Below are 57,277 nucleotides of genomic sequence, written 5' to 3'. Positions count from 1 at the left end.
GGGGAGGAGGAGGAGGGGGAGGAGGAGGAGGGGAGGAGGAGGAGGGGGAGGAGGAGGAGGGGGAAGAGAAGAAGAAGAAGAAGAAGAAAGAAGGAAGACAGGGGAAAGGAAGCAGCTAACAGAGAAGGTTTCTCTTGTGGGCAGCTGAAGTTTAATCCTGCTGGGGAACCCTAGCAGTGCATACAGAACCCACACCTCAGGGTCATTGCACTGGAAAGGAGCTGGATTATTTATCCAGCAACGCTCATCAGTCGTTGATTGAGAGCTACTTTTGGCAAGAAGGAGGAGAGGGAGTTTGTTTCAATTTTCTAATACTCTGGCCACCTGTGCACGGGCAGAGAAGTTGGGAGGGATGCCCTGAGAAGTCAAGGCTGAGGGCATATGGGTGGGGCCAGCTGGCTGGAGGTCACTGCTCTGGGAAGAAGCATCCTTGGTGTCTGGGACTTACATGTATTGAGTGCCTACTATGTGCCAGGCACATCACGCTTGGCTTCACAGGTCATCATGTGTATGGCACACATGTGGCCAGAGGGTGGTTCCCACCTGCACTAACCCCCACCCTATGTGTCCCCCCAGGATGCTGCCCATCACAGAGCACCTGCTGCACCTCCTGGGATTGGAGAAGACAGCGTTCCGTTTGTATGCCCTGTCTGGGCTCCTTCTCTCCCTGCTCTTCTTCCTCTTCCGTCTGCTGCTGCAGTTCCTGAGGCTCTGCTGGCACTTCTATATCACCTGCTGCCGACTGCGCTGCTTCCCCCAGCCGCCCCGGCGCAGCTGGCTGTTGGGCCACCTGGGCATGGTGTGTGTGGCTGGGCAGGTGGGCTGGGCAGGGCAGGGAATGTACAGATGTTCAGTAAGGATGATGGACCTGCTGGCTTCCCTCATCCCCCCAAGAATCTAGTTGGAGCCATGAACAGACCCATTTTACAGGATCTGAGTGAGACTGAGGTTCAGAGAGGGCAAGCAGGAACCCAGGATCACACAGCCTGGATGAGGCAGAGCTGACTCTAAAGTTCTCTCTACAATTCCAGGCTATTGCTGTAGCAACAGGTACCAGTGCTTGTGAAATCCCAGAGTGGGAGGCAGGGCACCCCTGTAGATTTTGTTGCTTCACCTACCCCACAATGTGGTTTCACACACTCTCTCTTTCTCTTTAATGCTGTGGTCCCAGGTGAGGATTCCAACCCTTTTCTTTCATTTCATTTCTTATTTCACATATATATTCCAGGTATTATTTCAGGCACTTTATAAATATTAACTCATTTGGTCCTCTTGACAATCTTAGAAGGTAGGTCCTGTGACTATCTCCATTTTTTCTCCAGAGAATACTATGGCACAGAGAGGTTAAGTAGCTGGCCTTAGGTCACAGAGCTTGTAAGTGGCAGCGTCTGGGTTTAAACCCAGGCTGTCTGGTTCCAGCGTCCCTGATCTTAGCTGTCTACCCTTGCCCCTCTAGCTTCTGGATGAGAAAGGCTGGACTTTTCTAAAAGGGCTTCAGAGGTCAGAAGAGAGAAAGTCAGACTCCTGAGGGTGCTGAGGCTTTTGGGGCCAGAGTCCAGCCCCTATTTCCCTGCTGGACTCAGCTGATCCCCCTTCCAGGCCTAGATGAAACCGAGGGACAGTTGTGGAGACCTTCCTCATGCTGAACTTGGAGGAAGACTTTGGAGAGGCACTTTGGGGCAATGGTCACCAGTGTGGACTTGCCAGTTTCTGCCATGTGCTGCCTGTGTGATCCTGACAAGCTATTTCACCTCCCTGTGCCTCAGATAATTCATCTGCAACGTGGAACTATAATCATTCCTAATAATCTCGTGGGATTGTTTCAACGATTCCTGAAGTCGTGTCTGTGGCATGCTGGGCACTGAGCCTGCTACACCGCGGTGGATGTATGTGCTCAATTCTCGGGTCCTGCGGAGACTGGAAGTAACAAGTGATTCTAGACACATTTTAGATACTGCTTGGAGTGAGTGTCTCAGAAGAAGGAAGCAGGAGACATTTCCACTCAATAGTGCAAGAAACATTCATTTTATTATCCTCCTGCAGCCAGCACTCACCAAGTTTTGGCTGTACCTGAATCTCCCCCCTCTTTCCCATTCTCCAACCACTGCTCAGGCCTCCTCCTCTCCTGCTGTTCCATGGTCCAGGCTCCTCCCTGGGCTCCTGCCTTTAGTCTTACCCCTCCAGTCCATCCCTCATCCTGGTCCCAGAAGGATTCCTGAATCCAGCCATGTCCCTCCTCTGCTTATACACCCTCCATGGCTCCCCATTGCTGTCCTGAGAAAGTCCCAGCTTCTCAGCTGGAGTTCAAGTCCCTTTAGACTCCAACCCCCAACCTCCTCACCTGTTCTACCATCTCCCTCTAGTCCCATGGAATGACTTTCTGCTCCTGGAACAAGCCTCTGACTTTCCACCTCCATGGCCTTTGCCGAAACTGTGCCCTCTGCCCAGAATATCCTTCTCTGTTAGATGAACTTCTACTCATTTTTCATGCCCCATATCCAATGCCCTTGCTCCAGGAAGCCCTCTGGCATGGATGGTGGTCCTGGAAATAGTGGCCAGCCTCTGGTGCCATGGGCGGTTGGCCAGCACCAGTTCTGAAGTCCAGCCTTGACCCCGTGGGCCCATCCTGCCTCCCAGGCCATGAGACCTGGATGATGCCATGATCTCCCTTGGGTGTGGACAGGCTCAGGGCTGAACCCGATCAAGAAGGAGACACAGAAACCAGAGAGGAGTCATTTGTTCATTCATTCATTCATTCTACAATTGCTGGACCCTACCATTGGCCAGGCACTGGGTTAGGCTCCTTTATATCTGAGCTCTCCCAATTCTCATAGCCTATGAAATAGGGATGGACCTGCCCTATATTATGGATTCGATATTTGGGGCTCAGAGAGGTTAGGTGACTTGCCCAAGATCACACAGCCGCTGAGGGTGGATTTGAGCTCAGATCCATCTGACATTGAGCCTGAAGTGCTCTGCCTCATAGAACATGTTGGTTAAGAGCAGGCGTTTTGGAGCTTGGGGGCCTGTGTTCAAATCCTGGCTTTACCACTATGGCAGGTGATGCCAGTGTCTGCGCACATCCTCTCGGCCCATGTCTGGCTGCAGTGGGCTGACTTCTAGTTGCTAGCACCTGTGTTCTAGGGCTTTCTCTAGCAGCTGAAGCCCACTCTGCACGGGCGGACTGTGAACTTCAACCTCAGCCGGTGATTATGGGACTAGGGGAGTTGGTATAAAAACACCCCAGCCCCCTCACCTTCAGGTGGGTTGACTCTGAGATGGATGTCCCCCAGAGATCCCCAATGGGACTGAGCCCCAGTTGCCCATGGGAGTAATTCCCTTGACAACTCTTTGCTGGCTGCCTTTCCTCTCTATCTCACTTCTCCTCTCCCCACCCATGTTTCTGGGGATCACCCCCCAAATAAACTGCTTGCCCTAGAACCCTTGTCTCAGGTCCTGCTTCTAGGGAAGCCCAAACCAGGACAGTCGCTTTACTCACCTGTAACTTAAGACAAATCATTTGACCCTTCGGAGTAAAATAAAATGGGGAAAATAGTAGCAACTACGTCATAGGGTTCTTGTGTGGGTTGAAAAAATGCCCACAGCAGCACCCAACTGCAAGCACGTGTATGTGTTAAAGAGAACAATACTAGTAATATTTTGTTACGAACGTAGAGGTACTAGATTAAGTGCCAACTGTTATCATTATTGTGTTTACTCTTACTGCTTTTATTTCTTGAACACCAGCCGTGTGTCAGGCCCTGTGCTGGGGCTCTTCCACTTTGCTATTCCATGAATCCTCTCAGCTACCCTCAGAAGGGGAGTTGACTTTTCCCCCAGTTTTCAGATGAGGGAATGGAGGCTCAGTGAGGTGCAGCCAACTGCCCACAATCATACAGCTCTTCCCGGCTTGTTTTGAGGGCAGGGGAAGTGGTGGGAGGGAAGGGGTGGGGGAAGCCAGGGCTGGACACCTTCTCACTACCCTTCTCTACCACCCTCTGCAGTATCTCCCGAATGAGACAGGCCTCCAAGATGAGAAGAGGGTGCTGGACAGCATGCACCATGTGATCCTGGTGTGGATAGGACCTGTCCTGCCACTGTTGGTTCTGGTGCACCCTGACTACATCAAGCCCCTGGTGGGCGCCTCAGGTAGGTGGGCTGGGCCTCTGAGTGATGAGTAAACCCTCAACCCCCCAAGCCTACCTGGGTTTCTAGGCAGGTGGGCAATCCAGAAGAAGGGCCATTTGAAGGATGAATAGGAGTTTACCAAAGCCACGATGGCAATACAGATAATGGGAACAGCATGGGAAAAGGCGTGACAATAACATTCCCAGGAACTTTTAGAGAATGTTCACCTCTCAGAGTCAGAGCAGACATGTCCGGATAGGCAGTTGTTTGCCCAAGCTTTTGTTAAATGGTTGTTGCTCAATTTTAAGCCATGGCACTCCTATCATTTGGGTTCTGACACTCCCACTGTGGCTATCGCAGCCTTCAGGCTGGCCCTGACTGGCAGAGAGGGAGAGGTAGAAGGATTGCTTCTCCCTTCTGCCATCCACACCTATTTCAAGGTGCAGGATTCCCAAGTGTGCTTGGCAAGCTCTTGCTCAGGCTTCAACTTGCAGCTCTAATGACCTTCTCCTCCAGGAAGCCTTCCTTGATTCCCCCAGACAGACCATAGGTCTCTCCTCTAGACTCTCCCATTCTCACTCCTAACCATTTAGCACTGAATGTGTCTGTGCCTAGCACTATCTTCCTCATAAGAGGGGCTCTGGGCCCTCAGGGTGGCCTCGCATGTACCTGGGCATCTCCAGAGGCATAAGGGGACATTTGAGAGAGGAAGGATGGGAAATAAAGGGCTCCAGGAATTTTAGGACCTCTGGCCTCAGCTTTGGTGTCTTCAAACATACGTATGGAGACCACCTTCAAGGCTGCCCCCTGAGCCATGGAGGAGGAAGGGGCTGCCATCCTTCCCTTTCCCAGCTCTGCCCTCCTCATCCCTCAATGTCATTATTGCATTTGTAAGGGAATGACCATCCCCAATGAACAAAGAGGGAAACCTGGACGCTGGGAAGGGTGACTCTTCCAAGGGATGGGCACCAAGTTGTGGAAAGAGTCCTGGGCCAGGACTTGGGTGGGCTGGGTTTGAATCCAGCCTGGAGCATGTACTTGCTGTGTGACCCAGCAATTCATCTAGCTTCTCAGGGCTTCAGTTTCTGATCTGTAAAATAGGGTGGTTGTGAAGAGTCAGTAATATAGTGTGGGTTGGTGCTGATAAAGGTTTTCTCTCTTCTGCCTTTTTAATATCTTTTTTCTTTCTTTCTTTCCCCCTCCCTCCCCTCTCCACCAGCTCAGAGCATCTGTTTTCTGAGTGTCACCCTGCATGGTTATGAGACTCCAAGTAGACCAGGGAGTAAAGCCCCCATCATAAGCTTGGCAATTTAGTAGATGCTCAGGCCTCTTTTTCTCCTCTCCCCTGCCCTCTCTCAGGACAGGCAGGATATCCAGTGCCTCCCCCACTGGAGGAGCTGGATGGTAGCCTCCAGCTTGGAGAGGGTGGTGCTGTGTGAGTCAGGAGAGGCAACTTGGCATCAGGCCTCCTGGCCCCAAGGTGTCCGGGCCCCTCCATGCCTGTCTGCCTGAGATTGGACAGACCTGGTCCTAAGTCGTAAATTCCATCCCCTATTGGGGCCTCCTTGGGACCACATCTCGGGGGTTTGCTCCTCTAGGCTTAAACCCACATAGCTGATGGGCCCTGAGAAAGGCATGGATCTTCTTAGAACCTCTGTTTCTTCATCTTTTAAGGGGCATTTGGGATATACAGAGAAAGTAGGTGAGAATGCTTTATAGAAGACAAGGCAGGATATACAGGCATTGAATTGTAGCTTGTTTTCATATACTCATTTTAAAAATTGAGCGGAAATCACATACCATATAATTACTTATTTTAAAGTGTAAGGTGTTTAGTGTGTTCACAATGTTGTACAACCGTCACGTCTCCCGAGTTTCAAAACCTTTTCATCACCCCATAAAACACTCCATAGCCATTAAGTTATCACTTACCATTCCCCCTTCTCTTCATCCAGTGGTAAACACTTTCTGTCCCCATGGATTTTCCTTTTCTGGGTATATCATAGGAAAGGAATTATACAAAATGTGGTCCTTTGCAGCTGACTTTCACTCAGAATAGTTTTTGAGGTTCATCCTCATTGTAACAATGATCAGGACTTCATTCTTTTTTAAGGCTGAGCAATATTTCATTGTATGGATGTATGGATATACCATATTTGCTTATCCATTCATCTGCTGACATACATTTGTGTTGTTTCTACCTTTTGGCTGTTATGAATAATGGTGCTATGAACATGTGTGTACAAGTTTTAGACATATATTTTCATTTCTCTTGGGTAGGTACCTAGCTGTAGAATTGTGGGGTCACGTGGGAACTCTATGTCTAACTTTTCAAGGAACCACCAAACTGTTTTCCATGGTGTCTGCGCATTCATTTTTCCCTATTAGGGTCCTGCTGTGAGCTGGGGACCCAGCTATTCATCTCACAAGTTCTTGACACAACTGAGCAATAATTATAGTCACAGTAGTAAAAATAGCCAACAGTTGGTTAGGTATTCATTTATGTGCATGAATATTTAATGAGCACCTACTGTGTGCCAGGAGCACATTAGTTCATTGAGTTTTTTGTAGGGTTGCCATGAGGTAGGCAGGATTGTTCGATTTTCTTGCCCAAGTTTACAGAACCAGTTAGGGCTGGGATTTGAACCCAGACCTGGCCGGCCCAGAGGCCAAGCTCTCAATCACAGTAATATGCAGCTTCCTGCTGGGCACTTGTGGGGGCTTTTCTTATACGACCTTCTTCAGGGTAGATGTTACCACCTCCTTGTTACTGGAGGGGAAAGTGATGGGAGAGGCAGCCTGGACACAGGCTCTCCTGGCATTGAGTGCTGAGGGTTGGATTAGAGGAGGGACCTGAGGATGACAGAGCAAGGGTTTGGCTGGAGAGAAGGTTTGGAGAAGGTTTCCTGGAGGAGGCATCAGTGAAACTGGGCTTTGAAGGATGCATAGGAGTTTGCCTGATGAGAGGTCCCAGGTAGAGGGTCCTAAGTGCAAAAGTGCAGATGTGTGAAAATGCCAGGGGAATTCAGGTGACTTGGGGTGTCTGGAGTGAAGATGACATGTGGGGAGAAGTAGGAAATGAGACAGGAGCTGGACTCAGAGCACCTAGGTACAAAGTGAAGGAGCTTGTGTTTTATCTTGGGGGTGTTAGGGAGCCATAGGAGGTATTTGAGCAGGATAGCCATTGGACAAGTTTGTGTGTCAGAAAGACCTCTGAAGGTCCTAGCGTGGAGTCCAGAGCCCAGAGAGGAGAGGAGTGACTAGACTCCCACCTCCTCCTTCAAAGCTGCCTCTTCCAGGAAGTCTGCCTTGACTTCTAGTAACCCTTTCTCTGTGCCTCCCTCTGCTCCTGGCACACATTCTACCTTCTTGCTAATTACATGGCATGTCTCTGCTTCCCTTTCCCACTACACCCAGAGCTCCTCCAGGCAGGGTGTGGAGCTGAGCCATCTCTGGGGCCCCAGCATGGGTTGGGCACAGAAAGGTGGCAGCACAGGTGTGTAGAATGGGAGAACGAGTGGACAGATGATTGTGCATACAATCGGCCAATGCCTGGGGAGTGTAGGTGGCTGAATCATATCTCAGGTAAAAGTGACATTACTTGAGTTTCAGGTACTTCCTTCCTGGGCCCTACCCATTCTGTCCCAGATCTATTCAGCACATAGAAAGGGAATGCATTCACTCATCCATCCAACCACCCACCCACCCATCATCCATCCATCTATGCATTCATCCATCCATCCATCCATTCATCCATCCATCCATCCAACCATCCAACCGCCCATCCAACTACCCATTGATAGTTCTCATTCATTCATCCTTTGATTGGTTAATTCATTCATACAATAAAAATTTATTTAGCACCAATATGTTAGTGATCAACAAGTTCCCTCCCTTCAAAGCGCTTGTAACTGGATGGATACAATCCAGAGTGATTGGTGGGAGAGGGAATGGCATCCAAGCAGAGACTGGAAGAATGAGGAAAGAGTGTTGGAGGCAGAGAGGACACCTGATGGAAAGACTCAGAACAGAGAGGGAACACAGCTTTTCAAGGACCTGAGAAAAGTTCTATGATGTTAGCAAGTTGGGTGTGTGCGGGAAGGGGTGGCTGTGGTGGAGGAGAGAGGTGTTCTGAGAATGGTCTGGACTGGGATATGTCATTCAAGGCTTTGTAAATGGGCTGAGCAGCTGTGCTTGAGGCTGATGGGGGTGTGGGCAGAAAAGGACATGGTCAGATCTAGAGTCAAGTAAGATCCCCCTGGGTCTAGGGTACAGGACAGACTGGAAAGGGCGAGGCTGGAGGCTGGGAGCACAGGAGGTGTAATTCAGATGGCCTGAGTTGGCAGAAAAGAGGGGGTGGGTTAGGAGAAGAATCAGGTGAAGAAAGCCATACTGGAGAGAAAGCACAGCCTGGGCAAAGATTTGGAAGTGAGGGACAACGTGTGGGGTTATTTGGTGTATGCTGAAGGATGAGATGGGAGAGGCATATAGCAGCAAGCTAGGGCAGGGCCCTCAGTGCTAGCCTGAGCTTGAACATTTTTACAAAGATTTTAGGGAGCCATGGGAGGTGTTTGAGCAGGGAAGGCTCACGTTCAGATCAACATGTTATAAAGCTCTCTTTGGGGCAGGTGTGGAGGATTGGACTGGAGGGGTGACGTGGGAGGTGAGAGCCCAAAGTGGAGGCCCAAGGAGGTCATAAGCAGAGGTCAAGGGTCAGAACTCTGTTTTGAGACATCATCACCTCTTCTCTCTCCACAGCTGCCGTTGCCCCCAAGGATGACCTTTTCTATGGCTTTCTGAAACCTTGGCTGGGTGAGCTCGACACTGGGTAGCCTGGAGCTGGGGCTTCAGGAAAGAGGGGGCAGGGTGTGGGGTTTGTTGGTGAGGTCCTTAACCTTGGTCTTCTGGGTCCAGGAGATGGGCTGTTGCTCAGCAAAGGTGACAAGTGGAGCCGGCACCGCCGCCTGCTGACACCTGCCTTCCACTTTGACATACTGAAGCCCTACATGAAGATCTTCAACCAGTGCACCGATATCATGCATGTGAGTCCCAAGGTTTCTTGGGAAGAGGGTATCCTGGAAGTGAGGCTGGTCCAGGCTCCAGCTCATGGGCAAACCATGTGATGCCAGGAAGCCTCACTTCCTTTATGTATAAAGTGGTCTTGTAGTGAACTTGCAGCTGGGTCATTGTCAGCCCGGCTGAAGGTCTGTGGTCTCCGTACCCATTTGCCACGTGTCTTTCTCTTCCAGGCTAAATGGCAGCGCTTGGCAGAAGGCTCAGAAGTCTCCCTTGACATGTTTGAGCATGTCAGCCTCATGACCCTGGACAGTCTTCAGAAATGCGTCTTCAGCTACAACAGCAACTGCCAGGAGTGAGTGTGGCCTCCCTGGGGAACATAGGGTCAGCTGCTCCAGGGGCGAGGTGACGAGAGGAGAAAGGAAACTCTTAGCTGTTAGGCACTCCTGCGCGGCTGGTGCTCTGTCACTGACAGGCTGTGTGGTTCCGGGAAACTGACATCACCTCTCTGAGCCTGTTTCCTCATCCCGCAAGTGCACATCTCCATCCCATCCCCACAGTCATCGTATGAGAATTATAGGGGGATAATGTGAGTCGATAGCATGGCATACAGTAGGTGCTCGGTAGACGCTAGTTTCACTCATTCCTCCACAGAAGGTACGTGGTCTTTGGAAAGACCCTCCCCACACTTTCTGAGCCTCAGTTTCTTTGTGAAATAGGGATGACAATCCCTGACCTTCTGAGAGATGTTTAAAGCATAAAATGATATAGCACTGCCCTGGCACATGAGGGATGTCGAGTGAATATTTGTTGAATGAGTGAAATAACCATAGCTCTGGTTCATTCATTCATTCATCAAATATTTGTTGTGTACCTACTATGTGCCTGGCACTATGCTAGCCACTGGGGATATGGTGGTAAGCACTAAGCCCAATTCCTTGGAGCTTACAGTCTAAGTGGGGATATAAGGAATAAGGGACATAATGACTGTCAAGTTTGTAGCACATAGTAGGTCCTCAATAACAAGATGCTGACTTTGTTACTCAGGGCCTTCTAGCGGTCTTGTTTCCGTTGGGTAAGGTGCAGATGGCCTTAGTAATTAATTCGTTAATTGATCCAAGAAATATTTATCGAGTGCCTACTGTGTGCCAGCTCTAGAGTAGAATACAGTGGTCAGCAAAACAGATAAGGTCTTGCTCATCTGGAACTTACATTTTAGTGGGAAGACAGGCAGTAACCATGAACAAATAAACAAGAAAATGCCAGTTGGTGATTAGTGCATGAAAACAACAAGCATGCTTCAGAACTAAGGACAGCTCTTTGCAATCCTGCCCCCTGCAATTTAGTTTTTCTTTCTTTCTTTTTTTTAATGAGAACTTTACTGAGGTGTAATTGACATACCATACAGTTCACCCATTTAAAGTATACAACCAATGGTTTCTAGTATATTCACAGGGTTGTGCAACCATCACCATAATCAATTTTAGAATATTTTCACCCAAAAGAAACCCTGTACATTTTAGCACTCATCTCCCACTTCCCACTTCCCTTCCAGATCTAGGCAATAACTAATCTTCCTTCTGTCTCTATAGATTTGTCTTTTATGGAAATTTCATATAGATGGAATTACACAGACTTCTGTTTCTGGTTTCTTTCAGTCAACATATTGTTTTCAGATTCAACCATGCTGTAGTTGAATTATCAATAATTCGTTTTAAAAATTGCTGAATAATATTCCATTTACCACATAATACCACGTTTTGCTTATCCAGTCACCTGTTCATAGACATTAAGGTTGTTTCCATTTTTTTGGCTATTATGAGCAATGCTGCTATAAACATTTGTGTACAAGGTTTTGTGTGAATGGTTTAAATTCTCTTGAGTATATACCTAAGAGTAAAATTACTGGGCTATATGATAATTCTATGTTTAACTTTCTTGGAACTGCCAGACTTTTTCCATAAGTTGGTTGCACCATTTTACATTCCTACCAGCAGTATGTGAGGGCTCCAGTTTCTCCACACCCTCATCAACACTTGCTATTATCTGTCTTTTTGATTGTAGCCATCCAGTTGGGGTAAAGTGGTATCTCATTGTAGTTTTTTTTTTTGCATTTCCCTAATAGCCAATGCTGTTAAGCACCTTTTCGTATGCTTGTTGCCCAGTTGTATGTCTTCTTTGGAGAAATGTCTATTATATTCTTTCCCCATTTTAAAATCGGGTTATTTGTCTCTTTTATTATTGAGTTTTAAGAGTGCTTTATATATTTTAGATACAAGCTTCTCATCAGGTATATGATGGGCAAATATTTTCTCCCACTCTGTGGATTGTAGCCATTTAAGTTTAGTGATGCTACATCTATTTAGAAGTCCTCATCCCTCTTTGGGCCTGTTTTAAAATGTACCTAGAAACAGATCAAGAAAAATTGCCATTGAAAAGACAGTTTGTTACTTACCGCTCCCAAGATGAGGGGGCATGCCACACCACACAGGGCCACATGGGGAAGGAAGCCCCAGAAGAAAGCATGGCCAAAACATTTTTGGGGGTGTTCTACAGGAAGCAATGGGAAAGGCAGGGTATGTAGGCTTAAGATTGGCTAGTTTGAATAATTTCAGCAGGCTCTGGGGCACAGGGGTGCCCCCAAGTTATCCAGTGCCTGGCCCTGGGGTGATTAAGGCAGGGGGATAGTGGCTCAACCCAATAATGTTTGGAGTATGGACTCCGGATTGGCTGGTTTGCAAAAGAAAGGCATGCTCCTGGGTGAGTCATTTGCTATCTCTAAGAAATGGCTAGTCCTGGGAGGGGTGGTATCTCTCCAGTCAGTGAGGCGCCAGATGGCAGAGCATCAAGTATACAAGGAAATAAGAAAATAGAGTTAATTCAGGGCCTCTCTTTGTAACCTGCCCTTTGGGAGAGGAAGCTTGTCTTAGGGTACGGGGCTTTGCTCATGGCCTTTCTTCTCCCTGGCAGGAAGATGAGTGATTACATCTCGGCCATCATTGAGCTGAGCGCACTGGTGGTCCGGCGTCAGTATCGCCTGCATCACCACATTGACTTCATCTATTACCGTACAGCAGACGGACGGCGTTTCCGGCAGGCCTGTGACACCGTGCATCACTTCACCACGGAGGTCATCCAGGAGCGGCGGCGGGCGCTACACCAGCTGGGGGCTGAGGCTTGGCTTAAGGCCAAGCAGGGCAAGACCTTGGACTTCATAGATGTGCTGCTCCTGGCCAGGGTGAGGCTGGACCCTGGAGGGTGGAGCTCTGCCCAGGACAGCCTCCTCATGAGTTGCAGCAATTGTGCAAAATGATAAACATCCAAACTTACATGGATTTAGAATGCAGGCAGATGCAAAACACGTAAGACTTTATTCATTCGTCAGCGTTGCCGTAAAAAAGCGCCACACACTGGGTGGCTTAAATGACAGAAATAAATTTTCTCAGTGTTGGTTTCTTCTGAGACCTCTCTCCTTGGCTTGTAGCTGGCTGTCTTCACCTGTGTTTTCACATTGTCTTCCCTCTGTGCATGTCTGTGTCTTCATCTCCTCTTCTTATAAGGACACCAGTCATATTGGATTAGAGCCAACCCTAATGACCTCATTGTAACTTAATCACGTCTGCAAAAGGCTTATCTCCAAATTAGGTCACATTCTGAGGTACTGGGGGTTAGGATTTCAACTTAAGGGTTCTGGGGTGGGGCTGGGGAGGGACAGAATTCAGTTCACAATACAAAGATGCAATACAAGACCTTGAAGAAATGTGACACTTGCAGAGATAGGTGGTCACCTATTTGTGGTGCTTCTGTGGAGTTTCTGAGCAGCACCTGGGTTCTGGATTCAGACAGTCCTGGATTCTGGCTCGATAATAGCTCTGCTGCTTCATGGATGTTTGACCTTAGTCATCTAAGTCTTCCCTCTGAGCCTCAGTTTCCTCATTTACAGCATGATGATCGTAAGACCTGATCACAAGATGGTTGTCAGGCATCTGGCAGGATGATTGGCGCTAGGAGCTGCTGAAGAAATACAAAGTCCCTTCTTCCTCTCATCTTTGGCTCTCTTTCCATCTTTCTTAGACAAGTTGCATACATCTATCTGCCTGGAATCCTTTCCCCTGCAGCTTGGCTTAAGATAAAGAAGGGGGTGTCTTGACTTTGGAAGAACTCCTAGGATGTGGCGGGTGGGATGAAGTGAGATGAGCAGAGTCTGCTGCCCATTCCAGGATGAAGATGGGAAGGAACTGTCAGATGAGGACATCCGAGCTGAGGCAGACACCTTCATGTTTGAAGGTGAGGACATGGGGTGTGGCTGGGGAAGGATGGGAAGGGGCCCCATTGTCTGAATACAGCATCTCCTCTCTCTTTGCGCAGCATCCATTTAAGCTCCTTATCTGCCTGCAGGTCATGACACGACATCCAGCGGGCTCTCGTGGGTGCTGTTCAACTTGGCCAAGTACCCAGAGTACCAGGAGAAGTGCCGGGAAGAGATCCAGGAAGTCATGAAAGGTCGGGAGCTGGAGGAACTGGAGTGGTTAGTCTGGGGTCATGGGGGTGGTGGGGGCAGGTTGAGTTCAAAGCCTTGAGTATAAATCTCTGTGCTCTACCACTTACTGACTGTCTAACCTCAGACAAGTCACTTAAGCTTCTTGAATTTCAACTTCTTCAACTGTAAATCGGGGATGACAAGTCACGCCTACCTCATAATGCAGGAGTTAAGAGTGTCTTAGTCAGCAACGGTTGCAATAATGCTGCCTAACAAACAGCCCCCTAAGTTCAGTGGTTTGCAGCAAGCATTTATTTATTGCTCTTGTCTGCACATATTTCTTGCTCTTGTCTGCATATTACTCTTGTTACTCGGGGCTGCACTGAGTTGAGTGGAGATGCTTCCTAGCTTAGGTTTGGGTTCAGGTTTTTTCCACGTCTCCTCATTTTTCATGGACGAGCAGCCACGCTGGGCATGTTATCCTCAAGACAGACTCCAGAAGCACAAAGAACCACACAACTTAAAACCTCTGCTTGCAATGTAACATTCCATTAGCTAAAGCAAGTCATCTAGGGCTTCCCTGGTGGCACAGTGGTTGAGAGTCCGCCTGCCGATGCAGGGGACACGGGTTCATGCCCCGGTCCGGGAGGATCCCACATGCCGTGGAGCGGCTGGGCCCGTGAGCCATGGCCGCTGAGCCTGAGCGTCCGGAGCCTGTGCTCCACAACGGGAGAGGCCACAACCGTGAGAGGCCCGCGTACCACAAAAAAAAAAAAAAAAAAAAAAAAAGCAAGTCATCTGGCCAATCCCACCATGAATGGGGTGGGACATATGCTCCAGCCATCCAAGCAGAAGATACTCAGAATCACACGGCAAAGGGCATAGTGTAAAATTCCAATGTGGGGGGAAGTGTAAGAATCAGGAATAATAATCCGATTTACTTCAGATGTGTGCTGTGTGGAGCTGATTTTGGGCGATGCAAAGAAAACACAGCATTGAACAGCGAGAAAGTTCCTTTTGGTTCATTGTCAGCCATTTGGATTATGACCTCAGGGAGACACTTTCAGTTGGTGCCATTGTGTCTTTAACACCTTGCTAATCCTTGCTAATCTGCCTTTTTAACAAAGGGAGAAGATACCTCAGGTTCTGAGAATTGGGCAGGAGGTGGTATCTAGCCAGAATTTAACAACTGTCTTCTGTTCTCCCAGTGGTGTTTATATTTATGGATACCTTTATGCCGGGCATGCCATTTGCCCTTTATGGTAGCAACAGAGAGTTTCTATGAAAGATAACCAGTTAGTGTAAAGAAAACAATCTAGATCATTAACCAAGGGTTATAATTAATCCAGCTTTTTTTGCCCTGAATTCCAAAGGAAAAAAAGCTAATGTACAGTAAGAAGAGGATGTATGGGTTTATAAATACTGAAATTGATCTATACAGGCTGGTAAATTGCTGCTACCCCAGGTCCCCCTGGCTGTCCTGGCACCTCCCCAGGGATGCCCCCTGACCTCCACATAATTCATCAGTTAAAGGGTTAATGCTGGGCTCACAGACGTCCGGCTAGTGCTGCTCTGATTGGTCAGGGGTCAGATATTTTACTTGCTGAGGGTTAGAGGTGTGTGCAGGGCACAACTGCAAATGCCTGAAGTTGGGGCAAGTCTGAGATCCTGGACTGGTTTCCTGCAGCTGCTCCTAATTGCCTGTGCACATGTGTGTGTATATGTGTCTGGGGAAGGGAGTGGCACCATGGCCTGGACCCTAGTTACCCACTGTTCCACATTCCCCAGGGATGACCTAACCCAGCTGTCCTTCACCACTCTGTGCATCAAGGAGAGCCTCCGCCAGTTCCCACCTGTGACCCTGATCTCCCGCCGCTGCACGGAGGACATTAAGCTCCCAGATGGGCGCATCATCCCCAAAGGTGCCCTCTATGTGCTCCCTGCTGCCTGCCTGCTCTATTGCCCATGGGGTCCTGGCCATGCCTGCCCCAGGTGCACCGTCCCTGTAGGCAGTTTATAGCCTGTTGCTTCTGGGGTGATGGGGGAGACTCAGTTTTGTGTGTATGCTGGGGAGATAGAGGTTGGTGAGTCCAAGCAGAAAGGAAGGAGTGTGTGTGGCAGGGTGGGTCCTGTGAGGGTGCAGGTAGGGAAGGGTTGATTTCATTCCGTTGCCAGATATTCCCTGGAGACCAGGTCCTGTCCTGGGTGATGCTGGGCATCTAGAGAAGCCTCATCCCCAGGCCCAAGCTTTGAGTACCACCCAGACTGGGGAAGATACATCAGGGCACAGACATTCCCAGACACATGGGGTGAGGAATGGGCTAAAGGGAGGGACAGAGGCTGGAGCAACCCCAAATAAGGAGCGATGGCTGTATCTGGGGGTGGAATGCAGGGAGATGGGTGTATCTGGGATGGAATGCAGGGAGGGCTGCCTGGAAGAGGTAACGTGAGAGGTGAGGCTTGCGGGTTGGAAATGAGAGCATGTTTATGGAGCAGAGCCTCAGGGTGCAGACAGTGAAAGGCCTTGAATGCCAGGTTGAGGCACTTGAACTTGATCCTCAGGGCAGTAGGGAGCCATGGGAGGTATTTGAGCTGAGGAGGAGCAATGTCAGATATATGAGTGAGAAAGATCCCCGTGTGGCCAGGATGGCAGCTAGAAAGATGGTGATGGGAACCTCTTATGGAGAAGCAGGGGCAGTGGATGGGGCAGCAGAATTTTTTAGGAAAGGATGGGCAGGAAAGGGTGGCAGATGGCTTGTGGGAATAGCATGGCTTCAGGGAGAGCCAGGGAGGCGTAGGTCTCCAGAGGAGGTCCTGGTTTCCCTCGGTTCCACTGACCCAATGACCCCACCCCTCCCCACAGGAATCATTTGCTTAGTCAGCATCTATGGGACCCACCATAACCCTACAGTGTGGCCTGACTCCAAGGTGAGCTCCTGCCCCAACCCTCTCTTCTCTCAGCTTCTTTCTTCTCAGAAGGGGCAGTCCTTGGTCAGCAAGGCCTCCCCTCCCCTCCCCTCCTCCCCAGGGAGCCAGATGGCAGGGCTGGGTGTAGGGCTTGAGTCCTCCTCCCATCTATTCACCCATTCACTCTTAATTCATTACACCAGCAAATCTTTATTGAGCATCTACCATGTGTCAGACCCAGTGCTGGGCACTGAGGACAGAGGAAGATACTGACTTTGCTCTCACGGAGCTCACAGTGAAGTGCAGAGGAATAAAATAAGCTGATAAACAAGATCATTTTGGATATTGATAAATGCGCAAAGGAAACAAAACTGGAGTGGGTCGGGGGGTGGGGGAGAGAACTTTAGCTCACACCGTGAGGAAAGGCCTTACCAAAGAAGAGATGTTTGAGCTGAAACTGAAAACATTCACACTGAAGAGTGAGGAGCAGGGAAAAGTGTGTTCCACATGAAGGAAACAGCAAGTGCAAAGGCCCTGTGGTGGGAATGGGAAGGAGACAGGTGTGGCTGGATTGTAATGAGGTTCTCTCTGTCCTGCTGGTCTGGTACCCAGAGGCTGAGGGCGGGAACCAGGTTGGGATGGCTGAACCAGCCCTCAGGCTCACCCCCAGTCTGCTCTTGCCTAGGTGTACAACCCCTATCGCTTTGACCCGGACAACCCACAGCAGCGCTCCCCGCTGGCTTACATGCCCTTCTCTGCAGGACCCAGGTAACTTCTGTTTTCCCCAGTCCAGGTGAAGCGTAGGAGGAACATCGAGGTCAGTGGAAGATCAGGGATGCACCCATCAGGAGCAGAAACCACGTCCACTCGGGTGTCCCCGCCAATCCGGTACCCTTTTCGTGCCCTCAATACACCAGGAAGCCCCCAAATCAGATTCTGCTATATCATCCATGGGTACCAACTATCTACTGTATGCCAGGCCCTGAGTTCTGGGCTCACATGCTCCTAATGGCTCTATGATGCCTTTGTCTGGAAGTTGGGGTTCAGAGGGGGAGGTCATTTACCACATCCCAGGGACCCCGCACACACAGAGGCTGGGCCTGAGCTCCCTGTTCCCCGTCCTTCAGGAACTGCATCGGACAGAGCTTCGCCATGGCTGAGATGCGCGTGGCCGTGGCGCTGACGCTGCTGCGCTTCCGCCTGAGCGTGGACCGAACGCGCAAGGTGCGGCGGAAGCCCGAGCTCATTCTGCGCACGGAGGATGGCATCTGGCTCAAGGTGGAGCCGCTGCCTCCGCGGGCCTGCGGGGTCGGCGCGCCCCTGAGGATCCCCGGGGGCCCAAGCCCCGCCCAGAGAGGCCCAGGTTCCGCCCCCGAGGGCCCAGGCCCCGCCCTCAAGATCCTGAGGGCATAGACCACGCCCGTCGAAGTCCAGGCTCATTAAGCAGCCTTGTGGCGCAGGTCACACCCACTTAAGGCAAGGCTCCGCCCCTGGAGGGTCTGATCCCGCCCCCTGAGGTCCAGGTCCCGACCCCTGAATGCCAGTTTCTGCCCTCTTGTTTGAAGGACCAGGATTGGCCACTCCCCTCGGGTTTAGGCCCCGCCCCAGCATCCTTCGGATTCAGGTCTTCAGGCTCCGCCCATTGAGCCTTCCAAGGACCTAAGACCTGACACCTAAGGCCTCCGGGATACAAGCCCAGTCTACTTCAGATCCCGGCTGGCTTTTAAACTGAGGATTTGAGAACTGGAGCCTGAGATCAGAACCTTGAACGGAACATCACCTTCTTGAGGCCCCCAGCTCATGTGGATGAACTCCTTAGGAACTAGGTTGCATCCCAGGGCCCACGCTGTTTGTTGTTGATTTGTAAACCCAGACTCTCCCTTTCAAGCTCCTTCCTTCCTCCCTTGCTCAAAGGCCCTTTGCTGAGTGTCCTGATTTTTGCAGAATAAAAGCAAGGGATGCAGACATCCCCCATCATCCATCCCCTAGCCAGGTCAGATCCTTACACCTGGATTCCAGCAAGGAAATGAGGGGTCCTGGACAGTTGGGAAGCTGTGGGCTAGGAGACTGGGAAGCCATTTGTCTTCGGACATAAACTCAGACTTTTGGGGACAGTTTGTGCATTCATTTATTTCAACATACTGCATAGTAAGTGTCTGCTGGCACTGGGCCAGGAGCACACCACCAGGCAAATTCCTGCCCTCAGGAGGATGGGGGGGGCATACGTTGGACAAATAATTCCATGGGTAAAATTATTTGCGACCTGTGACAAGAGAGGCCTTGGTGCTGCACAAGCATACTGGGGGTGGAGGGTGGCTCAAGGAAAACTACTCTGATGCTGAAGTTGGAGTAAAAGTTGAGTGGTGACAAGAGAGAAAAGAGCATTCCAGGCAGCAGGAACAGCATCTGCAAATGTCCTGAGGTGGGAGAGAGTGTGGTATGCTTGTGGAACTCACAAGGGGCCAGGGTGGCTGGATCTGGGGAGTGGGGGCAGAGTGGAAATGGTGCGCAGGGCCCAACAGCACAAGAACTGTGGGCCGCATCACAGTTCAGGCTTTATGCAGAGGGTAATAGGGAGCTATAGAGTGTGTGTGAGCAGGGGCAGGAGAGGTTATGGTCAGATCTGGGCTGTCAGGGAGGCGGCTGGGAAAGGGTGTACAGGGGGCTGGAAACTCAGGGAAGAGAGAGGCTGAGTTTGGGGGGAGAGGATGGGTGACTATCTAGCCATGAGGGCTGAGGGGAGGGAGGAGGTAAGGGTGATTGCCAAGTCTTTGGCTGGAGGAGTAGTGCCTGATATGGTGCTATAGAAGGTGGGCCAATGACAATACTCATATAATAATCATATTAATTCATCAAATATTTTTTGAGCATCTGCTGTGAGCCAGGCAGTGTTTGAATCCTTGCATCATTGACATTCTAGAGGGGGAAACAGATGACAAATGATAAATAAGCAAATAAGTTCACACAGGCTTGGAGGTCATTGAAAGGATTTTGAGTTTTATTGTGACAGAAGTGGGGAGCCATGGAGGGTTCTGAGCAAAGGAGGGACAAGATTTGCCTTACAGTCTTGGGTTGCTACATTGAATAGAGACTGTGGCAAGGATGGGATGAGGGAGATCAGATTGGTGGGGGGGTGATGTGACATGATGGTGGCTCTACCCAAGCTGGGAGCTGTAGAGGTGCAAAGGGGCGGTTGGATTATGATGAGAAATGATTGTTTCATGAAGGTAGTGCTGGCAGGCCTGCAGATGGTTGGAATGTGGGGTTTGGGAGGATGGGAGGACCCCATGTTTGGGTCTGAGCACCTGGAAAGATGGAAACACTATCAATTGAGATGGAGAATCCCAAATGGAGTAAGTGGTGTTTTGTTTTTTTTTTGGTGGGTGGGGGGAGTGAGGTGGGGGTGAGATCAGCCTGTTAGTTTGAGCCAGGAGGAGCTGGAGATGTCAGGCTGGCGGTTGGATAGATGGGTCCTGAACTTGGGAGAGAGTTCAGGGCTGGTGATGTACATCTGGGGAGGCTCAGTGTTTACATGTTGTTTTAAAAGCCTCAAGACTGGGTGAGATCATCTGGTGTGTGTGTGTGTGTGTGTGTGTGTGTGTGTGTGTGTGTGTGTATACAGAGGAGGGGTTTAAGGACCAAGCCCCAGGGGTCTCCAGAGTTAATAATGAGATATGAATCGATTGAATGCTTCCTGTGTGCCCTTCCCAGATATTCTCATTTAATTCTCAAGGGAACTCTTATCATGAAATGGGTACTGTCACTATCTCATTTAACAGAGGGGGAAACTGAGTTCCCCACAGTGAAATGACTCACCTAAGGTCCTACAGCGATATCCTTGGGACCTCAGAGGGGGCCCTGAGTTCTTTCCTACCCCATCTCTCGGGCTCCTCGTCCTGGCTGGGTCCCTAGCCCCTCTTTGCCCAGAAGAGGGTGTCCGCAGGGATGGGGTAGGGTTGGGGGGGGCGTGGAGGAGAGAAGACAAACCTAGGATGCTGATCCTGGGGCGCCCCCAGGTGGCGCGTGGTGGGATCGTCGGCCGGAATCCCCTGTCCGAAGCTGCTCGCGGACTGAGTGGGAAACGTGCGATCCCTGGCCTTACAGGAGTCACCCGGCTCTTGCCGATGCTGCCTCTTCCACATCTTCGTCCGGACTCAGGGTCTCCAAGCGCGCGTCATTCCCTAAACATTGTACCGGCCTCTCCCCACCCCACCTTCCCTTGCAACTCCGTCAGACACCATCAAAAATAACTCTGCCTTGGGAGGCGACACATGTGGGTTCAAACCCCGGCTCTGCACCTTATTAGCCGTGGGCTCGGCACGTGACTGCTCCTCTCTGCACCTCCGTTCTCCCCTGTCATGTGGATTTTACAGGATCATCATGCTTGTAATGTAGATTGACTTTCCGCTAAAGGCTGTGATGGTGAATGAAAGAGACAGGGAGGAGGGGAGGAGGGGAGGAGGGCCCGGGAACAACAGGCTCTAAGGCATCTGGTCTCCACTAGTTCGGCGTGTGTGTGTGAGCGTGTGTGCACGCTCAGTCTTGTGTGACTTGGTATGTTGGGGTGCATTTGGGTGAATATGTGAGCATGCATGTGTGTGCAAGTATGTGAGTGTGTGTATGTGTGTAAGAGTCAAAATGTGCGTGATTGTGTGAGTATATGTGTGCTGTGTGTGAGATTGTGTGTGCATGCGTCGGTGTGTGCATGTGTGTGTGGCTGTGTGTGGATGGGTGTGTTGGGAAGAGAGGAGAGGAGAATCTCACTCACCAAATGACTGTCACTGTCCACATCAGGCTGTGTTCATCGCAGGAGCTGCTGTCCAAACCTCCCTCCCTTCTGCTTGCAGCAGGCAGGACATTCTGGAGAAATAATGCCCTTGGAAGCAGCCCTGATGGAGGACTGGTGGGTGCATGTTCTCTGCTATCTCCCAGAGGGACTGAGCCCCAGGTGCCCACAGTGGGAACTTCCTTGATAAAACACCCTTTACCTGCTGCCTTCCCTTTTCTGTCTCATTTCCCCACTATCTTACTAGCATTTCCTGGAATCACCTCCCAAGGAAACAATTTACAGTTAATTTCTTTTCTCAGGGACACCTCCAAATAAAGTATTATCACTCAAATCTTTGCATCAGAGTTTACTTCCAAGGAACCCAAACTAAGACACATACATGGGTTCACTTCTCTAATTCCTATAGGCCTAGTCTTATGCCCTTTTTACCAAGAAGGAGATGAGGCTCAGAGAGGGCTAGTTGCTTGTCCAAGGTCACACAGCTGGAGAGTGGGCAAAGGTGGGCTTTGACTGGGCTTTCTGACCTCAAACCCGGTGCTTTCTCCCCTCCTGGGAGCCTTCTCCTTGCTAAGGGCTGTGGGAATGAACGGGGTGGGGCTTGTAAACAGCCAGTAAGGTCCCTGATGTGTGCACCAGAGGGACCCAAAGCTCATGCCTGGTGCCCATGTCCTCATTCTGTCATAAAATAAGAGAAATAATGGCAAGCACCAGGCTTGGTGCTGACCTTGTGTCAGGGAATGCTGTTGTAAGCACTTTATTATTTATCTCCTCTCTCTCTCTCTCCAAATATTACCTGGGAAAAATTTCCACTCAGCTTCTGCTCCCCAACCCCCAGCCCAGCAGTTTGGTGTAATGTTTTTTTAGTTTTAAAAAATTGTGTATATGAGCATTTTCGATGTATGTACAAACATTATGCACACATAAATATTTTTTGAGGACTCCAAATATATTGGGAAATATATCTGTTTGTGAACTTTTATTGTATAATGAACTCCCAGAAAGTTTAGTAGTTTAAGATGACAAACTTTAGTTTGCTTACAAACTTATAATTTGGATAGGGCTCCACTGGAGCAGCTGAAGATCCACTTCCAAGATGGCAATTTGGTAATGGCTATTGGCTGGGGGCCTCAGTTCCTCTCAGCGTAGGGCCTCTCCAGTGGGGTGGCTTGGGTTTCCTCTTAACATGGTAGCTGGGTCCAAGAGGGTGTATTCCAAGAGGACTTCAAGGAAGCTGCAAGGCTTCTTATGATCTAGACTCCCAAGTCCCCAAAGTCACTGAGGACAGCTCAGGTTCAAGGAGAGGGGAATTAGACTTTACCGCTGTATCAGTCTGGCTTCTTCAGAGAAACAGAATGAACAGCATCTATCTATCATCTATCTATCTATCTATCTATCTACCTATCTATCTATCTATCTATATCTATTTACATCTATCATCTATCTATCCTCTGTTTATACATATATATTTATCTTAAGATTTCTATATGATATAAATCTTATCTGTAAATTTATGTCTTGAGATTTATATATTTATCTTAAGATATATAATACAGATATTTATTTTAAGGATTGGCTCATGCAATTCTGGGAGGGCTGTCAAGTCTGAAACCTGTAGGACAGCTTGAAACTCAGGCAGGAGTTCATGCTGCAGTCTTGAGGCAGAATTTCTTCTCTGGGAGACCTCAATTTTTGCTCCTAAGGCCTTCAAACTGATTGCATTAGGCCAATTTACATTTAAGTAAAGGAGTATAATTTACTCCTTTACTTAAAATCAACTGACTGTAGATGTTAACTATATCTACAAAACACTTTCTCAGCAACACCTAGGTAAGTGTTTAACTAAATAACTGGGTACTATAGTCTAGCCTAGTTGACACACAAAAAAAATAATCACCACAGTCTCTTAAGGTGAGGGGCAGCAAACAGTTTGCTGCTATCTTTAATCTACCACTTGGGGAGGAGAGGGGGACAAATGGTCTTTTTTCTCGCTGTTGCGGCCTCTCCCGTTGCGGAACACAGGCTCCGGACGCGCAGGCTCAGCGGCCATGGCTCACGGGCCCAGCCGCTCTGCGGCATGTGGGATCCTCCCGGACCGGGGCACGAACCCGTGTCCCCTGCATCGGCAGGCGGACTCTCAACCACTGCGCCACCAGGGAAGCCCTAAATGGGCTTTTTTTTTATAGCAGTATACTTCCCCATGGTCCGTTCTCCAAGCCTCCCTACTGTGGCTTGGGGTGGTCCTTGGTGGTCAGGCTAGTTTTTGTGAACAATCATCACCCAATAAACAGAGGGGGGCAGAGGAGTATGAAGATGAGGAGGAGGAAGGGGAGGAAGGAGACTATTAATGACTACATTGCCTACAATAATACACCCTAGTGGTTTTTCCTAGCTGTGTGTGTCCTCTGTACTTTTCCTAAGTTTTCCTCCAGGCTTTCTGGCTCCCAAACCAGTTTGTTTGATCTTCTGCCACCTGGGCCAGGAATCTGGCAACTCTGCCAGCTGCTCCTGCCTTCAGTGTGGCCTCAGGGGTCTGTATGTTGTTGATCTCAAACCTGCTTTGGGGCTGAGAGTTGGGTCAGATTTCATCAGCCACTATGGGTCTCCAGTATGGCTGATTCCTGCTGCCCCCATCAGCCCTGATTATCTCAGCACATTTAAGGACAGAAGTAAGAATGAACATGTTTAAGAACGAACGTGTGTGCCCCACCCTGTGCTGGGTCTTTACAGTCCTGGCATGGCTTCAGGGGACGGTCTTTATTGATGACCCACTTTTCCATGTCATTCAGGTTTCTGCTCAAAGGTAACCTCCTCAGGGAGGGCCTCCCAGATTGCCCCGTCCAGAGCAGCCTCCTTGGTCACTTTCTAGCATGTCTCACTCTGTTAGTTTCCTTCATTACTACCACCATCTGACTTGGTCTTATTTCCTTTTGGCTTCCCTCATCAGACATGAGCACAACAATCCAGAGACCTTGTCTATCTTGTTTATCCCATGTCCTGAGTTCTAGCAGTGTGCCTGGTACAGAGTAGTTGGTCAAGTACAGTTTTGTTGTTGAGGAATGAACTACCTGGGAGGTATAAATCCACTTCTCCATTTACAGAGGAGGACATGAGGCTTAGAGAGGGCAATTGACTTGCCCAAGGTCACATAGCTAGTGAGTGGCAGCACTTGGATTTGAACTCAGTTCTGCTGGATCCAGAACTTGTTCCTTCCCAACAGCTGAGGAAGGAAAGGTGAACATCCAGCCATCAGGCAGCCTGCATGCTTCTTCCAGAGAGACTCCAGGCTGATTCCTGGGAGGTGTGTCTTTATGGTGACGCCAAATAAGAACGGCTCATCTGTTTTGTGTGCCAGCTATGTGCCCCTCACTGTGCCAAATCCTTATTTCTTTTTAAAATTGTGTTTTAGTGATAGAAATTATAGCAGCTCAGTGTGGATGAAAAGTGCATTAGAGACTCCAATTCTACTTCCTCCAATTCCACTGTGTTGTGTGGATTCTACTGGATTTTTTCAATGCATATACAAACATGTGCACACATACACGTTTACAAGTTTTGTTTATAATTGAACCTTCACTCACATACCATTCTGAAAGGTACTTTCCCCTACTCTCTCTGCCTGTGTCTGGTAAGACTCTTGCAACTCTCTGTGAGGTTATTTATATATTTATTCTTTTGGCCACGCTGCATGGCATGCAGGATCTTAGTTCCCCAACCAGGGATTGAAACTGTGCCCCCTGCAGTGGGAGTATGGACTCTTAATCACTGGACTGCCAGGGAAGCCCCGATGTGAGGTTTTATCAGCCCATTTTACGGATGTGAAGAGTGAGGTTCAGAGGGGTGGTGGGCTGTGCCCAAGTCTGGTGACTCACAGTGACCGCCTCCGCCAATCTGGCACAGCTTTGCCCACTGCCTGGCTGTGGATGGGGGTAGAACAACCCCTGGAGAAGGGACAGGGGGTGAGTGGCTCCCCTCCTTCCAACACTGGCTGGGGGACATTCCATAAGCCAGGCTTGTGTGATTTGGCATCTGAGATGTTCCTTGTTTGATGAGAAACCATTGGGGACAGTCCAGCCTCCTCAGGCACAGAACAGAGTGTCCCCACCTGAGGCTTCCCGCCCCCCATGCTGTCTCCCTTTACCCTTCTACCATCTGATCCAGAAAGCTGGGAGACCCGGGTGATGGATCCTGCCCTCCGGTGGCCCCAGGGGCCTGCTGGGTTTTGAGTTCTTGGCCATGATGAAGGAATCTTCAACACCTGCTTCTGGATTGAATGTTGGACCAAATTTTGTCACCTTAGCTGTTTCTCCCAAGGACTCAGCAACTGCAGACACAGTGTGGGTGTTGAAAGAACAAGGACAGGCTTGCTTGTGCCTACTTCTGGGCACTTCACCCTGTGACCATGGGGCCCTTTCAACCACACTGTCCACTCCCCCTCTTCAGTTGGGTCCCTCTCAAAGGTCACCTCCTCCTGGAAGCCCTCATGTCCCTGTCACTGTCTGGTACATTCTTGATCATTTATCTGATCATCGCCCTTCTCTCCCTTAGAGGATCCCCTTGACAGAAGAGACGATGTCTGCTGTGCTTACTGCTGCATCCTAGCATCTAGAATTGTGCCTGGAACATAGTAGATGCTCAATAAACACATAGCCACACAGACCTGGCAAGTACAGATTTTTCTCCTCATTTTACAAATGAAAAGACTGAGGGAACAGACAGGGTAAATTTTCCTAAGATACCTTGCAGAGCCTGACTCAGGTCTCTTAAAGCAGTGACTCTCAAACTTTAACAAGCACAAGAATCTCTGGGATCTGGTTAAAACATAAAATCTGATTCGGAGGTATAATCCTGCAGCAATGATCTGTCACTTTGTAATGAACAGCCCCCAAAACTTAGTGACTTAAAACAGTAACTATTTTCTCTTATGATTCTGCATGTCGACTGAGCTCAGATGGATGGTTCTTTTGTACCATGTGATGTCACCCAGGGCTGTGGTCATCTGGAGGCTCAGCTGTGCTGGACCATCCAGGTGGCTCCCTCACGTGGGTGGCAATTGACACTAGCTGTTGGCTGAGAGATCAGCTGGGGCTGTTGATCAGAGCTTTTCCATGGGGCTTGGGCTTCCTTATCACATGGCGACTGGGTTCCAAGGGGAAGTGTTTGAAGAGCAAATGTAAACTTAAGCTACCAGTCCTCCTCGAGGCCCATAACTAGCATGGCACCACCTGACCACACAATGTTAGTTAAGCAGTAACAGGCCAGTCGAGATTCAAGGAGAAGAGAAATAAACTCCTCCTCTTATTGGGGACAACGGCAGAAAATTGCAGCCATCACCTTTGCGGGTTGGAGCCCGAAGTTCTGCATCTCCTAGATGCTGCTGGTAAAACCAATGCTGCTGGTCTGAGGACCACATTTTGAGGAGCCAGTTCTTAGTGTTCATGGCTATAAAGGTCCCTTTCTTCCCTAAACAGTTAATGAGCGCCCATCATATGCCAGGATTCACTTTCACTAGTGTTGTCTTGTTGAATTACTTCTCCGTGTGGCTGGAGGGAGTTATTGCACCTCTCTGGACCTCTGTTTCTTCTTCTTTCCCTCTGCTTCTCCCGACCTCTATCTGACTAGCCCTGCTGCCTCTCACCTACCTAGCCCTGCCCCTGGCTCTTCTCTGGATGGACCTGTCAGCAGGTGGATCCAACTCAGCAGAGGAGGGAAAGAATCTAGGGCAGCGCACCCAAACTTGCTGAGGGCCCCAGGATTAGCCACCTGAAGCCAGATTGGGTAGGCCTGGAGGGAATGTGGGGTGGTGGTGGTGGTGGTGGTGGTGGTGGTGACATTTGGGCATTTTCCCCAACATTGTATTTGTTGCAGGAAGACTGTCTGTCCAAATCCTCTCATTCAGCAGCTCCATCCTTCAAACTCACCCTCATCTTGGAGCCTGACCATGAGGAGACCTCATGGGGGCTGAGACCACTTTACAGGGAAATTTGGGAGCACGATCTGGATGTGATGTGTTCCCTTTAATGCTGCCATCCCATTTCCCAGGTGGGAAGGCTGAGCCCGGAGAGGGTCGGCACAGCCCACAGTCACAGTGAGGATGCTCACTCAGGATCTCCCAGCTCTGCCCTCCCCTGTATGGACCCTGTTCTCTCTCTTGGCCCCTTGCAGCCTTACCCCTCGTGCCTCCAGTTGCCCTCTTCTGATGGGACCCTTTATCCCCTGAATCTGATGCAGGTAATCCCCAGCCAGGCTGGTTTCTCTCTTCCTGCTTCAGCAGTCATGTCTCGACCTAGGCCCTGGGCTGCTTGGAGGAAGGACTTGAACACCTTCCAGGCTGTGTGCCCCGGAGGGCAGAGGCTTCACGCCTCTGAACTTCCCAGTTCTGTGCTGAGAGATGGTGCATGACGTCTTCCCGGCCCACGCATGGAGAGGAGCCCTGGAGATGTTTGGGGACAAGACTGGGCAAGGCCCTGCTCACCTGGCACCTGAACATTCATGATTTTACTTGTCGCACCCTGGCCTTGGAAGGGCAGGGCTGGCTGTAAACTTGGGGGCTCAGGGTCACCTTTGCCCATCCCCGAACAAACCCATGTGGGAGGTGCTGAGTCCTGAGAGTGCAGTGTCTGCGCCGTGTGACCCTGAGCTGGTTCCTCTCTGGCCTGCAGCCTCGGGTTTTAAGTCTTGGGCAGACGCCAGGCGAGGAGGATGCAGCCAGGCGTGCAGGGATTGGCTGACTCGGCCAAGCCCAGCCTCCCTCAGTTCAGAGGTCGGACCAGGGAAAAGGCCTCCCAGGAGGAGGGCAGAAGAAGTTGTGATGGACAAGCTGCTCTGACAGAAGGTGCCAGGCTAGTGTTGGCGGGGCTGAGGATTCTGGCCTGGGGCAGGAAGTGTATGCTACCCTAGACAGGGTGGCTCCCGGGAGAGAGCCGGCCCCAGGGATGATGGTTTCCTCGTAACTGGAGCCCCTGACCACCTTCCATTGATTCACCACTGATTCAGTTTGGGCATTTCTTCATTCGTCTCTTCCTTCCTTTCTTTCTTTCCTCCTTTCTTTCTTTCTTCCTTTTGTTCTTTCTTTCTCTTCTCTCCCTCTCCCCCTCCCCTCCCTCCCCCTCTGGGTCTCCCTCCCCTCTCCCAGACCTTGTCTGCCTTCTCTGAGCCCTTCTTGCCCTGTCCCCAGCACTCAGCATCCCTGCCCCTCTCTCCCTTGCTCCTGTCCCTCTATTTGTCTCTGCCTCACAGCTCACCATCATCGGCCCCCGTTCCTTCATCCTCAGGAGCTCACCCTCCACCGCGTCTGCCCCACAGGATGCTGCAGCTGAGCCTGTCCTGGCTGGGACTCGGGTCCTTGGCAGCCTCCCCGTGGCTACTCCTGCTGCTGGTCGGGGCCTCCAGGCTCCTGGCCTGCAACCTGGCCTTGACCTACACCTGCTACAGCAATTCTCGCCGCCCCCAATGTTTCCCGCAGCCCCCAAAACGGAACTGGTTTTGGGGTCACCTGGGCCTGGTGAGTGTGGATAGCAGGACGGTCTGGGGGATCAGAGTGGATGGATTTCCTGAGGGTTCAGGAATGGGGCTCAGGGACCTGGGGGTCTGGGATTGGGCTGGGGTCTAGGGTGGTAGAGAAGTGAGGGAGACCTCTTGCCTCACCCCCCCACTGGGTCCAATCCTGTCCTCTCTGTTCGCTCTATGCCCAATGTTCTTACCTTTCCTCACCCCAAGCCTGTTCTGGGTCATGTTCCCGCCTGTCTTCCCCACATTAGTGCACATCTGAGGGGATCCCTGCATGGGCTGCAGAGAGCTGGGTCCCCTGGTGGCCTCACAGTCCCCGCTGCTCATCTTGAGGCCTCCTCAGGGCCACTGTCTGAGGTCTGTTCCCTGGCTGGCACATCTCTGTTGGCCTCAGGCCAGTGTCTGCCCCTCTGTGGGCTTCTGCTTCCCCACAAGAATTAACTAAGACCTCCACCCCATCTTCCCCGCATGGGGGCACAGCTGGGTTGGAGGAGATGTGTGGGCAGTCTCTCCTCCCCTTCCTCAGGCACCTTCATTTTTTCTATCTTGCCTTCCACGCCCAAGACATATCAGTGAGCCCCACTGCCCAGTTTGGATAAAGGTGAACCGCTCCCCCTTTCAGAAGGAATCACTCTGCCCTAATGGCCAAAATTCCTGGGTGGAGGCTTCTGGCCCACTTTCTTAACCTCAGCCCCAGAGGCCCTTCCTCTGTGCTGCATCAGCCTCCTTTTTGCCACAATCCACAATCACACTTAAGATTTTGTCATCACCCATAAAGGCGCCACCTCCAAAGCCATTGATCTGAGGGCTACATTCTCTGACCACAACCCCTCTTCCTTCCATCTTCTTTTTTTTCCTCCTCTCCTGTCCTAGACCCTGCCAGGATGTCCAATCCCCTCTACACCCCAGTTTAATGGCTTCCTTTCCATCCTACTTCCTTGGATACATCTAGCTTAGTTTCTCTTCCTTTGCACATGGGCTGAAGTCTCTTGCCAACTGGGCCTTCCTTCATGGCTCTTTGGAAAAGCTTTGCCTTGTGTGAGCTCAACCCTTCACGTCCTCTGATCTCTTATCCACGGTGATACTAGAGAAGGTCACAAAACAGGTCAGAGGGGTGACATGTACATCCCCACCTGCCTATTTCCAATGGACTTCATTCTGCACAAAACCTCTGGTCTGCTTGAGCTGCTGTCTCCTTGTGCACAGAGATGCTTTTACTCATTGCCTCCCTTTCTCTGCTTGCTCTACCTGCTCCAGTCCGGTCCCCATCTCCATCATGCTCCTGCATGATGGCTGTGACTTCTAGGTCTCCAAATCCCATGGACTCTGTTGGGCCCCATCTCATCCACCTCCCAGCAGCTCTCTGAGCTTGTGGACCACCCTTTCCTCCTGGAACTTCCTTTTCCTCTCGGCTGCTCCTTTGCTCCACCTTTGCATGTGGGAAAGCCCCAGCATCCTAACCCCTTCTCCTTCTTCTCTCTATCCTGAGGCCATCTCCTTACCCAGAGCTCCAACTCCTAAGTGGACCATCAGTTCCCTCCATAAGTGAATTCCAAGTTCACTTCTCTCCTGAGCCCAAGGTTATGCATCCAGCTCCTTCCTCCTCTCCTCATGTGGGGGGGTCTTATAAACACTTCATTCCTTGGTCAGAATCTGAACTCATGTCTCCCTCCCCAACCCTGCCCCTGCCCTCAGTCTAGTCCATCCTTCCAGTCGCCCACATCCCATACTTTGTGGCCCCTGAGCCTGCCTGTTCCTCTCACCCATGCATCTGGTCCTAATGTGCTGCCCCCCAAATCTCTCCTCAATGTCACCTCTCTGCATCTTCTGTCACCCATGGCCCCATCCACCATCATCTTTCTCCAGGAAGCCTCTCCCAGCCTACTCTCTGGTCTCTTCATTGCCACTGTTGTACCCTCTTATCCACTCTCTCTTTAGCCCTGGAGAGATTTTTCTGAAATTCAGTTTAGATCATGCCACTTTTTGGCTGAAAACTGTTCACTGACTCCCTATTGCTCTGAAGATAAAGACTAAATGTTTTCTGGATCATCCCGGCTGTCCTCTTCAGCCTTGTGCATGTCATGGTCACTCTGAGCTCCTGTTTTATCTCCTCAATGAACCAAGCCCTTCCCACCGCAGGGCTTTTGCTTGTGTTTCTCTTTTGCCTGGAAGCACTTTCCTTCCTGCGGTTACCCAGTGGATTCCTCCTTATCCATTTTCGGCTCAAATATAATTACCTTCTCTAAGCCTCCCTTGACCCCCACCGCCCCCAGACCCTGGCCTATGGCTTAGCCCTGCTCATGCTTAAATAGTTAATTGTTCAATTATTTGTTTATTATCCATCTCTCCCACTAGATGGTAGTTCTGGGGACAGACACGATATCTACAGTGACCCAGCCCAGGGGCTGACATACAGAAGGCATTTAACAAATGTTTGATAATGTTGTGGTGGAGGCCTGGGTAACTTGCCGTCACTTCCCTTTGTTATCCAAGGCCAAAGGCACGAGCGTCCAGCTCCTCTCCTCTCCTCCCCCAGACCAGCTCATCACAGAACGGTATGTCCCAAGCTCATCGTAAAGTTTGCCTGAGATCATGGGTCTTGGGATGTTCTCAGAGAGCCCTGGAGGCAGCGGGAATGTTACAAAGTTACCACAGTTCTGATTCTCCCTCCAAGGGCTTGACTGTAGAGGTTGGTCTCAATCGCTCTTCTCTCCTACAATCTCTCTTCCTGTGTGACCTTGGCTGAGTCCCTCTCTCTCTTTGGACTGATCTCATCAAGTGCCTCAGGGTCCTCAGGGAGGAGGGAGCAGGGTACAAAGGTGAAAAAGACTTATGTTCACCTACCTGGAACGCCCGGGGGCTTGGATGGGGTGTCCTGAAGGACGGGAAAGGATGCCTCACCAGAAACCAACCCTCCCTTCTTCCCCTTTTGGGGGATATGGCCTCAGCTTCATTTGTAATTGACATGACTTATGGGAGTGTCCACGGGTTCAGGAGAGATAGATAGATAGCTAGGATGTAGTACTATGAGAAATGGATAGATAGACAGGATGTGCTAGATAGATAGATAGATAGATAGATAGATAGATAGGTAGGTAGACAGGATGCACTATGCACAAAGCCTCACCAACAGAAGGGGCTCATAGGTGAGAGGGACTGTCCTGATTGATGGGCAGAGTTCACGTGTGTCCCTTGGGGTCTGCCAGGGCTGGAAGGTCCCAGGACTGTAGACCCTTTACCATGTAGAGAACCGAAGGCTATGCGGATGGGCCAGAACATGAAAGGATGTGGGACCAAAACCCAGGAACAAGTCCTGAGGCTACCTGGCTACCCACAAACCTTTTCCATGGGGATCACCTCCTGTGGCCGCCCCTGGGGCTGGAACCACTCCCAAGATGAGAAAACTCCATTTTCTCGAGCTAAAGTCATCCTCCCTGTGGGCAGAAAGCGTGTCTTCTCCCTGTGCCCTGGGATACATCATTGGGACTTGAAGAGGCTCCAGTACCCTCCCCCAGAGTGAAGGAGCGAGAACAAGCGGAGATTCCCTCCATCTGCGCAGAATCCCACACACTGTCCACTGCAGAGGGTCCTTCTGGAGAGTGATGGCCCTTGCCTTGCTTGCAGGTCCCCCCAGTGGAGTAGGGCTTGAGGGACTTAACTCAGCTGATGGCCACCTGCCCCCAGGGACTTATGATCTGACTGGGCCCCATCATCTTCCTTATCGTTTTCTGCCACCCTGACATTGCCTGGTCTGTTACCAGCACCACAGATGCCCGCCTGGAACACATGGTACTGAGTGCTGTGGAAGCATCCGAGGGCTGTGAGCCCCTCCCTGCCAAGTTTCTGGGAAGCCCCTGCACGTCCCAGCACTCCCCCTGCTCTTGGGCACCCTTGGTCATCGTTTTCTTTCTTTCATTTATTTGCCAACCCCATTCTGGTGTTCTGGACATTGCTTGGGGATTCTTGGGGAGAATCAGCCCCAGGCTTTGCCATGGAGGAACCTCCAACCTTGGGCATACAGGATTAGAGATACCACTAATCCTGTGTGGTCAGGGTGGGTCTGAGGGAGAGACAGGGGCTGGGAGAGCCCAGAGGGGAAGCAAGGCATCTGCTGTTTGGGCACGCTGGAAAGTTTCTTGGAGGAAGAGTTGTTGGAAGTGGGTCTGGAATAATTAATAGGCATTTTTTAAGGGAAGAAGAGAAAGTGTATTCTCTGGATAGGACTAGCTCACTCAAATGCCTGGAGGTGAAAGAGTGAACACTTGGCTTTTGAGCAATGGGGAGGAGTTCAGTGCAGCTAGAGTGATGCAGGTGAGAGGCAGAGAAAAGGTGGAGAGGAGAGTAGGGAGAGCAGGACTTCAAGACCAGGTAGGGACAGGGGATTGATTCTGAGAGTGGTGGGGAGCCATGGAAGGTGTAGAGGTGATGAGAAACAGAGATGGGGAGTTGGAGAGATGGACAGAGAAATAGGGGCAGAGAAAGAGAGAGATACAGAGAAAGAGTGAGGGAGAGAGACAGAGAGAAGGACACAGAGAGAGATACATAAATGGAGCAAAAGAAACATACATATACACAGATACAAACACATCTATCTATCTATCTATCATCTGTCTATCTATTTATCATCTATCTATACATTTTCCATCTATTCATCCATCCATCTTTCTATCCATCCATCTATCCACCCATCATCTAATCATTTCTCTACCGTCCATCCATTCATCTATTATCTATCTATCATCTATCTATCGATTATCCATCCATCCATTATCTCTCCCCACCTCTTTCCCCCACCCTCTTTCTCTCTCTCCACCATCCCTCCTCTCTCTCTTTCTGTCAAAACACAGGGATGAAGAGAGTAAGGGGACAGAGAGAGGTACATAGAGAGACATGAAAAAAAAAAAAGAGAAGCCAACAGAGAGAAGCTGACTTAGTGAGATGGAGAGAAGTATAGATCAATAATCCAGGTAGAAGGGGAGAAGGGGGTGAGTGGGTGTGGTGGGTAGGGGGATGTAGTGAGAAGTTGTAGCTTCTGAGGCCCCCTGCCAGGCCTGGCCTTATTCCCATCCATTCCCAGGTGACGAGCAATGAGGAGGGCATGCGGCTGGTGGAAGATCTGGGCCACTACTTCCGCGAGGTCCACCTTTGGTGGATGGGGCCTTTCTATTCCATCCTGTGGCTTGTCCACCCTAACTTCACTGCCCCCCTGCTCCAGACTACAGGTATCTCTCCCAGGATCCCCCACCCCAGCTTCTCCCCTGCCCCTGCTCCCAGCCCTTCCCACTCCTGGACAGACCAGGTTGAGCAGGGGAATGGGCAGTATCGACAGAGACCTGCTGGGTAACTCTAGGCAGGTCCCTGGCTCTCTCTGGTTGCCAAAGACTTTTTCAGTTTTGAATGGTGGAAACTCAACACTCTTGGTCTACCATGCTGGATGTTCCAGGAGATGTCAGAGAGTGCTGGGGCAAGCGTGGTGTCCTTGGTCCCTGTAAAGGCATTTTGTAGAGCACTGGGCTGTGCTTGGGTGTTTAGCACATGTTAGACATGTAGGAGCCATGTCAAGGCATGCTGGGACATGTTGTGTCATGTTGGGGTGTGTTTAAGCATATAGGGTTGTGTCTTTGGGGTCTGCCTTTGCTCTACTCTGTGCTACAGAGTAGACCTTGTCTGGTCCCCCCCACCTCCCCCTTCCTCCCTGTTCCTCTGTTCATTGTCCCATTCCAAGCTATACTGGGCTTGGAGGAGAAATGTAGACCCCTCCCTGGGAGCCTCCAGACCCCACCAAAAGTCCTTCCCTCCCCCCTCCATGTTCTATCTCTCATGTCAGCCACCATCATACCCAAGGATATGTTTTTCTACATCTTCCTGAGTCCCTGGCTGGGTGAGTAACTGTGAGTGAAGGGGGTGAGGACAACCTTGAGGGCCCAGGGGAAGGTGTCACCCTTGCTCACTCCTCATGGCTGCCTCTGCTAGGGGATAAGCTCCTGCTGAGTGCTGGTGAAAAGTGGAGCCACCATCGATGCCTGCTGACACCTGCCTTCCACTTCGAGATTTTGAAGCCGTATATGAAGATTTTCACCAAGAGTACAGACATCATGCATGTGAGTTTCTTGAACTCCGGGTCCCAGCTGGAGCCTTAGGAAAAGGGGAGTGGGCTTACACACATATGGTCTGGAATCCTGGCTCTGCTGGATGGCTTTGGGGGTCACTGATTTTCCTCTCCAAGCCTCAGTTTCCTCATCTGTAAAATCGGGATAATAATCCCTTCTTAAAGAGTGATCAAGATGATGTAGTGCAATCGTGTTCCTGGCACATAGTAGGTGCTCAGAAGGCTTTAGTTTCTAGTCTGCTTCATGGAAGCTCTGTAAATTCAGGACAGAAATGATGAAGATTGCATAGTAGTTCTTTCTGCATTAGGTACCACCTTAAAACCCATGGACTCGAAAGAATTAGTGTTTATTATTGTTCATGAGATGATGGGTCAGTTGAGTCATTCTTCTCACCCTAGCTGGAATTATTCATGTGTTCGTGATCATGGGTAGGTTCCGAAGACAGCTCTGCTGATCCAGGTTCAGCTTTGGCACATGTCTGGGGCTCGGCTAGCTGTCAGCTGGTTTAGGATGGTCTTGGTGGGACAATGGACTCCTGTATTTGTCTCTCATCTTCCAGTAGGCTAGGCTGGGCTTGACTGCATGGTGGAGGCTGGGCTCCAAGAGAATGAGCAGAAACATGCAGTACCTCTTGAAGCCTGGTCTCAGAACTAGCACATGGTAGTTTCCACCTCCTGTTGACCAAAGCAAGTCCCAGCTCAGCTCAGATTCAAGAGAAACAGGTTCCACCTCCTAATGGAAGAGCTGAAAAATCTCACTGCAAAGAGTGAGGGTAGAGGGAGGGATAAAGAAATGGGGACATTTTTGCAATTGTCCACCACTATGATAATGATGAAGATGATAATGGTAGTTAACAATTATTTAACACTTACTGTATATCAGAAATAGTGGGCCAAGTTCTGCCCTCTTCTCTGTCCAGGCCAAGTGGCAGTGCCTGGCTTCAGAGGGCAGCACTCGTATGGACATGTTTGAACACATCAGCCTCATGACCCTGGACAGTCTGCAGAAATGTGTCTTCAGTTTTGACAGCAATTGCCAGGAGTAAGTCTCAGCCCAGGGCCTGGGAACATGAGCCATAGACCCAAGGGAGTAGATGGGGGAGGGAGGACTGACCAGGGAAATCAGAAGGGCCTTCCTGGAGGAGGTGGGTCAGAGCTGGACATTGAAGGACAGGGAAAGGGAAAGCAAAGGAGCTATCCTTTCAGGTAGGTAGAACTGTTTGATAAAGGCCAGGAGGCTAGGATGAGCAGAACACGTGTAACAGTGAGGAGACGCCTTGGGTATGAGGTTGGAGGAGTGGGCAGAGTTATATCTTAAGGACATTCTGAAGTCAGACAAAGAGGATATGGACTTTACCCTGATGTTTCCAGGAAGCCACAGAAGGTCTTTGACCAGGTGAGAGTTGTGGTCAAAGCTGAGCTTGAACATCTGACTTGAGAGAAGACTGATTGTTGTGTAGACACAGGATGTGAGAAGACCACAGAGGGGAGGAAACTTGAGCTTGGTGGAGAAAATGTGGCAGATTTGGGGGAAACTGAGAAAGAATGGCAGGTCTAGATGTTGTGTGGGAGAGTGGAGAGATGAGCATGATTCCCAAGCTCTGCTCTGAGATCTAGGACATGAGGCAGTTCACAGAGATGGGAGGCAGAGAGAGAAACATGATTGAAGGGCTCTCTTTTCTGGATGGGATGTGGTCCTGGGTTACTGACTGGAAGTGCTCCTGCAGTATGAGATCATGAAGGGAGGCAACAGCTTAAAATATGTGAAGCCTAGAAACCAGGAGCTTCCTCCTATCAGGGTTCCCAAGACTTCCTATCAGGAAACAGTCTCTAAGAACAGATGGCCCACAGATATACAATACTGCTTCTTAAGGCTCTCTCTGGTCTGACCCTGTAGGAAACCCAGTGAATATATTGCTGCCATCTTGGAGCTCAGTGCCCTTGTGATGAAATTGACCGAGTAGATCTTCCTGTACCTGGACCTCCTGTACTACCTCACCCGCGATGTGCAGCACTTCCATAGGGCTTGCGACCTGGTGCACGACTTCACAGAGGCTGTCATCAGGGAGCGGCATTGCACCCTCATTAGTCAGGGTTCCCAAGACTTCCTCAAGGCCAAGGCTAAGGCTGAGACTTTGGACTTCACTGATGTGCTCCTGCTGGCCAGGGTACGCTTCTCTGGGATCTAAATTCAAGAGATAGACTGGACCTTGTTTTCAAATGTCAGGTCAAAGAACTTGGACTTGATCCAGAGAGTGCTAGGGAGTCATAGAGGGTGCTTGAGGAAGGGAGGGACAGGTCAGAGAGAAGTTTTAGATGTGACTGTGTAGAAGGCTGTCTGGAAGGAGTAAACAGGAGGCAGGAGACTAGGGAGGAGTCCTGTGGGGTGGGCTCTGGAGATGAAGAGGGAAGAATCCTGCTTGGATGCTGGAGCTTCAGGGACTATCTCAGGTTAGGCTCAGGTGTCCCCAGAACTGGTGTGATTTGGAGGATCTTGCTTTCTCTCCAGGATGAAGATGGGAAAGAACTGTCAGATGAGGACACCTGAGCTGAGGCTGACACCTTCATGTTTGAAGGTGAGGGTCCCAGTGTGGGACTACAGAATAGGCAGGGGTCTCTTCATCCCAGGGACTTGGCAGCTGGGCCCTGGATCACCCCATCTTGCCCATCCTTCCCATCGTCTTTGTGGGGGGGGGTGGCGGGGGGGGGGGGGGCCGGGGGGGGGGTGGGGGGGGGGGGGGGGGGGGGGGGGGGGGGGGGGGGGGGGGGCTTAACATGGTGCTGTCCACCCTCTGGTGCTGAAGTAGCCCAGAGACCCAAGCCTGTCTGGCTGACCCTCAGGCCATGACACCACAGCCAGTGGCCTCTCTTGGGTCGTGTACAACCTTGCAAAGTACCCAGAATACCAGGAACGCTGCCAGCAGGAGGTGTGAGAGCTCCTGAGGGACCGTGAGCCTAAAGAGATTGAATGGTGAGTGCAGGTCCTCATGGTCTGTTCCTGAACCATTCTCATTGTCTCTGCTCCCCAGCTGGGATAGTGGAAAGATCTTTTTGTTGATTCTGTCATTATTGCTTAGTGGGAATAGGAGCAGAGCCCAGAGGCAGGGTCTGATACCCAGTCTGAATAGCAGGTGAAAGTTTGTAGTCTTTTGGGACACAAAGATCTGAGTGTTCACATTAATGCCCCACTAACTTGCTATGTGACTTTAATAAAACCAATTCCCTTATCCGAATACCATTTTTCTCCTCTATAAATTGGGGGTGGGGTGGGGAATCTCTCCCCTACAGTGCTACTTGGAGTATTCTGACAATATGTGTAGAACAGATGCCACCCAATACATGTTCAGTATATGAAATTCTTTTCCCCTCTCTTGCTTTTCTGCCTTTGATCTTCCCCCAAAGACCTTCATTTCCCTTAATTTTTGCTCTTTTCTCTAATTCCCACTTAATAGTCTATTCCAGGGATTCCAAAGAGATCTTTGGGGGTAAAAAAGTCATCCATCTTTTTGTTCAGTAAACATGTCTACACCGCCTGCCCTTACCCAACTCAGTGTCTAGTCCCATTGGAGTCCTACATGGGCAAGGCTGGGGCACAGAGGAAAGGAGATGAGGCTTGCTAGTAAAAAAGTGAATATGAATTCACCACTCTGGGTGTGTGTAGTGGACAGTGCCAAAGCCAAGGGGATAGCTTGTGCAAAGACCGGGATGGAAGCATGCAGAAGTGAGCCTGGAATGTTTGGGTGGAAGTAAAGTTGGCTGGATCCTTGTGAAATATACAGTGTGAGGAACCCTCAATAAGGCTGGAGCTAGTAATGGAAGCCCTTCTTGGAATGCTTTGGACACCATGTTAAGAGTTTTCAAAGGTGTCAGTTCAAGTACTTTGGTGAGCCAATATTGGATAAAAGATAAAAATGGGCAGGGATGCTGCCATTAGGGGAGTGTCACATTGGGCAGAAAAGGTCAGGCAGCAGTGGCCCACCGTGCTCAGTCACTGGCTGTGGGCTGCCCAGGAAAGCGTGGACTTGGCTTGAATGCTACAGCAGAGCCCAGAGACCCTATAGCTGGAGGCTATCAGCTAATAGCTCTCCTTGCAGCTGTACAGCAAGTTCTTTCTTGAAGGGAGATCCATGACTGAAGTAGGAGGGCAATGGGGAGCCATGGGAGATGTTTGAGCAGGGGATGGTCAGGTCAGATATGAGTATTAGAAATAACTCTTTGCAGCTACAGGGGCAAACTGGAGGGGATGAGCTGCAGTCTGGGGGTCCAGGGGTAGATTCTGGGCCAAGGACTGAAGGATGACGAGGAAGTACTGGGCTGGACAAACATTTTGGAAGTTGTGTCCTCAATTGCAAGGCTTTGCTCAGCACAGCAGTCCTGTGTGGTGGAAAAATGTTTTTGTGCTTTTTAACCAAATTATGCACTTGGTTAAAATCCAAACAGCACGGAGGGGTTTACAATGAATATAAACCTCCCGTCAACTCCCCCCACCAGCTTAACTGAGATATAATTGATGTATAGCATTATGTAAGTTTAAGGTGTACAGCATGATGGTTTGATATACGTATATATTGCAAAATGATTACAATAAGGGTAATTAACACATCCATCACCTCACATAAGCCTCTGTCATATGCCAGCGTCCCAATCCCATCCCTTCCTTCAATGGTTTCCTGTGTCCTTCCAGACGTTGTTCAGTCTATCCCTACATTTATCTGTTCACAGTCTCTCTCACCTTACTCATTCATTCTGTCTTGTCTCTCTACAACCGAGAGTATATACAGAGCATTCAGGCAGGCACATTGACAATATAACTTCAAGATCCTTTCTTTTCTTTTTAAGTTTTGGAAAATTAAATTTGAATTGCAAAGTCAATAATGAGAATAGGTTTGTTTTTTTTTTTGCACAAAATGAAACATCCTGCATAAGATTAAGTTATTACAGTTTAACATAAATACACATACACACACATTTGGTCACTTGTTCTTTTCACTCAGTAATGTGCCTTAGACTCCTTCTCTCTGAGTGCTGCATACCATTGCTTAAGCCAGGCTGCTTCTGCTGGGGACATTTATGTAAACATTTTCAATTAGAACAAATATTGCCAAATTGCCTTTTGGTGTCTCTGTACTGATTTACCCTGCATGGTGTGATAGGACCAGTTGATCCCTATATTCACCTTTTCCATAGTTGTATAGTATTCCACCACATGAATGTACCATAATTTATTTAAACATTCCCTCATCAATGGACATGTGTATAGTTTTCTAGCCTTTTGCTATAATAAACATGACGAAGTGAACATCCATTTTGCTTATATGTGTGGACATGTCTCTAGGACAGATTCCTAGAAGTGGTGTTGCTGGATCAAAGACCATTTGAGTTTTGCAATTTAATAGCTCTTGGCAAATTCACTCCTACAGATTTTGAGAGTGCCAATTTCCTTGTATCTTCACTGATAGTGTGCATCATAAAACTTAAAAATGTGCTTTCTGTTGGGTGAAATATAATACTTTGTTATTTTTTTATTTTTATTTTTTTGCGGTACGCGGGCCTCTCACTGTTGTGGCCTCTCCCGTTGCAGAGCACAGGCTCCAGACGCGCAGGCTCAGCAGCCATGGCTCACGGGCCCAGCCGCTCCGCGGCATGTGGGATCTTCCCGGACCGGGGCGCGAACCCGTGTCCCCTGCATCGGCAGGCAGACTCTCAACCACTGCGCCACCAGGGAAGCCCTGTTTGCAGATTTTTTGATGATGGCCATTCTGACCGTTGTGAGGTGATATCTCATTGTAGTTTTGATTTGCATTTCTCTAATGATTAGTGATGCTGAGCATTCTTTCATGTGTTTGTTGGCAATCTGTATATCTTTTTTGGAGAAATGTCTGTTTAGGTCTTCTGCCCATGTTTGGAATTGGTTGTTTGTTTTTTTTTGATATTGAGCTGCATGACCTGCTTGTATATTTTGGAGATTAATCCTTTGTCAGTTGTTTCCTTTGCAAGGATCTTCTCCCATTCTGAGGGCTGTCTTTTTTCATCTTGTTTAAGTTTTCCTTTGCTGTGCAAAAGCTTTTAAGTTTCATTAGGTACCATTTGTTTATTTTAGTTTTTATTTCCATTTCTTTAGGAGGTGGGTCAAAAAGGATTTTGCTGTGATTTATGTCATGGAGTGTTCCACCTATGTTTTCGTCTAAGAGTTTTATAGTGTCTGGCCTTACATTTAGGTCTTTAACCCATTTTGAGTTTATTTTTGTGTATGGTGTTAGGGAATGTTCTAATTTCATTCTTATACATGTAGCTGTCCAGACTTCTCAGCACCAGTTATTGAAGAGACTGTTTTTTTCCACTGTATCTTCTTGCCTCCTTTATCAAAAATAAGGTGACCATATGTGTGTGGGTTTATCTCTGGGCTTTCTATCCTGTTCCATTGATCTATATTTCTGTTTTTGTGCCAGTACCATACTGTCTTGATTACTGTAACTTTGTAGCATAGTCTGAAGTCAGGGAGACTGATTCCTCCAACTCCGTTTTTCTTTCTCAAGATTTCCTTGGCTATTCGGGGTCTTTTGTGTTTCATAAAAATTGTGAAATTTATTGTTCTACTTCTGTGAAAAATGCCATTGGTAGTTTGATAGGGATTGCATTGAATCTGTAGATTGCTCTGGGTAGTAGAGTCATTTTCACAATGTTGATTCTTCCAATCCAAGAACATGGTATATCTCTCCATCTGTTTGTAACATCTTTAATTTCTTTCATCAGTGTCTTATAGTTTTCTGCATACAGCTCTTTTGTCTCCTTAGGTAGGTTTATTCCTAGGTATTTTATTCTTTTTGTTGCAATGGTAAATGGGAGTGTTTCCTTAATTTCTCTGTCAGATTTTTAAACATTAGTGTATAGGAATGCAAGAGATTTCTGTGCATTAATTTTGTATCCTGCTACTTTACCAAATTCATTGATTAGCTCTAGTAGTTTTCTGGTAGCATCTTTAGGATTCTCTATGTATAGTATGTCATCTGGAAACAGTGACAGTTTTACTTCTTCTTTTCCAATTTGGATTCCTTTTGTTTCTTCTTCCTCTCTGATTGCTGTGGCTAAAACGTCCAAAACTATGTTGAACAACTGTGGAGAGAGTGGACAACCTTGTCTTGTTTCTGATCTTAGTGGAAATGGTTTCAGTTTTTCACCATTAAGAACGATGTTGGCTGTGGGTTTGTCATATATGGTCCTTATTATGTTGAGGTACGTTCCCTCTGTGCCTACTTTCTGGAGAGTTTTTATCATAAATGGGTGTTGAAATTTGTCGAAAGCTTTTTCTGCATCTATTGAGATGATCACATGGTTTTTCCCCTTCAACTTGTTAATATGGTTTATCACAGTGATTGATTTGCGTATAGTGAAGAATCCTTGCATCCCTGGGATAAACCCCACTCGATCATGGTGTATGATCCTCTTAAAGTGCTGAAACCCCACTCGATCATGGTGTATGATCCTCTTAAAGTGCTGTTGGATTCTGTTTGCTAGTATTTTGTGGAGGATTTTTGCCTCTATGTTCATCAGTGATATTGGCCTGTAGTTTTCTTTTTTTGTGACATCTTTGTCTGGTTTTGGTATCAGGGTGATGGTGACTTTGTAGAATGAGTTTGAAAGTGTTCCTCCCTCTGCTATAGTTTGGAAGAATTTGAGAAGGATAGGTGCTAGCTCTTCTCTAAATATTTGATAGAATTCGCCTGTGAAGCCATCTGGTCCTGGGCTTTTGTTTGTTGGAAGTTTTAAAATCACAGTTTCAATTTCAGTGCTTGTGATTGGTCTGTATATATTTTCTCTTTCTTCTTGGTTCAGTCCTGGAAGGTTGTGCTTTTCTAAGAATTTGGCCATTTCTCCCAGGTTGTCCATTTGATTGGCATATAGTTGCTTGTAGTAATCTCTCGTGATCCTTTGTATTTCTGCATGTCAGTTGTTACTTCTCCTTTTTCATTTCTAATTCTATTGATTTGAGTCTTCTCTCTTTTTTTCTTGATGAGTCTGGCTAATGGCTTATCAACTTTGTTTATCTTCTCAAAGAACAAGATTTTAGTTTTATTGATCTTTGCTATCATTTCCTTCACTTCTTTTTCATTTATTTCTGATCTGATCTTTATGATTTCTTTCCTTCTAACTTTGGTGTGTTTTTTTTGTTTGTTTGTTTTTCTGTTCTTCTTTCTCTAATTGCTTTAGGTCTAAGGTTAGGTTGTCTATTTGAGATGTTTCTCTTTCTTGAGGTAGGATTGCATTGCTATAAACTTCCCTCTTAGAACTGCTTTTGCTGCATCCCATAGGTTTTTGGTCGTCGTGTTTTCTTTGTCATTTATTTCTAGGTATCTTTTGATTTCCTCTTTGATTTTTTCAGTGATCTCTTGGTTATTTAGTAGCATATTGTTTAGCCTCCATGGGTTTGTCTCTTTTACAGATTTTTTCCTGTAATTGATATCTAGTGTTATAGCATTGTGGTTGGAAAAGATACTTGATATGATTTCAATTTTCTTAAATTTACCATGGCTTGATTTGTGACCCAGATATGATCTATCTTGGAGAATGTTCCATGAGCACTTGAGAAGAAAGTGTATTCTGTTGTTTTTGGATGGAATGTGCTATACATATCAATTAAGTCTATCTGGTTTAAAGTGTCTTTTAAAGCTTGTGTTTCCTTATTTATTTTCATTTTGGATGATCTGTCCATTGGTGAAAGTGGGGTGTTAAAGTCTCCTATTATTATTGTGTTACTGTCAATTTCCCTTTTTATGGCTGTTAGCATTTGCCTTATGTATTGAGGTGCTCCTACGTTGGGTGCATAAATATTTACAATTCTTATATTTTCTTCTTGGATTAATCTCTTGATCATTATGTAGTGTCCTTCTTTGTGCCTTGTAATAGTCTTTATTTTAATCTATTTTTTCTGATTTGAGTATTGCTACTCCAGCTTTATTTTGATTTCCATTTACATGGAATATCTTTTTCCATCCCCTCACTTTCAGTCTGTATGTGTCCCTAGGTCTGAAGTGGGTCTCTTGTAGACAGCATATATACGGGTCTTGTTTTTTTATCCATTCAGCCAGCCTATGTCTTTTTGTTGGAGCATTAAATCCATTTACATTTAAGGTAATTATTGATATGTATGTTTCTATTACCATTTTCTTGATTGTTTTGGGTTTGTTTTTGTAGATCTTTTCCTGCTCTTGTGCTTCCTGCCTAGAGAAGTTTCTTTATCCTTTGCTGTAAAGCTGGTTTTGTGGTGCTGTATTCTCTTAACTTTTGTTTTTCTGTAAAGGTTTTAATTTCTCCATTGAATCTGAATGAGATCCTTGCTGGGTAGAGTAATCTTGATTGTAGGTTTTTCCCTTTCATCACTGTAAATATGTCCTGACACTCCCTTCTGGCTTGCAGAGTTTCTGCTGAAAGATCAGCTGTTAACCCTATGGGGATTCCCTTGTATGTTATTTGTTGCTTTTCCCTTGCTGCTTTTAATTTATTTCTTCGTATTTAATTTCTGATAGTTTGATTAATATGTGTCTTGGCATATTTCTCCTTAGATTTATCCTGTATGGGACTCTCTGTGCTTCCTGGACTTGACTGACTATTTCCTTTCCCATATTAGGGAAGTTTTCAACCATAATCTGTTCAAATATATTCTTAGACCCTTTCTTTTTCTCTTCGTCTTCTGGGACCCCTATAATTCAAATGTTGGTGCATATAATGTGGCCTCAGAGGTCTCTGAGACTGTCCTCAATTCCTTTCATTCTTTTTTCTTTATTTTCCTCTGTGGTAGTTATTTCTACTGTTTTATCTTCCAGGTCACTTATCCGTTCTTCTGCCTCAGTTATTCGGCTATTGAGTCCTTCTAGAGAATTTTTAATTTCATTTATTGTGTTGTTCATCATTGTTTGTTTGCTCTTTAATTCTTCTAGGTTCTTGTTAAACGTTTCTTATATTTTCTCTATTCTTTGTCCAAGATTTTGGATCATCTTTACTATCATTACTTTGAATTCTTTTTCAGGTGGACTGCCTATTTCCTCTTCATTTGTTTGGTCTGGTGGGTTTTACCTTGCTCCTTCATCTGATGCATATTGCTCTGTCTTCTCATTTTGCTTAACTTACTGTGTTTGGGGTCTCCTTTTTGCAGGCTGCAGGTTCATAGTTCCCGTTGTTTTTGGTGTCTGCCCCCAGTGGGTGAGGTTGGTTCAGTGGCTTGTGTAGGCTTCCTGGTGGAGGGGACTAGTGCCTGTGTTCTGGTGGGTGGGGCTGGATCTTGTCTTTCTGGTGGGCAGGGCTGTGTCCGGTGATGTGTTTTGGGGTGTCTGTGAACTTATTATGATTTTAGGCAGCCTCTCTGCTAATGGGTGGTGTTGTGTTCTGCCTTGCTAACTGTTTGGCATTTGGCGTCTAGCACTGGAGCTTGCTGGCCGTTGGGTGCAGCTGGGTCTTAACGTTGAGATCTCTGGAGAGCTCTTGCCGATTGATGTTACGTGGGGCAGGGAGGTCTCTGGTGGTCCAAAGTCCCGAACTCGGCTCTCCCACCTCAGAGGCTCAGGCCTGACACCGGGCCGGAGCACCAAGACCCGGTCAACCACACAGCTCAGAAGAAAAGGGAGGAAAAAAAGAAAGAAAGAAAACTATTTTAAAAAATAATATAAAATAAAATAATTAAAAAATACAAAAATACAAAATTATAAAAACAAAGAAGAGAGCAACCAAACCAAAAAACAAATCCACCAATGATAACAAGCACTAAAAACTATACTAAGATATACATAAAAATCAGAAACAGGTCAGTCGCAGACAGCAAACCCCAAGGCTACAGTTGCTTCCAGAGTCCACCGCCTCAATTTTGGGTTGATTCGTTGTCTGTTCAGGTATTCCACAGATGCAGCATACCTCAAGTTGATTGTGGGGATTTAATCTGCTGTTCCTGAGGGTGCATGGAGAAATTTCCCTTTCTCTTCTTTGTTTGTACAGCTCCTGGGTTTCAGCTATGGTTTTGGCCCCACCTCTGCGTGTATATTGCCCTCAGGCTTCTGTTCCCGCCAGACAGGGTGGGGTTAAAGTAACGGCTGATCAGGGGGCTCTGGCTCACTCATGCCAGAGTGGGGTGGGGCAGGGGAGGGATTGGTACAGTAGTTTTAATTGGAATGCGGGATGAGCCTGCTGTGGCAGAGGCTGGCATGACGTTGCAATAGCCTGAGGTGCACTGTGTGTTCCCCGCCCCCCCCCCCACCCCGCCCCAGGGAACTTGCCCTGAATCACGGGACCCTGGCAGTGGCGGGCTGCAGAGGTTATCAGGGTGGGGGGCGGGGTGCGGGGCACGTGTGAATGTGACCTGTGCTTGCACACAGGATTCTTGGTGGCTGCAGCAGCAGTGTTAGTGTTTCATATCTGTCTTTGGTATCTGAGCTGATAGCCGCAGCTCGTGCCATTCTGTGGAACTCATTTAGGCAGTGCTCTGCCTTCTGTGGGCAGTCAGGGAAGGAATTCCCTCTCCTCATGCTCTCTGAAACAATGGTCTCTTGCCTCCTAGGCAGGTCCAGACTTTTTTCTCAGATTCCCTCCAGGCTAGCTATGGCGCACTAGCCCCCTTCAGGCTGTTGTTCACACAGCCAACCCCAGTCCTCTCCCTGGGATCTGACCTCTGAAGCCCGAGCCTCAGCTCCCAACCCCCACCCGCCCTGGTTGGTGAGCATACTAGCTTCTCAGGCTGGTGAGTGCTGGTCGGCACTGATCGTCTGTGTGGGAATCAATCTGCTTTGCCCTCTGCATCCCTGTTGCTGCGCTCTCCTCCGAGGCTCCAAAGCTTCCCCCCCACCCGCCCACCACCCATCTCCACCAGTGAAGGGGTTTCCTAGTGTGTGGAAACTTTTCCTCCTTCACAGCTCCCTCCCAGAGGTGCAGGTCCCATCCCTATTCTTTTGTTTCTCTTTTTTCTTTTGGCCTGCCCAGGTACCTGGGGAGTTTCTTGCCTTTTGGGAAATCTGAGGTCTTCTGTCAGCGTTCAGTAGGTGTTCTGTAGAACTTGTTCCACATGTAGCTGTATTTTTGATGTATTTGTGGGGAGGAAGGTGATCTCCATGTCTTACTCTTCTGGCATCTTAAAAGTCCCTCTGTCCCAAAAGAATTTAAATGATTATTTTGTATTTGTCTCAGGCTTTCAAATAATAGCAGCTTCACAATAAACTATATTTATTTGTTTGTTTCGATTTAGTTCTGAAATCTATTCTGCTCTATTCACTTATATATTAATATATAAACACCAAGCAGTCTTCATTATCGTACTTTATTTTTTTTTAATTTTTTTAACATCTTTATTGGAGTATAATTGCTTTACAATGGTGTGTTAGTTTCTGCTTTATAACAAAGTGAATCAGTTATACGTATACATATGTTCCCATATCTCTTCCCTCTTGCGTCTCCCTCCCTCCCACCCTCCCTATCCCCCAACTCTAGGTGGTCACAAAGCACCGAGCTGATCTCCCTGTGCCATGCAGCTGCTTCCCACTAGCTATCTATTTTACGTTTGGTAGTGTATATATGTCCATGCCACTCTCTCACTTTGTCACAGCTTATCCTTCCCACACTCATATCCTCAAGCCCATTCTCTAGTAGGTCTGTGGGTTTTTTTTTTGTTTTTTTTTTGCGGTAGGCGGGCCTTTCACTGTTGTGGCCTCTCCCGTTGCAGAGCACAGGCTCCGGACGTGCAGGCTCAGCGGCCATGGCTCACGGGCCCAGCCGCTCCGCGGCATGTGGGATCTTCCCAGACCGGGGCATGAACCCATGTGCCCTGCATGGGCAGGCAGACTCTCAACACTGCGCCACCAGTGAAGCCCAGGTCTGTGTCTTTATTCCCGTCTTACCCCTAGGTTCTTCATGACATTTTTTTCCCCCTTAGATTCCATATATATGTGTTAGCATATAGTATTTGTTTTTCTCTTTCTGACTTACTTCACTCTGTATGACAGACTCTAGGTCCATCCACCTCACTACAAATAACTCAATTTTGTTTCTTTTTATGGGTGAGTAATATTCCATTGTATATATGTGCCACATCTTCTTTATACATTCATCTGATGATGGACACTTAGGTTGTTTACATCTCCGGGCTATTGTAAATAGAGCTGCAATGAACATTTTGGTACATGACTCTTTTTAAATTATGGTTTTCTCAGGGTATATGCCCAGTAGTGGGATTGCTGGGTCGTATGGTAGTTCTATTTGTAGTTTATTAAGGTACCTCCGTACTGTTTTCCATACTGGCTGTATCAATTTACATTCCCACCAGCAGTGCAAGAGTGTTCCCTTTTCTCCACACCCTCTCCAGTATTTACTGTTTCTAGATTTTTTGATGATGGCCATTCTGACCGGTGTGAGATGATATCTCATTGTAGTTTTGATTTGCATTTCTCTAATGATTAGTGATGTTGAGCATCCTTCCATGTGTTTGTTGGCAATCTGTATATCTTCTTTGGAGAAGTGTCTATATAGGTCTTCTGCCCATTTTTAGATTGGGTTGTTTGTTTCTTGTTATTGAGCTGCATGAGCTGCTTGTAAATTTTGGAGATTAATCCTTTGTCAGTTGCTTCATTTGCAAATATTTTCTCCCATTGTGAGGCTTGTCTTTTCGTCTTGTTTATGGTTTCCTTTGCTGTGCAAAAGCTTTTAAGTTTCATTAGGTACCATTTGCTTATTTTTGTTTTTATTTCCATTTCTCTAGGAGGTGGGTCAAAAAGGATCTTGCTGTGATTTATGTGATAGAGTGTTCTGCCTATGTTTTCCTCTAAGAGTTTGATAGTGTCTGGCCTTACATTTAGGTCTTTAATCCATTTTGAGTTTATTTTTGTGTATGGTGTTAGGGAGTGTTCTAATTTCATACTTTTACATGTAGCTGTCCAGTTTTCCCAGCACCACTTATTGAAGAGGCTGTCTTTTCTCCACTGGATATTCTTGCCTCCTTTATCAAAAATAAGGTGACCATATGTGCGTGGGTTTACCTCTGGGCTTTCTATCCTGTTCCATTGATCTATATTTCTGTTTTTGTGCCAGTACCATACTGTCTTAATTATTGTAGCTTTGTAGCATAGTCTGAAGTCAGGGAGCCTGACTCCTCCAGCTCCATTTTTCGTTCTCAAGATTGCTTTGGCTATTCGGGGTCTTTTGTGTTTCCATACAAATTGTGAAATTTTTTGTTCTAGTTCTGTGAAAAATGCCAGTGGTAGTTTGATAGGGATTGCATTGAATCAGTAGATTGCTTTGGGTAGTAGAGTCATTTTCACAATGTTGATTCTTCCAATCCAAGAACATGGTATATCTCTCCATCTGTGTCTTTTTTAATTTCTTTCATCAGTGCCTTAAAATTTTCTGCATACAGCTCTTTTGCCTCCTTAGGTAGGTTTATTCCTAGATATTTTATTCTTTTTGTTCAATGGTAAATGGGAGTGTTTTCTTAATTTCACTTTCAGATTTTTCATCTTTAGTGTATAAGAATGCCAGAGATTTCTGTGCATTAATTTTGTATCCTGCTACTTTACCAAATTCATTGATTAGCTGTAGTATTTTTCTGGTAGCATCTTTAGGATTCTCTATGTATAGTATCATGTCATCTGGAAACAGTGACAGTTTTACTTCTTCTTTTCTGATTTGGGTTCCTTTTATTTCTTTTTCTTCTCTGATTGCTGTGGCTAAAACTTCCAAAACTATGTTGAATAAGAGTGGTGAGAGTGGGCAACCTTGTCTTGTTCCTGATCTTAGTGGAAATGCTTTCAGGTTTTCACCATTGAGGACGATGTTGGCTGTGGGTTTGTCATATATGGCCTTTATAATGTTGAGGAAATTTCCCTCTATGCCTACTTTCTGCAGGGTTTTTTTTTTTTTATCATAAATGGGTGTTGAATTTTGTCGAAAGCTTTCTGTGCATCTATTGAGATGATCATATGGTTTTTCTCCTTCAATTTGTTAATATGGTGTATCACATTGATTGATTTGCGTATATTGAAGAATCCTTGCATTCCTGGAATAAACTCCACTTGGTCATGGTGTATCATCCTTTTAATGTGCTGTTGGATTCTGTTTGCCAGAGTTTTGTTGAGGATTTTTGCATGTATGTTCATCAGTGATATTGGCCTGTAGTTTTCTTTCTTTGTGACATCTTTGTCTGGTTTTGGTATCAGGGTGATGGTGGCCTCATAGAATGAGTTTGGGAGTGTTCCTCCCTCTGCTATATTTTGGAAGAGTTTGAGAAGGATAGGTGTTAGCTCTTCTCTAAATCTTTGATAGAATTCGCCTGTGAAACATCTGGTCCTTGGCTTTTGTTTGTTGGAAGAGTTTTAAGCACAGTTTCAATTTTAGTGCTTGTGATTGGTCTGTTCATATTTTCTATTTCTTCCTGGTTCACTCTCGGAAGGTTGTGCATTTCTAAGTATTTGTCCGTTTCTTCCAAGTTGTCCACTTTATTGGCATAGAGTTGCTTGTAGTAATCTCTCATGATCCTTTGTATTTCAGCAGTGTCAGTTGTTACTTCTCCTTTTTCATTTCTAATTCTATTGATTTGAGTCTTCTCTCTTTTTTTCTTGATGAGTCTGGCTAATGGTTTATCAATTTTGTTTATCTTCTCAAAGGACCAGCTCTTAGTTTTATTGATCTTTGCTATCATTTCCTTCATTTCTTTTTCACTTATTTCTGATCTGATCTTTATGATTTCTTTCCTTCTGCTAACTTTGGGGTTTTCTTGTTCTTCCTTCTCTAATTGCTTTAGGTCTGAGGTTAGGTTGTTTATTTGAGATGTTTCTTGTTTCTTAAGGTAGGATTGTATTGTTATAAACTTCCCTCTTAGAGCTGCTTTTGCTGCATCCCATAGGTTTTGGGTCGTCGTGTTTTCATTGTCATTTGTTTCTAGGTATTTTTTGATTTCCTCTTTGATTTCTTCAGTAATCTCTTGGTTATTAAGTAGTGTATGGTTTAGCCTCCAGTGTTTGTATTTTTTACAGATTATTTCCTGTAATTGATATCTAGTCTCATAGCATTGTGGTCGGAAAGGATACTTGATAGATTTCAATTTCCTTAAACTTACAAGGCTTGATTTGTGACTCAGGATATGATTTATCCTGGAGAATGTTCCATCAGCACTTGAGAAGAATGTGTATTGTGTTGTTTTTGGATGGAATGTCCTATAAATATCAATGAAGTTCATCTTGTTTAATGTATCATTTAAAGCTTGTGTTTCCTTATTTATTTTCATTTTGGATGATCTGTCCATTGGTGAAAGTGGGGTGTTAATGTCCCCTACTATGATTGTGTTACTGTCGATTTCCCCTTTTATGGCTGTTAGTATTTGCCTTATGTATTGAGGTGCTCTTATTTTGGGTGCATAAGTATTTACAACTGTCATATCTTCTTCTTGGATCAATCCCGTGATCATTATGTAGTGTCCTTCTTTGTCTGTTGTAATAGTCTTTATTTTAAAGTCTATTTTGTCTGATATGAGAATTGCTACTCCAGCTTTCTTTTGATTTCCATTTGCATGGAATATCTTTTTCCATCCCCTCACTTTCAGTCTGTATGTGTCCCTAGGTCTGAAGTGAGTCTCTTGTAGATAGCATATATACAGGTCTTGTTTTTGTATCCTTTCAGCCAGTCTATGCCTTTTGGTTGGAGAATTAATCCATTTACATTTAAGGTAATTATCGATATGTATGTTCCTATTACCATTTTCTTAATTGTTTTGGGTTTATTATTGTAGGTCTTTTCCTCCTCTTGTGTTTCCTGCCTAGAGAAGTCCTTTAGCATTTGTTGTAAAGCTGGTTTGGTGGTACTGAATTCTCTTAGCTTTTGCTTGTCTGTAAAGCCTTTAATTTCTCCATCAAATCTGAATGAGATCCTTGCTGGGTAGAGTAATCTTGATTGTAGGTTTTTCTCTTTCATCACTTTAAATATGTCCTGCCACACCCCTCTGGCTTGCAGAATTTCTGCTGAAAGATCAGCTATTAACCTTATGGGGATTCCCTTGTGTGTTACTTGTTGTTTTTCCCTTGCTGCTTTTTTTTTTTTTTTCCGGTATGCGGGCCTCTCACTGTTGTGGCCTCTCCCGTTGCAGGGCACAGGCTCCAGACGTGCAGGCTCAGTGGCCATGGCCCACGGGCCCAGCCGCTCTGCGGCATGTGGGATCTTCCCAGACCGGGGCATGAACCCGTGTCCCCTGCATCGGCAGGCGGACTCTCAACCACTGTGCCACCAGGGAAGCCCTCCCTTGCTGCTTTTAATCTCTTTTCTTTGTATTTAATTTTTGATAGTTTTTAAAATATGTGTCTTGGCGTGTTTCTCCTTCGATTTATCCTGTATGGAACCCTCTGTGCTTCCTGGACTTGATTAACTATTTACTTTCCCATATTAGGGAAGTTTTCAACTATAATCTCTTCAAATATTTTCTCAGTCCCTTTCTTTTTCTCTTCTTCTTCTGGTACCCCTATAATTTGAATGTTGGTGCGTTTAATGTTGTCCCAGAGGTCTCTGAGACTGTCTTCAATTCTTTTCATTCTATTTTCTTTATTCTGCTCTGCGGTAGTTATTTCCACTTATTTATCTTCCAGGTCACTTATCCCTTCTTCTGACTCAGTTATTCTGCTATTGATCGCTTCTAGAGAATTTTTAATTTCATTTATTGTGTTCTTCATCTCTGTTTGTTTGCTCTTTAGTTCTTCTAGGTCCTTGTTAAATGTTTCTTGTATTTTCTCCATTGTACTTCCAAGATTTTGGATCATCTTTACTATCATTATTCTGAATTCTTTTTCAGGTAGACTGCCTATTTCCTTTTCATTTGTTAGGTCTGGTGGGTTTTTATCTTGCTCCTTCATCTGCTGTGTGTATCTCTGTCTTCTCATTTTGCTTAACTTGCTGTGTTTGGGGTCTCCTTTTCACAGGCTGCAGGTTCGTAGTTTCCCTTGTTTTTGTTGTCTGTCTCCAGTGGCTAAGGTTGGTTCAGTGGGTTGTGTATGATTCCTGGTGGAGGGGACTAGTGCCTGTGCTCTGGTGGATGACGCTGTATCTTGTCTTTCTTGTGGGCAGTTTCACATCTGGTGGTGTGTTTTGGGGTGTTTGTGATTATGTCTTATTATGATTTTAGGCAGCCTCTGTGCTAATGGATGGGGTTGTGGTCCTGTCCTGCTAGTTGTCTGGTATAGGGTGTACTGCACTGTAGCTTGCTGGTCGTTGAGTGAAGCTGGGTCTTGGTGTTGAGATGGAGATCTCTGAGAGATTTTCGCTGTTTGATATTACGTGGAGCTGGGAGGTCTCTTGTGGACCAGTGTTCTGAACTGGGCTCTCCCACCTCAGTGGCACAGTCCTGATACCTGGATGGAGCAGCAAGAGCCTGTGCTCTACACGGCTCAGAATAAAATGGGGGAAAAAAAGAAAGAAAGAAAGAAGAAGATAAAATAAAGTTATTAAAATAAAAATACTTATTAAGAAAAAAATTTTTAAACTAATTACAAAAAACAAAAAACAGGAATAAAACCGGACAGACAGAACCCTAGGAGAAATGGTAAAAGCAAAGCTATAAAGACAAAATCACACACAGAATCATACACATACACACTCACAAAAAGAGAAAATGGAAAAAAATATATATCGTTGCTCCCAAAGTCCACCTCCTCAATTTGGGATGATTCGTTGCCTATTCAGGTATTCCACAGATGCAGGTACATCAAGTTGATTGTGGAGATTTAATCCTCTGCTCCTGAGGCTGCTGGGAGAGATTTCCCTTTCTCTTCCTTTTTCGCACAGCTCCGGGGGTTCAGCTTTGGATTTGGCCCCGCCTCTGCGTGTAGGTCGCCTGAGGGCGTCTGTTCTTCGCTCAGACAGGACTGGGTTAAAGGAGCAGCTGATTCGGGGTCTCTGGCTCACTCAGGCCGGGGGGAGGGAGGGGTACGGATGCAGAGCAAGCCTGCGGCGCGTGACGTTGCAGCCACCTGAGGCGCGCCGTGCGTTCTCCCGGGAAAGTTGTCCCTGGATCACGGGACCCTGGCAGTGGCGGGCTGCACAGGCTCCCCGGAAGGGGGGTGTGGATAGTGACCTGTGCTCGCACACAGGCTTCTTGGTGGCGGCGGCAGCAGCCTTAGCGTCTCATGCCCGTCTCTGGGGTCCGTGCTTTTCGCCGCGGCTCGAGCCCGTCTCTGGAGCTCCTTTAATCGGTGCTATTAATCCCCTCTCCTAGCACACTAGGAAACAAAGAGTTAAGAAAATGTCTCTTGCCTCTTCGGCAGCTCCACACTTTCTCCCGGGCTCCCTCCCGGCTAGCCGTGGTGCACTAACCCCCTGCAGGCTGTGTTTACGCTGCCAACCCCAGTCCTCTCCCTGGCTCCAACCGAAGCCCGAGCCTCAGCTCGCAGCCCCGCCCGCCCCGGCGGGTGAGCAGACAAGCCTCTCGGGCTGGTGAGTGCCGGTCGTCCCTGATCCTCTGTGCGGGAATCTCTTCGCTTTGCCCTCCGCACCCCTGTTGCTGTGCTCTCCTCCGCGGCTCCGAAGCTTCCCCCCTCTGCAACCTGCAGTCTCCGCCCATGAAGGGGCTTCCTAGTGTGTGGAAACCTTTCCTCCTTCACAGCTCCCTCCCAGAGGTGCAGGTCCCGTCCCTATACTTTGTCTCTGGGGAGTTTCTTGCCTTTTGGGAGGTCTCAGGTCTTCTACCAGCGTTCAGTAGGTGTTCTGTAGGAGTTGCTCCACATGTAGATGTATTTCTGATGTATTTGTGGGGAGGAAGGTGATCTCAGCGTCTTACTCTTCCGCCATCTTGAAGCTCCTCCTATTAAAGATTTGATTGAAGCTGTTCACTTGTGTGAGACGAGTGGTTATTTTACCAGTGAATCCAATGAACCTTAAAAGTGAAAGCAGACTGTTGGCAAAACAGCTACAGGCAACATTCTTTTACAATGGTGCAGAGCCAGCATGACTAAGCACAGGCAACAGAGTACAAAGGTTAGAGACAAAGGACTAGATCCAATGTGGAGTCAGGTTTGTTCTGCCCAGTTTTAATAGGAGTCTGGCCACCTACCTGCAGCCCGAGTCATATAAGGAGATGACGTTTGGTCAATGGAAGGCACCTGCAGGCAATCGGAGGGGATTAGAGGACAGACATCCATCCTCTGCCAAAGGCCACTGCTGCTTTTAGCTTCAGCTAATCCCTCTGGGTTCCAGGAACAGCCACTACCTGGCTCGGGGGTGGTGTCAGCTCTCAGCTGATGCTAGCCCCCAGGGGGCTATACTAGCCTTGATGGTTTCCTTTTGCCCATTGTCAACTGAAATAAAAAATGCACAACGTCAGAGCAGTGAGATTCAGTTTTATTCAGGGACATTACTGAGGACTGTCGCCCAGGAGACAGCCTCTCAGAGAGTTCTGAGGAACTGCTCCAAAGAGGTGAGGAAGGAGGTCAGCATATATGTGATTTTGGCTAAGGGGTATGTGCAATCCAATATACAGCATGGTAGATGGTTACTGCTAGTCGTCATGAGGAACAGATTTTTTAGTTAATAATTTTAGTACTTTTCTAAGTATGGGAGGATGCAAGGATTCAGGCTCATAAAATTTTTCCTAAATATCTAAACTATCTAAAGGCCTGTTTTCCCAATGTGCAGAGTGCCTCATCCTGGTCTCTGTCCTGAATTAGCAGTTGCAGTGGCTAATGATTTAATCCTTGTAGAACCAGATGGTAGGCAACATTCCTTATTTACACATCCAATACTTTGTAAATGGCTCCTACTTAAAGCCACTCTCATGTAGCCCATCTGAGGTCTCTGCCAGGACCTGACTATTACATTCCGCAAAGGGATGGGACACCTCAGCAATCCAGTTATGTGAGTGTCGATGTTTGTGTAGGCACAGGAAAAAAATGAAAAATTATACCCAACACCTGGAATGGGAGGGCAGAGTAGGAGGAAGAATGGTTCTTCTGTATGTCAACATTTACTCAACTGTTTCCTTTTCTTAGATGAAGCCTGCAAAACATTTTTCATTATAATTACTAACCTATGTAATTACAAATTATTTATATATATTTTAGATTTATTTCTTTATTATTAATTAAATTTATTTTTGGCTGCATCGGTCTTAGTTGCTGCATGCGGGATCTTCGCTGAGGCACACGGACTCTTCTTTGTGGCGCTCGGGCTTCTCTCTAGTTGTGGCATAGGGGTTTTCTCTTCTTTAGTTGTGGTGCGCAGGCTCCAGGGCCCATGGGCTCTGTAGCCGTGGCACGTGGGTTCCAGAGCACGTGGGTTCTGTAGTTTGAGGCATGCAGGCTCTCTAGTTGAGGTGCGTGAGCTCAGTAGCTGCGATGTGGGGGCTTAGTTGCCCCACGGCATGTGGGATCTTAGTTAACTGCCCAGGGATCTTAGTTAACTGCCCAGGGATTGAACCCGAGTGTCCTGAATTGTAAGGCAGATTATTTACCACTGGACCACCAGGGAAGTCCCACAGATTATATTTTTAAATTTGTAAAGGGAAAAATTTTTAGTGTTATGCATAGTACCATGCTACTGCATGTTTAGTGCCATGCCAGAGAGGTGGCAGGATGCAATATATGCAACCTGTAGAAGCCAGAAGGCATCATGGTTAAGAACAAGGACTCCAGGTGCCAGGGTTCAAATCAGCACCATCTGAGTGAATTTGGTCATGTCTCTTTACTTTTCTGTGCCTCAATTTTCTAACCTGAAAACTGAGGGTAATGACAAGGTGGTTGTGAAAATCAAATAAATTAAAATGAGTAAAGTGCTTACAATACTCCCTAGCTCACAGTCAGCACCAAGCATGAGTAATTGTCTTATTTCTCTTATTTTATGACAGAACGAGGACACAGTCACCAGCAATGAACCTTAGTCCCTACTGGCACACACATCAGCTGTCTTGCAGGCTATGAACATCCCCTGTTCTTTCCCTCTGCCCTTAGCAGGGAAGAGGCTCCTTAGAAAGGAGCAAGCACTGGCTTGGGATCAGACGGCTCCTGGTCAAGGCTAAGCTTTGCCACTCTCCAGCTGTGTGACCTTGGGCAAGTAAATTGCCCTCTCTGAGACTCACATTCCTCCTCAGTAAAAAGGGAATAATAACAGACCCTTGGGGATTGGAGGAGCGAGCCTATGTGTGTCTTAGTTTGTATCCTCTGAAAGTAGATCCTCATGCAAGGATTCAAGTGCAAATACTTTATTTGGAGGTGACCCTGAGGCAAGAATTCAACTGCAAGTTGTTTCCTTGGGAAATAATCCCAGGAAATGCCAGTAGGGCACTGTGGAAGTGAGACTGGGAAGGGAAGTCAGCAGGTAAAGGGTACTTTAGCCAGAAAGCTCACAC

The 57,277-nt window shown here is 47.6% G+C and overlaps 2 protein-coding genes across 2 annotated transcripts; both read left to right on the top strand.

The window, feature by feature from the left end:
- The first annotated feature begins 577 nt into the window (after positions 1–577).
- On the top strand, positions 578–18,635 carry LOC114892429 (cytochrome P450 4F22). The gene is made up of 12 exons (XM_029217330.1): positions 578–799; positions 4,005–4,149; positions 8,887–8,940; positions 9,043–9,170; positions 9,378–9,499; positions 12,115–12,382; positions 13,365–13,431; positions 13,543–13,672; positions 15,413–15,546; positions 16,488–16,552; positions 17,217–17,299; positions 17,659–18,635. The coding sequence occupies exons 1-12, from the start codon at positions 578–580 to the stop codon at positions 17,942–17,944; spliced, it is 1,704 nt and encodes a 567-aa protein (XP_029073163.1). The 3' UTR covers positions 17,945–18,635.
- Positions 18,636–28,434: 9,799 nt separating this feature from the next.
- On the top strand, positions 28,435–37,910 carry LOC114892387 (docosahexaenoic acid omega-hydroxylase CYP4F3-like). Its single transcript, XM_029217236.1, is given in 8 exon segments — positions 28,435–28,821; positions 33,904–34,048; positions 34,654–34,707; positions 34,800–34,927; positions 35,856–35,977; positions 36,833–37,103; positions 37,445–37,511; positions 37,777–37,910. Coding segments are annotated over 8 exon segments (1,119 nt in total). The 5' UTR covers positions 28,435–28,623.
- Positions 37,911–57,277: the final 19,367 nt, after the last annotated feature.

The sequence above is a fragment of the Monodon monoceros genome, unplaced genomic scaffold (assembly GCF_005190385.1).
Source record: "Monodon monoceros isolate NGI ecotype Baffin Bay Population unplaced genomic scaffold, NGI_Narwhal_1 Super_Scaffold_12, whole genome shotgun sequence".
NCBI classification, from domain to species: domain Eukaryota; kingdom Metazoa; phylum Chordata; class Mammalia; order Artiodactyla; family Monodontidae; genus Monodon; species Monodon monoceros.
Note: the sequence above shows the minus strand (reverse complement) of the source record. Positions and strands in the feature narration are given on the sequence as shown.

Bases quoted from the DNA above. Each gene is read 5' to 3' on its own strand.
- LOC114892429 (XM_029217330.1), top strand. From the start codon at position 578: ATGCTGCCCATCACAGAGCACCTGCTGCACCTCCTGGGATTGGAGAAG. The intron at 9,500-12,114 runs GTGAGTGTGGCC...TCTCCCTGGCAG, and splicing joins TACAACAGCAACTGCCAGGA to GAAGATGAGTGATTACATCT. The intron at 15,547-16,487 runs GTGCCCTCTATG...CCCTCCCCACAG, and splicing joins TGGGCGCATCATCCCCAAAG to GAATCATTTGCTTAGTCAGC.